At 44.1% G+C, this 72,089-nt stretch overlaps 1 protein-coding gene across 2 annotated transcripts; it reads right to left on the bottom strand.

The window, feature by feature from the left end:
• Positions 1–18,129: 18,129 nt before the first annotated feature.
• Positions 18,130–36,643, bottom strand: MYL2 (myosin light chain 2). 2 transcript variants are annotated; one of them, XM_069963979.1, is made up of 7 exons: positions 36,564–36,643; positions 30,841–30,930; positions 29,357–29,432; positions 27,378–27,482; positions 20,634–20,712; positions 20,502–20,550; positions 18,130–18,255 (listed from the first exon to the last, which is right to left on the bottom strand). In XM_069963979.1, the coding sequence occupies exons 1-7, from the start codon at positions 36,564–36,566 to the stop codon at positions 18,154–18,156; spliced, it is 504 nt and encodes a 167-aa protein (XP_069820080.1). In that variant the 5' UTR covers positions 36,567–36,643; the 3' UTR covers positions 18,130–18,153. The 2 variants fall into 2 exon arrangements, with proteins under 2 accessions (XP_069820080.1, XP_069820081.1); XM_069963980.1 differs by lacking the exons at positions 29,357–29,432; positions 30,841–30,930; positions 36,564–36,643 and adding an exon at positions 28,693–28,919.
• Positions 36,644–72,089: the final 35,446 nt, after the last annotated feature.

A 72,089-nucleotide genomic window follows, 5' to 3' on the forward strand; every position in this document is an offset into this window, starting at 1 on the left:
CTCTTGGTTACCATTTGGAAATGGTGTAAACTGCCCCACCACGTTACGGTGACCTCATAACTGGGCAGTCCTACACTGTACTATGGCATGAAATACGCCTATGCTCTGGGCATGCAAGATCCATCTTATACCGGCACAAGTAATTACACCACCTGGGTGGGACAGGTGGAGTGCACGACCAAGTAGAGGTAGCCACTCCCCCAACTGGAACACAGAAAAAAAAGGACAAATTTGGTCAGCTGCTAGCTTCTTCCTCAGTGGCTGGGAAATGGTGGCCACTAGAGATGACCGAACCGGGGTCGGGTTCGAGTCGATCCGAACCCGAACGTTCGGTATTTGATTAGCGGGGGCTGCTGAACTTGGATAAAGCTCTAAGGTTGTCTGGAAAACATGGATACAGCCAATGACTATCTCCATGATTTCCACATAGACTTAGGGTTTTATCCAAGTTCAGCAGCCACCGCTAATCACATGCCGAAAGTTTGGGTTCGGATTGACTCCAGCATGCTCCAGGTTCGCTCATCTATAGTGGCCACCATTTCCCAGCCACTGAGGAAGAAGCTAGCAGCTTCGAAACGCATCTGGCACACATAAGGAGATCACTTACTTTGGAACGTTATCTACAAACAAACTGACTTTTGAATTTTAACAACAAAGTCGGATCAGTCCACTGAGCCAGGACTACTACCCCCATCTGCCAGCTTCCACTGGGTGATTTTATTACAAGTCAGTGAGAGGATGATGGGAATCCCTCTCTTGGTCTGAACCAAAAGACCAGTTCTACCACATTTGTGCTGACCATATATCTGAAGCATTTCAGTATAATGACTTTATGGCTATTTATATGATTATCTAGTTTTTTTATACACTTTTATACACCTTTATGAGATATATATATATATATATATATATATATATATAAAATATAATTTTTTTTTTTTTACTGTTTTTATATATTTTTTTATTGTTCTCATATGCTTTTGTACCACATTCCCTAACCCTCAGTGTTGATTTATTGCACTATAAGGGCCCCGGGGCTTATGCATTTGTATGGTTTATGCTTTTAATGTGTCTATGAGTATTTTATCCTGGAAAAATCAGAAAGACACCTCAGGTTTAAGATTATTTTTTTTATTACAATAAATTGACATATATTATCAGATTTTGCTTTGAGGACTGGTATGTTTAGAATTTGGACCCCAGGACAGATCTTGGATTAAACATTATGATGCTGAGAGCTCTGGAACAGTTTAAATCTTTGCGCTGCTGTACTGGCACAGCTCAACAAAGATTAAGGCCCCTGTTCCCACTGAGCAAAACTAGCAGAATTCCGAGGCGTAATTGTCCGCCGCGGAATGCCGTTAGCCTCCCGCTCATAATGGGAGTCTATGGGAGGCGTGCGCTCCTGCTCTGTCTGAAGAATGAACATGTATGAGCGGGAGGCTAACGGCATTCCGCGGCGGACAATTCCGCCGCGGAATTCCGCTAGTTTTGCTCAGTGGGAACGGGGCCTTAAAGGGGAACTCTGGGCTGGGGTGATTTTTTTCAGAATGCTGGGGAGGGGCAGAATGAAAGAAGTAACATGCTCTAACCTCCCCCGCTCCAGTCTCCCGGTCCCGGCCGCTTCTATGTTTGAGTGGGGACCTGGGATGTGACATGCCAGACAGTGGTCATATCGGGCGCCCGTAAAGCTCTCAAATTTTTAGGGCCCATTGAACTCAATGGGCCTATTCCTTGGAAGTCAATGAGATCCATGCTTTTCACAGATGTCATGGATCTAATTTCCGTGTTGTCTGTGAAGAGCACGGCCCCAAAACAACAGCAAATAATCACTTAAAGGAGAAGTCCGGCGAAAATTTTCATTAAAGTGTTGTATTGCTCCCCAAAAGTTATACAAATCCCCAATATACACTTCTTACGGGAAATGCTTATAAAGTGCTTTTTTTCCCTGCACTCACTACTGCATCAAGGCTTTACTTCCTGCATAACCTAGTGATGTCACTTCCTGGATAACATCTTGGACTACACCAGAAGAGCAGATATAATCCTCCTCAGTCTCAGCACGCTGTGGAAACTTATATCGAACTTGTCCAGCGTGACATCAATTACTTTCTTAAAACCACGAATCAGATGGGCTTACCCTATAGGTCCAATCTGACGGTGGACGAATACCAGGCCCTTCATACTCTGGAAAAGACCAAAGATTTGATCATCAAGCCCGCGGACAAGGGCGGGGCTTTGGTGATCATGAACAAATCAGATTACATACATGAAATACGTAATCAACTCTCTGACACTAGCACATACGTGCCCCTTAGTCATGATCCCACTCCTTCCCTTAAACTGCAGATAAAACAATTCACTGACAAGTACCTCACATTAGGCCTCATCGACTCTAAAACACAAGAATTTCTCACTAACCAACACCCTATAACACCGGTATTCTATATCTTACCCAAAATCCACAAACGTCTAGACCACCCTCCAGGTAGACCCATAGTGGCTTCGACGGATTCACTTCTAGCTCCATTATCCATTACACTCGAAAAAATTCTTACCCCTTTAGTCAAACAAACTCGCTCCTTCCTCCTCGACACATCCCAATTCCTTTCCTCTATCAGAAGCATTTCACCCATTCCTCCAGATAGCCTACTGGTTACCTGGGACGTCTCCAGTCTATATACATCCATCAAACATAGGAAAGGCCTCACAGCTGTCCAGCGTCTTTTACTGGACAACCAATTCTCCCCTAGCCAACAGGAATTTTGTCTAGAATTATTACATTTGATACTCCACAACAATTTCTTCATGTTTGGCGATCAGCTGTACCTACAGATCCAAGGTACAGCTATGGGGTCGAATGTTGCCCCGCCATATGCAAACATCTACATGGACCGCTTTGAAAACGATCATATATACAATCTACCATCCTTTCAGGAACATGCACATACATGGTACCACTATATAGATGATATCTTTTGCATATGGCGTGGCAACACCGACTCCCTCCTGGCTTTCCACACACATATCAACTCCATCTTCCCGGAACTCCAATTCACAATACACCATAATCCCGCTTCCATAGATTTTTTGGACACAACAATAAACAAAGACCCGTTAGGCTTCCTTCACATATACCTGTATCGCAAACCCACTGATAGGAACAACCTATTACATTTCTCCAGCAATCACCCACCTATTGTAAAGAAATCTTTACCCATCTCGCAATACAGCCGAGTGAACCGTATTGTTAGTGACCCTCTCATTCGACAAAATAGATTAGAAGAAATGTCCCAAAAATTTCGAGAACGCGGCTATCCAGCTAGGGTCCTCTCCAACACTGCACCCACACCTAGACCAGAGACCCACAGCACACCACGTTTGCCCTTCGTGCATAAATACCATCCTAGTAGCCCTAGAATTGTGGGTATTATCCGCAAACACTGGCCTATACTGAGAAATGCCTTCCCCAAGGTAGACGAATTCCAATCTCTCCCTATGGTATGCCATAAGCGGGAGAAAAACCTGCGAGATCACCTAGTACGTGCCGACATTGGTAGTTTCACCACGAAAAGACAACGTTTTTTGGGTCCCCCCAAGAAAGGTACATTTCCCTGCCTTCAATGCGCTCAGTGCTCAGCTATCACTAGGGGGGAGCACTTCTCGCATCCTCTCACAGGCAAACAATTTTCCATTCAAGGCTTCCATACCTGTGATTCCAGTTTTGTGGTATACCTGATTAAGTGTCCATGCGGTCTTGGATACGTTGGGGAGACTACCCAGCGCATCCGAGACCGCATTTCCAAACACAAATCCACCATACGTTGCAAAAACCTACTACTCCCCATCCCTGCCCATTTTCATGTAATGGGCCACACGATAGCACAATTACGGTTTCAGGTCCTAGAAGAAGTAGAGCAACCTAGGAGAGGGGGCAACAGGGTGGAACTCCTCAAACGGAGAGAAGCTTTTTGGATACACACGCTCCAAACCATTGAACCACACGGACTAAACCGAGCATACTATAGGGTTTACAACATCTAAACAACCAGATATGTATATTCCTTATGTTTTATGCATTTTTACAGGTTCGACTGATTGACGTACCTCACCTATGTTTACCATGTACTGACGTTATCTTTATTACATTTTTCCAGGGTTAGAATATATTCCCATGATAGCATCCTCTATACTGATATGGTAACTATGGTAACCGTCTATGTCCAGTCTCTGCCTGTTATCCCCTATTGTCTCTTCCCATTGTCTTTCCCCTATGTGAAGTATTACCTTATCCCCGGTTTCTTTCCCCCCCCTTCCGCTTTATTTGCTTCCTCTATCTAATTTCAGCCCCTCATCCTATTCTTCATGGTCCTTTCACTTTCCACCTGTCAGTATATCTACTGTTATATACACACACACTGTGTTTTCATCCATCATTGATTCATCATTTCTTGTAGGCTCCCATATACTCCGTTTACTACATTTTCTTTCCACTCTTCCACGCTTCAGTCCACACTCCACCTAGATCTCGGATGCATGCACTTCTAGTGGTAAGTCTCTACATACACATACTAGCATCTTCTAGTATTTCATTTACAGCTCCTTCCATTGCTTACCTCCACAGTGCCCTCCATGCTCTATCCAGGATGGTGTTTGCCCTCTACTTCTTTTCCCTCAGTGCTTCCCTTATTGTATCTTACATATCCTTATACCCCCTCCATTCTTACCATCCTTACCATCTCCCCTTACCTCCATCTTATCCCGATTTCTAGTCATACACTATGTTGTTATAGTCCCTACCTTTATGTTGTTATCCATGTCCTACCCACCCTATTTTTTGTCTTTTCTCCTGGGTCTATATACCATCTCCTCTACATGTGCTAGTTACCATCTACCCTTTTTTGTCTCTCTATACCTACCTTGTACTCTCTCTAGCCTATATGTTGATCAGTTAGTAGGATCGTTTATCTGGATGCAATGTGTTAACTGCCATTTACTCTCATTGTATATATATGTATATATGTTTTGTCCTATATATTGTTAAACCTCCTATCTATTTTATTGTTCATTTCCATTTGACTTATTTGTGTATACTCCCAATGTCATGTACACTTTGGATTTATACCATGTTCATTCATTACAGAGATCTACTAGCCTGAGGAAGGCCCGGGAAGGGCCGAAAGCTCGCTTTATAGTCACGATCTCTACTGCTTATATATTTCATACTGGTCGGAGTATACAACCTTTCTCAATCACTGTATAATAAACTATCACTTCTGCATTATTTTGAGTGCCGTGGATTTTTCTTCCTATGGATGTGCATGGTTGAAGAACCATAACCCACTGAGCACCAACCAAAAACGAGAGGTGTGCAACACTGATTTACCCTACATTCCTGGATAACATGGTGATGTCACTTCCTGGATAACATGTCACTTCCTGGATAACATGGTGATGTCACTTCCTGGATAACATGGGGATGTCACTTCCTGGATAACATGGGGATGTCACTTCCTGGATAACATGGTGATGTCACTTCCTGGATAACATGGTGATGTTACTTCCTGGATAACATGTCACTTCCTGGATAACATGGTGATGTCACTTCCTGGATAACATGGTGATGTCACTTCCTGGATAACATGGTGATGTCACTTCCTGGATAACATGGTGATGTCCCTTTCTGGATAACATGATGTCACTTCCTGGATAACATGGTGATGTCACTTTCTGGATAACATGGTTATGTCCCTTTCTGGATAACATGATTAGGGATGAGCGAACCGTCGGACTTTTGGTCCGACGGCATCTTCGCTCTTAGTATGCCTGCAATCCCGGGTGCATAGTTGCGATCCCGGGAATCTGCGGGCAGGATCTTCCAGGGAATTCAAGATACATTCCCTGGATTTCCAGGGAATGTATCTTGAATTCCCTGGAAGATCCCGGCCGCAGATTCCCGGGAGCGCAACTATGTACCCGGGATCGCAGGCATTGCACTGGAGTGAGCGGCTTTCGGACCGAAAGTCCGAAAGTTCCGCTCATCTCTAAACATGATGTCACTTCCTGGATAACATGGTGATGTCCCTTCCTGGATAACATGGTGATGTCACTTCCTGGATAAACTGGTGATGTCACTTCCTGGATAACATGGTGATGTCCCTTTCTGGATAACCATGTTATCCAGGAAGTGACATCATCATGTTTATCCAGGAAGTGACATCATCATGTTATCCAGGAAGTGACAGGAGAGTCCGTCGCTCATAGAGAATGAATGGGGAGTCCGATGCTCCGTCATTCTCTATAAGGCTAGGTTCACACTGCGTTTTCAGCATCCGTTTAACGCATCCGTTTTTTGCAAAAAACGCATGAAAAACGGATTGCAAAAAACGGATTCATTTGTGTGCATCCGTTTTTCCATTGACTTCCATTATAAAAAAAAAAACGGATCCGTTTTTTTTGGCGGACCAAAACGGACCAAAAAACGTTGCTGACCCTATTTTTGTGGACGTTAAAAAAAACGGATCCGTTAAACGGATGCTGAAAACGCAGTGTGAACCTAGCCTAAGCGTCGGACTCTCCTGTCAGCTCATGCGCCGGGCTTCGGGAGCTGATATCTCCGTGACCCGACCGGATCCAAAAGCGGGACCCGGCGGGATCAGGTGAGTATAGGGGGCTGTAACGGGGGGGCGGGAGCCTGTCACCCCGGCACGGGGGGTGACAGGTCTCCTTTAAGCTCCATTCTTTTCAATGAAACTGGTCACAAAACTTGCACCCAAACTGGAGACGGGTGTTGTCTTTGGAAGAAAGCAGCCGTGTTTTGGCGCAGAATAACCCCTTTAAATATCCCAAGGTTTTTGCATTCACCTTCCAAGACCCGGTTATTTTCCCATCTGCGGAGCCATACAAGGGCTTGTTTTTTGTTGGACCAGTTGTTTTTTTTTTTTTTTTGTAAAGACACACTTAAAGGGGTTGTTCAGGATAAATTCATAAATAGAACAAAAAAAGGTAATAGTTTTTTGTCAAACACGTTAGACCTCCAGACCTCCAGCGGTACACTGGTAATAGCCAGAGTTCTTATGTGTCTTGCAGAAACCTATTACTTTTTTTCGTTCTAATTTTTGCATATTTCATGATCCAAACTACAGGAATGAGGGAAACAACGACGGATCTGCCTTCCAGACCCCTGTGACCGACCACCTCCCACTTACCACAATACTACAGTTATTAATATCCTATCAAAATCCTGTGAAGGGGTGTGTGGCTTTTGCAGGTGATGCATATCGAAATGATCTGCTTTATCTGCTAGATCGGCGCTCGTTTACTGAGCCTATTATAGGTCTCAGTGATCGTTTAGCAAGGGCTGTATGTATATATATATATATATATATATATATATATATATATATATATGTATACACAAGCAATGTCTGTGCAGTCCTTGCCCTACACTGTTATCCATTATCTATCCACACTCCCAGTCTTCTCCTGCCTTCCGCTTACTTCCCGGTGCTACGACTGTAGCTTTAAAGCCTTCTCTGAGCTGACAGTTTTGAGATGAACTCTACGGGGAAGAACCCCCCCCCCCAGCATGCTGCGTATTGGAAAAAACTTCCACAGAGCCTCAAAAAAACCTGCTGTGTGTGAAGGGCTGATCATAAACTTCCATTGACTTCCAATGGGCGTTTTTGCTCAAATAAATGCTATGGCTTTTTTGGGGTGTTTTTGTTAAAATTTAATCTTGTGTGAAACCAGCCTAAGGCTATATTCACACAACGTTTTTTCAGCTCGGTTTAAAATGACGTCCATTATTTTGGGTCTAAAATAATGGATGTCATTCAGCAGCCTGGGGTTATTAATTGGACTTTGGATGCAGCTTAATTGAAAAGTCCATTGAATTTAATAGTAAAAACGGAGTAAGAACGGTGACAAAAGAAAAACTATGTGTGAACAACTATTAAAAAAACGTCCTCTGTTTGCAAAAGATATCTGAAAATAATAATCATGTTCATTATTTTAACCCCTTCGTGCTGCAGCTAGTTTAGGCCTTAATGACCAGGCTAATTTTTCAAAATCTGACCTGTCTCACTTTATGCTCTTATAGCTCAGTGATGCTTTAACGTATGCTAGCGATTCTGAGATAGTTTTTTCGTCACATATGGCACTTTATGTTAGTGGCAAAATTTGGTCACTACTTTGTGTGTTTTTTGTGAAAAACATCAAAATATCATGAAAAATTTTAAAAAATTGCATTTTATGAACTTTGAAATTCTCTGCTTCTGAAAAAAGAACGTCATAGCACATAAATTAGTTACCAAATCACATTACCAATATGTCCTCTTTGTTCTGGCATAATTTGGTAAACATATTTTACTTTTTTAGGGTGTTATGGGGCTTAGAAATTTATCAGCAAATTATCACATTTTCGTGAAAGTTTCCAAAACTGATTTTTTTAGGGACCAGTTCTTTTTTTAAATGGATTTAGAAGTCTGGTATCCTGAAAACCCCCATAAGTGACCCCATTTTGGAAACTACACACCTTAAAGAATTAATCTAGGGGTATAATGACCATTTTAACCCTTCAGGGGCTGGAGGAAAGTATTCACAATTAGGCAATAAAAAAAAATGGAAAATTAAAATTTTCCAATAATATATACGTTTAGATTAAAGTTTCTCATTTTCAAAAGGAACATGAGAGAAAAAGCACCCCAAAATTTGTAATGCAGGTTCTCTTGAGTACAACGGTACCCCATATGTGGGCGTAAACCACTGTATGGGCACACAGCCGGGCTCAGAAGGAAGGGAGCGCCAATTAGCTTTTCCAATGCAGATTTTGCTAAAAAAGTTTCTGAGCGCCAGGTGCGTTTGCAGAGCCCCTGTAGTGTCAGCAGAGAGAAAAAACCCCATAAGTCACCCCATTTTGGAAAGTGCACCCCTCAAGGAATTCATCTTGGTGTGTGGTGACCATTTTGACCCCACATGTATTACAGGAAAGTATTCAAAAGAAAAAATGAAAAACTCAAATTCTTCCAATAATATGTTCGTTTAGTTGGAAATTTCTCAATTTCACGAGGAACAAGAGGAAAAAAGTACCCCAAAATTTGAAATTTCTCAATTTCACGAGGAACAAGAGGAAAAAAAGTACCCCAAAATTTGTAACGCAGGTTCTCTTGAGTACAACGGTACCCCATATGTGGGCGTAAACCACTGTATGGGCACACAGCAGGGCTCAGAAGGGAAGGAGCGCCAATTAGCTTTTTCAATGCAGATTTTGCTGCAGAAGTTTCTGAGCACCAGGTGCGTTTGCAGCGCCCCTGTAGTGTCCGCAGAGTAAAATCTCGCCATAAGTCACCCCATTTTGGAAAGTGCACCCCTCAAAGAGTTCATCTTGATGTGTGGTGACCATTTTGACCCCACAGGTATTAGAGGAAAGTATTCAAAATTAGATAGTAAAAATTAAAAACTCAAATTTTTCCAATATTATGTTCTTTTAGTTTGAAACTTCTCATTTTTATGAGGAACAAGAGAAAAAAAGTACCCCAAAATTTGTAACGCAGGTTCTCCTGAGTACAACGGTACCCCATATGTGGGCATAAACCACTGCATGGGCACACAGGAGGGCTCAGAAGGAAAGGAGCGCCAATTAGCTTTTTCAATGCAGATTTTGCTAAAGAAGTTTCCGAGCGCCAGGTGCGTTTGCAGAGCCCCTGTAGTGTCAGCAGAGTAAAATCTCCCAATAAGTCACCCCATTTTGGAAAGTACACCCCTCAAAGAATTCATTTTGGGGTGTGGTGAACATTTTGACCCCACAGGTATTAGAGGAAAGTATTCAAAAGTAGACAGTAAAAATGAAAAACTCGAATTTTTCCAATAATATGTTTCTTTAGTTTAAAATTTCTCAATTTCACGAGGAACAGGAGAGAAATGTCACCCCAATATATGTAACGCAGGTTCTCCTGAGTAGAATGGTACCCCATATGTGGGCATAAACCACTGCATGGGCACACAGCCGGGCTCAGAAGGGAAGGAGCGGCAATTAGCTTTTTTAAGTGCAGATTTTTCTGAAGAAGTTTCTGAGCGGCAGGTGCGTTTGCAGCGCCCCTGTAGTGTCAGCAGAATAGATTCCCCCCAAAAGTCACCACATTTTGGAAAGTGCTCCCCTCAAAGAATTTATCGTGGGGTGTGGTGACCATTTTTACCCCACAGGTATTAGAGGAAAGTATTCAAAATTGGCCAGTAAAAATGACTCGAATTTTTCCAATAATATGTTGGTTTAGTTTGAAATTTCTCAATTTGACGAGGAACAGGAGAGAAAACGTACCCCAAAATCTGTAACGTAGGTTCTTCTGAGTAAAACGGTACCTCATATGTGGGCATAAACCACTGTATGGGCACACAGCGGGGCTCAGAAGGAAAGGAGCGCCAATTTACTGGAGCAAAACCGCAGCTAGTAATAGTTATTAGAATAGCGCAGTTACTAAAATAAAATAAAAAAAATGAGATTACAGGTAATGTGGGGTGGTGACGGACAGTCTGGGGTGGTTACGGGCAACCTGAAGTAGTTACAGGTAATCTGGGGTGGTCACGGGCAACCTGCTGTGGTTACGACAACCAGGGGGGGTGGCGGGCAACGTGGGGTGGTTACGGGCAATGTGGGGTGGTTACGGATAAACTGAAGTGCTTATAGGTAATCTCGGGTGGGTACCTGTAATCTGGCATGGTTACCGCAATCTGGAGAGGGTCATTGGCAATTTGGGGTGGTCAGAGGCAACGTGCGGTGGTCAGAGGCAACGTGCGGTGGTTACAGGCAACCTGGGGTGGTTACAGGCAACGTGGGGTGGTTACAGGCAATGTGGGCTGGTTACGGGCAACCTGCTGTGCTTACAGACAATCTGGGGTGGTTACGGGCAACGTGGGGTGGTTACGGGCAACCTGCTGTGCTTACAGACAATCTGGGGTGGTTACGGGCAACGTGGGGTGGTTACGGGCAACCTGCAGTGCTTACAGACAATCTGGGGTGGTTACGGGCAACGTGGGGTGGTTACGGGCAACCTGCAGTGCTTACAGACAATCTGGGGTGGTTACGGGCAATGCGGGGTGGTTACGGATAAACTGAAGTTCTTATAGGCAATCTGGGGTGGGTACCTGTAATCTGGCATGGGCACCGCAATCTGGAGGGGGTCATTGGCAATTTGGGGTGGTCAGAGGCGCCGTGGCGTGGTCAGAGGCAACGTGTGGTGGTCAGAGGCGACGTGTGGTGGTCAGAGGCGACGTGGCGTGGTCAGAGGCGACGTGCGGTGGTCAGAGGCAACGTGCGGTGGTCAGAGGCAAGGTGCGGTGGTCAGAGGCAACGTGCAGGTGGTTACGTGCAATCTGGGGGGTTACATGTAATCTGGCGTGATTACGGGGAACCTGGGGGGGTTATGTGCAACCTGGAAGGGTTACAGACAATCTGGGATTGTTACTGATAAACTGAAGTGCTTATAGGTAATCTAAAGTGGGTACATGTTATTTGGGGTGGTTACGGGCAATCGGGAGGGGGTCACTGGCAATTTGGGGTGGTTACGGACAATGTGCGGTGGTTACGGCCAACGTGCGGTGGTTACGGCCAACGTGCGGTGGTTACGGCCAACGTGCGGTTGTTATGGGCAACTTGCAGTGGTAACGGGTAATCTGGGGGGGGTTAGGGGTAATTTGGGAGTAAACTGCAATTATTACTATAATAAAAAGTGTGTGTTTTATTTTTTTGTATGTTTGTCACTTTTTGTACTTTACATATTCATTTTCACTGTATTACTATGATTACTGTGATATTTTCTATCTCAGTAATCATAGTTCAGTGACAGAGACCAAATTGGTCTCTGTCACTTTAAATTTTCAGAGCTGGCTGGTTGTGGAGCGCATGCGCACTTCATAACCAGCCAGGACGTCGAGGAGGAAGGAGCTCCAGGATCAGGTAACGTATATGGGGAAGGGGCGGTGACTGGGGGACGGTGGGTAACTGGGGGGGGGGGGGGCGACTTGGGGGACAGGACACATCACTTTTTATCCCCTGTCACCAATCATTTATGGTGACAGGGGATAAAAAGTGCCGGGATGCACGTGGCACAAGCGATCAGCGGTATATAGTATATCACGAACTGGAGAGAATGGAACCGCTGCACATCCCATCTATGGCTGATACTAATGCCGCTAGGCCTATATTAAAAATCAACACCAGAGTGTCTGTATATGAATTGATCAAGCCATATTGCCCCGTGTACCACCGCGCAGGTCCTCTGGTCCACACGGGTCCCTACGCTAACTCCACACCGTGTCGATCAGCGACCGCCAACCCCGCAAAGCGTGCACGTGCAGGGAAGGGAGGCCATGGAACGGCCCTGCAACCCCAATGTCACAGGACCAGACCCAAAAAGCCCCACCAAAACCCAGCCAGCACCACCGGCGGGGAAGGCTGCCCCCAAACGACACAAGTATGGATATGGTATTACACTTACCATTGCTGCTCTCACAGAATGGGGAAAACATAGGGTCCAGACATGTGAGCACAGGCATATCCTGCTAATTTTGGTCATGTGGGTCTTATAAAGGAGTGCCAGCTGTTCAGAGAGGGAGAATTGCAAAACACGAACTGGAGAGAATGGAACGGCTGCACATCCCATCTATGGCTGATACTAATGCCGCTAGGCCTATATTAAAAATCAACACCAGAGTGTCTGCATATGAATTGATCAAGCCATATTGCCCCGTGTACCACCGCGCAGGTCCTCTGGTCCACACGGGTCCCTACGCTAACTCCACACCGTGTCGGTCAGCGACCGCCAACCCCGCAAAGCGTGCACGTGCAGGGAAGGGAGGCCATGGGTTTTGGTGTGGCATTTTTGGGACTGGTCCTGTGGCATGGGGGTTACAGGGCCGTTCCATGGCCTCCCTTCCCTGACTGTGCACGCCTGCGGGGGTGGTGGTCACTGACCGGCACAGTGTGGACTTAGTGTAGGGACCCATGTGTATCAGAGACCTGCACGAGGTACATGGGGCAGTATGGCTTGATCAATTCACATACAGAATTCTGATGTTTTTTATGCAGCCGAGAGGTACTAGTATCAGCCATAGGTGTGAGGTGCAGCACTCTTTTTCTTCCCTGAACGGTATATAGTATATACCGCTGGTCAGGGGTGTAGCTAATGTCTCTTGGGCCCCCCCCTTTCTCGATGCTATTGGTATATATATATCTCAAGACTGATATTACCAATAATACCAGTATATAGGAAATATTATCACCATACATATTACTGTTACTAAACAAATCCTGTTTACTGAGACCAATATTGCCAATATTTCCAGTACACAAGGGGAAATAATACCGCCACAGCACAACCATCACCACCATATTGTTACTGACCAAATCCAGTATACTAAATCCAATAAAACACAGTACCAGATAACAAGTAACAAATAATACCACCACATACTAACTAACACCCCGCTGCTACTGACTAATACCACATTCTGACTAACACCAGCACATACTGACTAACACCACCGCTGCTACTGAATATAATCCTCTGTACATAGACCAATATCACTTCATTCAGTCATATAGAGGTGGATGCACTGTACACAGGCTCTGTACACCATATACATTACAGTGCAGTTATATCAAGTGACTCACAGGGGACGTCTTCTCTCATCGGAGTTCTTCCCTTTTCATCTTCTTTCTCCATCTGCCCTGGGCCATTATGAGAACTTCTCCGAGCCACGAATCCACAGAATCTGCCAGACAGACATATTAGGCTCCTCACACTGACACCATCCTCATCTCTCTACACACTGCACATCTGTACTGTCCCCTTTACACCCTCATTTAGTAGGTAGCCCTGACACTATGTGACCACCCTTATAGTACATGCCCCCCTCTGTGCATGCCCTATTGTATACACCCCCCATGTAGTCCACCTTATAGATGACCCCCCAATGTTTCCCCTTATAGATGCCCCCGTGTTGTCCCTCTTATAGATGCCCCCAATGTTATCCCCCATATAGATGGCCCTCCATTTTATCCCCCTTACAGATGCCCCCCATGTTGTCCCCTCCTCCTGCCCCTTCATCACCATACTACCACCCCCTTCATCCTCCTGCCCTTTCATCATCATACCACTACACCCTTCATCATCCTCTTGTTCCTTAATCATCATACCACTACACCCTTCATCATCCTCTTGTTCCTTCATCATCATGCAGTGTCCCAGAACATGCAGACTACTACTCCTATTATGGCCATTTCTCTTGCTGTGTCAATGCCTGTTCTGGTAAGTGTTTGCACTGCAACTGCTGCTGGTTTTCCCCTAGTATTCTCTGGTATTGTGCATTTTCATGTGTATTCTCATGTGTTCCTGTGTATTACAGTGTACAGTGGTATGCAAGGCTGTTGATCACTTGACCTGTAACCATGGTTCCTCCAATGGCCGACTAGCTCTGGCCAGGAGCAACCATGTGACCTCCCACTTCCTGCTGACAAGTGAGTTGAGCCCCGGCTTCCAAGCAAGGAGGTTGTGTGGTTCTATCCTCTCCCACAGAAGAGTGACTAAGTCTGCTGCTATATACCAGTCTTCGGCTGTATCTGCCTGCTCAAGTGTCCGGAGTTCCTTCTCTCATCTGGGTGTCATTCCGTTATCTCTCCTCATCGCTGCAAGGATTCACAGCAAGTATTATTCTCAAGCTAATCCACCCAGCAACGCTATTTCTCTCATACTCCTACTCCCATCATCCGGCACGTATTCTCACAGCCTATGCAGCACCACTCCTGCTTTATTTGTCAAAGCCTGCTATATACCCGGTTGCATCCGGACAGAACTGTTGCTACTAGTTACCTCATCTATAATAAAACCGCTGTTACTGAACCCTGGCATTGGTGTCCACTAACTGGTGCCCTGACTAGGTGCAGCGAAGAATCGCATGCCCATCATCACCCGCAGATTCCTCAGACCGGCCCTACAGCTGTGCTGCCCTCAGGCCTATACCGTGACAAGTATACACCCTGCAGCTGCCCCGGTCATTGCCCGCTCATAACACCAGCACTGCGGAAGTGGCCCCCAGGGGCCAGGGCATCGCAATCATACCACTACACCCCCCATCATCCTCTTGTTCCATCATCATACCACTACACCCCTCATCATCCTCTTGTTCCATCATCAAACCACTACACCCCCCATCATATTCTTGTTCCATCATCATCATACCACTACACCCCATCATCCTCTTTTTCCATCATCATCATACCACTACACCCCCCATCATCCTCTTGTTCCTTCATCATACCACTACACCCCCCATCATATTCTTGTTCCATCATCATCATACCACTACACCCCCCATCATCCTCTTGTTCCTTCATCATACCACTACACCCCCCATCATATTCTTGTTCCATCATCATCATACCACTAGACCTCCCATCATGCCCTTTAAAACAAAAAAATCTATACTCACCTGAACGGTTCCTCTAGTCTTCCAGTCACGCGCGCTGGCGGGCTTCCCGTGGAGGGGGCGGAGCTTCGCGGGACCTGGTTTTTTTGCCCACGAGATGGTCCCAGCCCCGCAAGTCAGCCGGGGGCCGTCCCAGCCTGCCTCTTGTGATCGCAAGCAAAACATTGCTTGCGGTCACAAGAGGGAGTGGGAGGGGAGCAGTACAGTGGCAAGGGGGGCCTCGCGGCCCCCCCTTTGTAGCGGCCCGGTCGCGGCGGCGACCGCTGCGACCGTGGTAGCTACGCCACTGCCGCTGATCACTTGTACCGGGACCCCTCAGGTCCCCGATCACTGCCCCATGCTCTCCGCTACCTCCGGGGGCAGAGAGCATGGGGTTTTCATTCATTTTAACTTTTCCATCGCTGTGAACAGACATTAGTCTGTTCACAGCGATGGCGGCGGCCATCTTGGAAATGATGGCCGCCGGGGGAGGGGGGTTTGTTATCGGGGCACTAGGGGGGTCTGATCTGGGGTCTGATGGACACTTATTTCATCTCCCCCCCGCCGTGGATTCACAGCGGGGGGAGATGAAAAGCGGCGGCACCGGTAATCCCCTTTACCGACGGCCGCCGCTATAACGTTAATAGCGGCAATCGTCGGTAAGGGGGGGGGGGGGGGGGGGGGACGGACCCCACACACTGCCCCAACCCCTCAGCTGGGGGGATGGGGTGAGGGCCCTCCCTGCCCCGCTATCTTATTCTCTGCCATCGCCGTAAAAAGCTGATGGCAGCAGAATAAAGACCCTTAGTGACCGCTGGAAAAAGCCGTATCGGCGGTCACTAAGGGGTTAACATCCACGGCAGAAACGTCCGTTATTCATTAAACTGTGTTAGGGATGGTCGTACGAACCCGAACTGTCGGTAATGATTCCCGCTGTCTGCCCGCTCCGTGCAGCGGGCGGATCCAGCGGGAGGACCGCCTGGAAAACTGGGATACAGCCTATGGCTATACTGCGGGAATCTGATGCCGAGCGTTTGGGTTCATACGAACCCGAACCTCGGAGGGTTCGGACCATCCCTACACTGTGTGCATTGGACGTCCGTCTTCCCATTGACTTCAATGCATTGCCATTGCAGTCAGGTAAATCGTGGCAAAAACGGACGTTTTTGTTAATATGAAAATCGGGCCGCCTTTTCAATATTTTTGACCTTGTGTAAACATAGCCTAAGGCTGCCTGGAAAACATGGATGGAGCCATAGAGACTGTATCCATATTTTCCAGGACTCCTGTAGGGCTGCATCCAAGTTCTTCAGCCACTGCACGCTCGGGGTAAAAACTCAACTAGGGCCTCCACAACTAATTGCAACAACACCACAACCACATTGAGGGACATCTATCAATCTTGCGCCTCTGGCGTATGCCAAGAAGAAGGCGCAGATTCGCCCCTTCTCCCTGGCGTATGCCTGCCGTATCCCCCATTTGCCCAATGGGCACGCAGAAGGGGCTGCGGCAAGGGGGGGGGGAGAAGGCGTGGTCTCCTCCCGCACTTGATTTAACTTAGGAGCAGGTGTAGATTTCTGTGCCCGCCATACGGCAGGTGCATGTCAGGCTGGATTCACTAACAGGCGTGCACCTCTTAGTGAATCCGGTGGGGAAATTGGGGGCAGAGCCTTATGTAAGACCAGCATACAAGTATGCCGATATTCATAAATGTCCCCCATTGGGTGTATATTTTAATATTTTATATTTTAATCCACCTATAGACTACTCGCTGACTATGGTTTCTTTCACAGCGAGCCAGTAAAGTAGAGCAAAATTTTAAACTGTTTCGGCAATCCTGGCATCAGAATGTATCATAATGCCGGGAGTTCAGCATCCCAGTCCATAACATGTCTTCTATGCCTGGACTGGAATCACTGAATGTGTGCATACCCCTTATAATGACAAAACCTTTCTACTTTTACACTTTACGTGGCCCGACTTTCACTATAATGGGGTGCAGATGGCCATCAGGCTTCAGCGACTAGCTGCTACAGCAGTGATAGCAAAGCTTTTACATGAACTACACTGGTTAACAAAAACATTTTTTCCCAGATGAAAAATAAGAGAAAAGCTCCATAAAAATGTATAGAATGTATAGGTATGGAAAGAACATTTATTATCATTACGTTCTATGAGGCATGTAGTTTCAGGATTGGAAGGATGTTCATTAGAAAGGCTTAGGCTGGGTTCACACTGCGTGTTTTGCAGTCTGTTTTTTTTTCATCTATTTTTTTGAAAAAAAAAAAAACCTGTTTCAAAAGCAGATGCATTTGTGTGCATCCATTTTACCATTGACTTCTATAATAGAAAAGGATCAAAACGCACCTTTTTTTTAGCGTACACAAAAATGTGGTTGACCACATTTTTCTGTATGCTAAAAAAGGATCCTTTTTGATCTATGTTTTGATCCTTTTTTTTAAATTTTTTTTTTTATAATGGAAGTCAATGGAAAAAAGGATGCACACAAATGCATCCCTTCTAAAATGGATAAAAAACTGAATGCAAATAACGCAGTGTGAACTCGGCCTTACACTGTTATTAAAAATTCCCCGGATGGTTCATGATATCCTGAGTCACAAGGATTTAGCAGAGTAATAAAAAAAAGACAAAAAGACAAGCAGGATGTTAAGCAAAAGTCAATGGCGTTGTTTATTCCTCTTTCTCTTCACCGTGGGTGATGATGTGCACAAGGTTTTTATAGTTTAGGTTTCCAGTCACATCAGGTGGGAAAGCTGTGAACATCTGGTCAACCTGCAAGAGATAGAAAAGAAAGAAAGTTGTTCTTCTATTGGTGTTTCTGACACCTATTATAACACTTAGTAGAAATCAAGCATTACATGGCAACTATTAAAATTAAAGGGGTAGCCTAGATTTTTTTAAATCATCACTTTAAAGGACAACTCCGGCCAAAAGTATTTTTTGATATGTTATTACTTATGGAAAGTTAGACAAATTTGTAATATACACTAATTATGGGAAATGCACATATACTGCTATTTCCCTCAATTTAGTAGATCAGGCAGACTTAAATTTTTCTAATAAACCAGTGATGTCACGAACCGAACCAGAGCAGGGCTGGGTGTAATTCCTATGAAGCGTCCAGCAGGGGCGCAGTGTATGGAGAAATTCCATAGTAAGAATAACTATCACAAGTGCCAGCAGCCCCATCCACGGCACATAGGATGGGGCTGCTGGCACTTGTGGTGCAGCTGCCCCCGTGTCAGCAGCCCCCAAGTAAACACCCCACCACTTAAAGACACCCAAACTACCCCTATCAGAAGTGCCATCAGCCCCGTCCACAGCGCTTAGGACGGGGCTGGTGGCACTTGTAGTGCGGCTGCCCCCTCTCTCTTCCCCCCCCCCTCCACTCCACAGGACAGTAGACCCCAGACCAGCCACCCACCCACCCTAAAACCCCCAAACTTCCTTTTTCAGGAGTGCCAGCAGCCACGTCCACAGCGCATAGGACGGGGCTGCTGACACTTGTAGTGCGCCCCCCCCCACAAGGACCCCCATAGCTTACCCCTGCACAGCCTCTTCCCCCGGTGCCCCCCGATCCGCACACTGAGGAAATACACATCCTGTATCTCCTGTATCTCCTCTGTGGTGGGGGTGTTTGATAGTTATTCTTACTATGGAATTTCTCCATACACTGCGCCCCTGCTGGACGCTTCATAGGAATTACACCCAGCCCTGCTCTGGTTCGGTTCATGACGTCACTGGTTTTTAGAAAAATTTAAGTCTGCCTGATCTACTAAATTGAGGGAAATAGGACTTTATGTGCATTTCCCATAATTAGTGTATATTAGAAATTTGTCTAACTTTCCATAAGTAATAACATATCGAAAAATACTTTTGGCCGGACTTCTCCTTTGAAGGGACTGTGTCACCTAAATTTTCTTTTACTGATTAGAGTCAGATACTAAAATTTCTTTTATTCTAATCTTTTTTTATTTTCTGACTGTAATTTTCCCCCCCACTATCTGTACATTGTTATGGGGGTGGCCATATTTCCTGGACTGTTATTAACAGCTTATAGTGACATGCTTTACAGCAAGCCTCATGGACATAGACGACAATAGGCAGATTCTGTCCCCTTGAGATGAATGTGAGACATTACTGAGTGTGCTCTGTGACCTTTGAAGAGGTCATTCCACAGGGAGCTGCTATTGTCGCCTCTATCTACTGGTGTCACATGATGCTGCAATGCTGTACAGATCACTTTACAGCAGCCTCCTCTTATCACCACAGACACAACAGGAAGTCTCAGCTTAGTTTTATCCCCAGTGGTGAGAGTGAGAACTGCAAGATATCAGGATTATTTTATAATATAGATAGAAAAATGTAAAGTTAGAAAAAATTTCACCAGAAATTCTTAAAAAATATATTTAACACATTCCTTTTTAATGGGGTCTTTGGGGAAAAAATATTGTTTTCAAATCAACTAGTATCAGAAAGTTATATAGATTTGTAATTTACTTCTATTTCAAAATCTCCAGTATTCTAGCAAATTCCGATAAAAAACCCTCTCCTGCTCTGGACAGTTCCTGACATGTCCATGTCAGGAACTGTCCAAAGCAGGAGGGGGATTTGCTGCTGTTCTGGACAGTTCCTGACATGGACAGAGGTTGCAGCAGAGAGCACTGTGTCAGACTGGAGAGAGTACACCACTTCCTGCAGGACATACAGCAGATGATAAGTACTGGAAGACTGGAGATTTTTAAATAGAAGTAAATTACAAATCTGTATAACTTTTTGAAACCGGTTGATTTGAAAGAAAAAGATTTTTTCCGGAGTACCCCTTTAATGTGTTTCCAGTTATAATGAATAATAGTAACTATAATCACAGAATAACTTCCTCTTTTGCAATGAACGGTAAGAGGGGGTTAATGTAAGTAAGACTCATTCTTAATATATATTCTATATTCATTCTTATAAAGGAAGAAGGTTCCAGAATGTGTGTGATCTAAGTGCAGGAGATGAGCCGGATCTCGTACCTCTTCACTGGAGAACCTCTCAGCCTGAGTCATCAGCATTTCTCTGATGCTAAAAATAAACCATAAAAAGATGAGTGATCAGACAGCGGAGGACGGCGGAATCGCAGAACCTCCGCAATAAGCACTACTTACTAATCGGATTTCAGGAGGCCGCTGCCTTCAGGGTCAAACACCTTGAAAGCATTAAGAATCGTTTCCTCGGGATCGGCTCCTGCAAGTTTGATCACATATAAAATCATTAATAGCTATATGTCACTGAAACTAAAAATCAGCTACCCTCCCACCATTATAAGAAGGAGCCATGGTATCTGGGCTTACAAAACTATGGGCCGCTTTCCTCCCTTTCCTCAGATTGGATGTGTGTCTGCCGCTCAGGGCCACTGAAGTCGATAGAGCTGAGATGTAATACCACACACAACCTGAGGACAGGGGGGCAGTGTTTTTGAAAGAAAGTAGCTGTGTATTTTCTAATCCCAGATAACTCCTTTGGCCCCTTTGCCTCTGCCGCCTATTCTGGTCTTAAAGGGAACCAATTGGGCTGATATGGTCCCCTGCATCACCGTATAAAGCTGCAGTGCAGATGCGGGCAGGTAGTTACTGTTACTGGCCTCTCTGCCTGTCAGTCATCCCTGTCGAGCGCTGACCTGCCAACAGGGATGGGTGGGGTATCATTGTTTTCATTATTGTAAGCAGAAATTAGATTGCAAACACTGGTCAATGCTATGTCATTGCATAGTGTTATCTGTGATCTTCTCATAGAGTCTTTCTGAGGCAAACTTTATGAGAAGATCACTGCACGTAAGTATTTTACTTACAGAACTCGGGGAGAATGAACGTGGACCCCCACAATTACACTGTGGGGGTCACAATTAGAAAGTGACAGGAGACGCTTCTTTCACTGACAATTTAAGGGGTTAATGAAGTGCGGCAGCGCCATAACTACTCCCCATGATTAACAGTGAGGGCCCTATTACACAGACAGATTTATCTGACAGATTTGTACAGCCAAAGCCAGCAGTGGATTTAAAAGAGGAGAAATCTCAGTCTTTCCTTTATGACCTGTTCTCTGTTAGTCTATAGTCTGTTCCTGGCTTTGGCTTCAATAATCTGTCAGATAATCTGCTGGTGTAATAGAGCCCTGAAGCTCTGGCTGCTGATAGCAGCTGGTCCTCACCCCCTTTGCAGCGCACTCAGCTCCGGGAACTCCTGGACAAAATTACCCACTCAGCAAAGCAGTGTTTATTCGTTCATCAGCCGATCACTGGCCGTATTACACGGGACGTTGCTGGCCTTTCAGCTGATAATCACCCGGGGTAGTAAGGCCCTGAGGCCGTGGTCACACATGTAGTAACACAATGAGGGTGCATCATTTAATTGCAGTAATTGATCATTTAATTGAGGTCCAGACACAATGGAGCTCTGTGTGTGAACATACCCTTAGTGCTTCTTTCATTACTCTCATTTCTTTCTCTTTTTCAAATTTTTTTTTTTCTATTCTATGTTTGTAGTGAACAAATCAGGGCCTGCCATAATTCCGTAGTGTGAACGGGCCTGTATACAGTAATAAACTTGTTCATACATCAAAGCTCATCATTTGAAAACATGTCGGCTCATCTCTGAGGGCTCCAAGAAAGTAACAATGAATCTTTTCCACTTTAGGGTGGGTTTATACGTACTGGATCCACAGTGGATTTCTCTCCCGTCGGTCCCGCTCAGCCAATCCGTGCACGGGCAGCACTGATTGGCTGAAGGGGATTGCCGGAAGCCTTACATGCAGCCGTGGCACCAAGCAGGTAATGTATGCTGCGGGGGGGTTAAAGGGGCCGGTTTACATATCTGTAGTGGAATGAAAATTCTGCTGCGGGTATGTAACCCCATTGAACTTCACACTACATGGATTCGCAGTGGATTTAGATGCAAACTTGCATCATGAAATCCGCTGCAAATCCGGTACCTGTGAAGCCACTTTAAACTTTTTTTCCCAATGCGTATAAGCCATGGCATATTACTAGAACTGGCCATCACTTACTGATAGACAGAGATGCAATATGTAGGACATCCAGGGCCGCCGATAGGGCAGTACAAGTGGTACTGCCGTATGGGGCCCGGACCCTAAGAGACCCGGGGGGGGGCCCGGCGGGCCCGCCGGCCGCCGCCCCCCGACCGCTACGCTAGGGGGGCCCGCACGGTCCCCCTTGCCACTTGTTTTTGAGCATCCCGAGAAGCTGCGGCCACGCAGCTTCTCGGGATGCACTGATCGCTTTAATGTTCCGCCCGCACAGCGGGCGGAACATTAAAGCGATCAGAATACAGGAGAAGGACCTGTCAGCGTCCTCCTCCTGTATTCTCTCCCATAGGCTGCCGGCACTTCATACCAGCAGCCTATGGGAGGCCGGGCCGTGATCATGTGCCCCTCCGGCAGGCGTGATGATGTGACGTCATCACGTCTGCCGGAAGTCCCGTCCCTGCGGCTCGCAAGATGGAGCCCGAAGAGGAGGAGGAAGAGCTGCTGCCTGCACAGCGCGGATTAGGTGAGTAGGATGTTTGTTTTTTTTAGGGGCACCTCTGGGGGCATTATTAGTATATGGGGGCACCTCTGGGGGCATTATTAGTGTATGGGGGCACCTCTGGGGGCATTATTAGTATATGGGGGCACCTCTGGGGGCATTATTAGTATATGGGGGCACCTCTGGGGGCATTATTAGTATATGGGGGCACCTCTGGGGGCATTATTAGTGTATGGGGGGCACCTCTGGGGGCATTATTAGCTCATGGGGGCACCTCTGGGGCATTATTAGTATATGGGGGCACCTCTGGGGGCATTATTAGTATATGGGGGCACCTCTGGGGCATTATTAGTGTATGGGGGCACCTCTGGGGCATTATTAGTGTATGGGGGCACCTCTGGGGGCATTATTAGTGTATGGGGGCACCTCTGGGGGCATTATTAGTGTATGGGGGCACCTCTGGGGGCATTATTATAACATGGGGGCACCTCTGGGGGCATTATTAGTGTATGGGGGCACCTCTGGGGGCATTATTAGCTCATGGGGGCACCTCTGGGGGCATTATTAGTGTATGGGGGCACCTCTGGGGGCATTATTGGTGTATGGGGGCACCTCTGGGGGCATTATTGGTGTATGGGGGCACCTCTGGGGGCATTATTGGTGTATGGGGGCACCTCTGGGGGCATTATTGGTGTATGGGGGCACCTCTGGGGGCATTATTGGTGTATGGGGGCACCTCTGGGGGCATTATTAGTGTATGGGGGCACCTCTGGGGGCATTATTAGTGTATGGGGGCACCTCTGGGGGCATTATTAGTGTATGGGGGCACCTCTGGGGGCATTATTAGTGTATGGGGGCATTATTAGTGTATGGGGGCACCTCTGGGGGCATTATTAGTGTATGGGGGCACCTCTGGGGGCATTATTAGTGTATGGGGGCACCTCTGGGGGCATTATTAGTGTATGGGCGCACCTCTGGGGGCATTATTAGTATATGTGGGGCACCTCTGGGGGCATTATTAGTATATGGGGGGCACCTCTGGGGGCATTATTAGTTCATGGGGGCACCTCTGGGGGCATTATTAGTTCATGGGGGCACCTCTGGGGGCATTATTAGTTCATGGGGGCACCTCTGGGGGCATTATTAGTATATGGGGGCACCTCTGGGGGCATTATTAGTATATGGGGGCACCTCTGGGGGCATTATTAGTATATGGGGGCACCTCTGGGGGCATTATTAGTATATGGGGGCACCTCTGGGGGCATTATTAGTATATGGGGGCACCTCTGGGGGCATTATTAGCTCATGGGGGCACCTCTGGGGGCATTATTAGCTCATGGGGGCACCTCTGGGGGCATTATTAGTATATGGGGGCACCTCTGGGGGCATTATTAGTTCATGGGGGCACCTCTGGGGGCATTATTAGTTCATGGGGGCACCTCTGGGGGCATTATTAGTGCATGGGGGTACCTCTGGGGGCATTATTAGTTCATGGGGGCCACCTCTAGAGGCATTATTAGCTCATGGGGGCACAGCAGGGGATCCTACATACAGGGGGCACAGCAGGGGATCCTACATACAGGGGGCATCCCACATTCCTACTCGCTTTACTGCACATAACACCAAACAGCGCAGTTACTATGGGAGCCTACAGGGGGGAGAAAGGAAAGGAAGTTGCTAGAAATGTGCGGAGCCTAAATTGTTTGTCTCGCAGGTTCTGAGGAGATTAAACCTATCTGGAAGGACTCATCATGGAGGTCTGGGCCGGATGGAGAGGAAAAGGGAAAGTGACGCCTCAGATCAAAGAAGACGTCACCTGTGAGTCACTGTATGACACTTTTCTTATTTTGTAGAACATCATTTAGTAGGGGCGTCCCGAGGTAACAGCTACTACATTATCTGTACTCAGAGATATCACTGTGTTATCTGTTGTGTTACATAGGACTGCAGGTGACTACTACATTATCTGTACTCAGAGATATCACTGTGTTATCTGTGCTGTTACATAGGACTGCAGGTGACATCTACATTATCTGTACTCAGAGATATCACTGTGTTATCTGTGCTGTTACATAGGACTGCAGGTGACTACTACATTATCTGTACTCAGAGATATCACTGTGTTATCTGTGGTGTTACATAGGACTGCAGGTGACAGCTACTACATTATCTGTACTCAGAGATATCACTGTGTTATCTGTAGTGTTACATAGGACTGCAGGTGACAGCTACTACATTATCTGTACTCAGAGATATCACTGTGTTATCTGTGGTGTTACATAGGACTGCAGGTGACTACTACATTATCTGTACTCAGAGATATCACTGTGTTATCTGTGGTGTTACATAGGACTGCAGGTGACATCTACATTATCTGTACTCAGAGGGATATCACTGTGTTATCTGTGGTGTTACATAGGACTGCAGGTGACTACTACATTATCTGTACTCAGAGATATCACTGTGTTATCTGTGGTGTTACATAGGACTGCAGGTGACATCTACATTATCTGTACTCAGAGATATCACTGTGTTATCTGTGCTGTTACATAGGACTGCAGGTGACATCTACTACATGATCTATACTCAGAGATATCACTGTGTTATCTGTGCTGTTACATAGGACTGCAGGTGAAATCTACTACATTATCTGTACTCAGAGATACCACTGTGTTATGTGGTGTTACATAGGACTGCAGGTGATATCAGGTGATTTCTCCAGGTTGCAGAAGTTCAAACTTCATCGTGCCCTGGTGTGCTGGTGTCTGTATGTCTGTATACATGTGTGCTGGTGTCTGTATGTCTGTATACATGTGTGCTGGTGTCTGTATACATGTGTGCTGGTGTCTGTATGTCTGTATACATGTGTGCTGGTGTCTGTATACATGTGTGCTGGTGTCTGTGTGTGAGATCAATTCTAGAGAACTGGCTCATATATCCCATTTTCCCCAGTGGGTTAAAATGTAACCTCTGTTATACAGTTATAGAATTGTAGAACCTAAATGTGAACAAGGTGCAATTCAAATAGACACTTACTTGTATAGCTGCCTCTTGTGCTCTGTATGCAGTGCATTATATTCACCCCTGCAACGTACAATTTATAGCGTGTCTACAAGCCCAGCGGAGCTCATTATGATGGAGACTAAAACTTATACAAGAGTGGGGTTGGGGTTCCCCTGTATTCAGAATGCTGTTGAGTGCTCGGCAATGCCCCGTCTGGGATTATTGAATTTCGAGGGTCTATGCAGAGCAGGATAAAGACACCTCTGCTGCACAAACAGGATCTCCTAGAAAGCGTTCTCACCGCCATGTATTCGCTATCACTGGCTTGGGTGAGCTAAACTAGTCTGCCTGGGGGGGGGGTGATTTGTATATGCTCACTAACATGGAACAGCCTCATTATATTAGCCGTATCAACATGTTCTATGTTAGTGAGCATACCGGGGGGGGGGGGGGATATTGGTGAACATATACAAATCAAACAGCCCCCCAGACCCTCGAAATTCAATAACCCCAAACGGGGCATTGCCTAGTACTCAACAGCATTCTGAATACAGGGGAACCCCTACCCCACTCTTGTATAAGTTTTAGTCTCCGTCATAATGAGCCCTGCTGGGCTTGTAGACACGCTATAAATTGTACGTTGCAGGGGTGAATATAATGCACTGCATACAGAGCACAAGAGGCAGCTATACAAGTAAGTGTCTGTTTGAATTGCACCTTGTTCACATTTAGTTTCTACAATTTTAAGTTAAACTGTATAACAGAGGTTACATTTTAAGCCACTGGGGAAAATGGAGTATATGAGCCAGTTCTCTAGAATTGATCTGAACCAAATTATACCTCCCAGCAAGGCGTGGGGCGAACACACAATTTTTTTTTTTTTTTATTAATGTGGGGGGCCCAGACACTTTGGTTGTATGGGGCCCCGAAATTCCTGATGGCGGCCCTGAGGACATCTGTCTGGCTTATTCCCACTTTCCGTGAGACCCGTATGGCTGCTTAATTAAGGTGCCGCGAAGATTCAAACAGTTTCCCTGCTCCCGGCATCATACTGATACATCACGCCGAGCGGGGAAAGACTCCACTACAGGACACTACATGTCAGTTGTATTTGAGACTCCAGAGAAGCATGATGGTGTTAGGTGATGATGGATTGTAGGTGCACATTACTGTTTTTATTGCTGTGGTGTAATAATTCTTTGCTAGATCTCAATCTCCAAGATGGACGGAGGAAGGAGTTGGCTTTTGGCGTTATGGCCAAATTGTTGGGAGATGGGCCTAAACCTATAAATGTCTGACTATATGCTAGTGTTCTGGTATCCTGGCATTGACTCATGAGTCTTGGTAGAATTTATATGATACAAACCTTTCAACTTTTCTCCAAACATTGTTAAGAACACGGTAAAATTGATTGGTCCCGGAGCTTCTTTTAACATTTCTTCCAGTTCTTCATTTTTCACATTCAGACGACCTTGAAGACATAGAATAATGTATGTAATATCATATTATATAACAGATAATATCTATCTATCTATCTATCTATCTATCTCCTATCTATCTATCTACTATCTATCTATCTATCTTCTATCTATCTATCTATCTCATATCTATCTATCTCATATCTATCTATCATCTATCTATCTCATATCTGTAATATAATATAACCAAGATGGTGGTAAGCATTACCTGCAAGGGCGGCAAGATGGCATCCCTCATATTTAATGGTTTCTGCGTTAAACAGCCTATGTATAAATTATCTATAAATGGCTTAAGGGATACTCCAGCAAAAAAAATCTTTCAAAACAACAAGTGCCAGAAAATTATATAGATTTGGAAATTACTTCTATTTAAAAATCTTCAGTCTTCCAGTACTTATCAGCTGCTGTATGTCCTACAGAAAGTGGTGTATTCTCTCCAGTCTGACACAGTGCTCTCTGCTGCCACCTCTGTCCATGTCAGGAACTGTCCAGAGCAGCAGAAAATCCCCATAGAAAACCTCTCCTGCTCTGGACAGTTCCTGACATGGACAGAGGTGGCAGCAGAGAGCACTGTCACACTGGAGAGAAAACACCACTTTTTGCAGGACACACAGCAGCTGATAAGTATTGGAAGGCTGGAGATTTTTAAATAGAACTAAATTGCCAGTTGATTTGAAAGAAATAAAAAGTACCCCTTTAAATGAATGTTACTCCCACAGGTGACAAATACTTGTGTGTTTGGCTATTTTTATCGAATAGTAAAACTAATAACAGCTGTACGGTCTCCAATGACAATCGAAACTTGTGGATCCTACACAATTATGTGGCTAGTGTTACAGCGTCATGTGCGGACATGGCAGGGCGGTATGCGCGACATTTATGTCCTGAATATCCAGGAGGTAATAATGCGCTATATATATATATATATATATATATATATATATATATATATATCCGGCAGCATGGTCTCAGATGTTGTATTAGCAGGACTGTGTTGTCGTCCTTTGAAGTTATTTCAGATGCCTCATTGTTCAGAAGGAGCTTTTAACAAACAACCAACATCGCACTTCATGGGATAATAAATCCCATGCGTCACGCATGAGGAAGGAGGAGTCCCGTCCTCCGGAACGTCCGGCAGGAGGCCATAGTGTTTGACATGTGTTCATGGAACTACTCAGACTGTGAGCTATTATTGCGATATACCTTGCAAGATGAAAATAAAAAGCAATGCAAAGTGTATACTGTGAGTATGCGTCTTTCTAGCCACAGAAGGACAGTATATCCGGATGGAATTGCTGCAAGAATAAGGTAATATCGCTGGGTAGATTAGACTACCTATTATACCACACATTTTTTCTGGTTATGGATTGTTCAGAAGGAGAACATAATAGTGGGGGAGATTAATCAAACATGGTGTAAAGTGAAACAGGCCCAGTCGCCCCCGGCAACCAATCAGATTTCACCTTTCGTTCCTCACAGACTCTTTGGAAAATAAAAGGTGGAATCTGATTGGTTGCTAGGGGTGACTGAGCCAGTCTCACTTTACACCATGTTTGATAAATCTCCCCCAATACATACTTATACACATATACATATACACAATCCATACACATATACACATACACATATACACAATACATACACATATACACTACACATACACATACACATATACACAATCCATACACATACACATATGCACAATCCACACACAATCCATACACATACACATATACACAATCCATACACATATACACATATACACATATACACATATACACATATACACAATCAATACACATATACACACATACACATATACACAATCAATACACATACACATATACACAATCTGGACTCTTATTACCTAATGCTGCGAAGGTGTCTCGGAGATCTTCTTTATCAATGAACCCGTCTCGATTCTGGTCCATGATGGTAAATGCCTGAATGCGGAAGAATAAAAGAGAAGCCATTTATACTGTAAGGATCTGTTCATCATCTTTGGTTGGGCTCACACTGCGTTTTTGCAGACATATTCGTTTTATTGGAGGTGGAGGGGGGGGGGGACACGGACGCAAAAATGGATGGAACTGTGTGCAATCCTTTTGGATCTGTTTTTCTATTAAGGGGGTTATCAAGTGCTACAAAAACATGGCCGCTATTGCCCCACTCTTGTCTCCAGCTTAGGCGGGGTTTTGAAACTCAGTTCCATTGAAGTAAATGAAGCTTAATTGCAAACTGCACCTGAACTGGAGACAAAAGGGCGAAAAGTGGCCATGTTCTTGTAGCGCAGGATAACCCCTTTAACTTCCATTATAAAAAAAAAAGGGTGCTTTTTTTCTTGTTTTTTTTTTTTGTGTATGTTAAAGCTATGTTCACAAAACGTATGGACAACGGACGTTGTTGCATTACAATTGCGTTTAAATTAATGCGCCACGGCGGGAATAATTGACATGGCAATGGTTTCAACAGCCATCTTTTGTGAACAACGGTCGTTGTTTGCATTGACTTTAAAGCAACATATTTCACAATGAAAAGAACGGCTATTGTTTCCATAAGGAATACATTGTGTGAACATAACCTAAAAGTAAACATTTTAAAATGAATACGTTAAACGGACTGCAAAAAACTTTATCAAACATGGTGTAAAGTTAAACTGGCTCAGTTGCCCCTAGCAACCAATCAGATTCCACCTTTCATTTATCAAAGAGTCTGTGAGGAATGAAAGGTGGAATCTGATTGGTCGCTAGGGGCAACTGAGCCAGTTTCACTTTACACCATGTTTGATAAATCTCCCCCTGTGTGTACCCAGCCTCTTGGTAAGTCCGGCTAGTGCAAAGGGGCAGAACTTTGCACTTTATTTAAGACGTACACCAGTCTTGATCAATGTCCCCCTATGTTTAGTGCAAATGTTCTTTTTTAACTGGATCCAAAATGTCGCACCAGCAAGTCATGTAAAGAAGTGAGATCCCACATCATGGCGTACCGGTACGCCGCAATGCTCAGGAGCGGAGGGTGAGGACCAGTTACTATCTACACTAATGTGATAGTAAAAAAAACTAGAGATCCTGGCGCAAAGCCAGCCCTTTAGGTGGAAACATAAAGCGCTACGGCTCTTAGAGGGAGAGGAGGAAAAAAATTGAGCTCAAAAGTGAAAAATGGCCGATCCTTAGGGCGAAAATAGGCGGCAAAGGGTTTACATGGAATAGAGTGAAGTCTGCACAATTCCACCCAAAAACCCCCAATGGATACCACCCAAACAGAGTAATGGGGGTCTATGGATCTGTTACTGCATACACTGGGACCTGTCCCGCCATTTATTATTCCCCCACTTATACCCGCATCATTTACCTCTTTAAATTCCTGAATCTGGGTTTGTTCAAACATGGAGAATACATTGGAGTTGGCACCTTCCGCCCTCTTCTTTGCTTTCTTGGGAGACTTGAGAAAGTTTAGATGCATTTTAATGTAATGTAACATTCGAAGGTCGCATTCAATAGTCGCATACAGTCACATATAGTGGCATTTAATAGTCGCATATAGTGGCATTCAATAGTCGCATACAGTCAAATATAGTGGCATTCAATAGTCGCATCTTTCCAACAGTTTAGAATATTTCCAGCAAAAAAAAACGTCATTTTACAAAGTCGGCGACGTACACATATACAGTTTCAGGCTATGTTCACCCAACGTGAGAGACCGGCTGTTCCGTGACCCTGGCCGGGTCACGGAACGGCCGGTCTCTGCACGGATCATCCCGCAGTACTGCAGTACCGGCCGGATGATCTTTTGGCCGCATGGATCCCGGCCGGAGCGTATACGATGTGTATATGCTCCGGCCGGGATCCCAAAGCAGATAAGGCTATGTTCACAGCCGATGGCAACAATGGCCGTACTTATGCGTAGTGTGAACATAGCCTCATATAATATATATCATATAATATATATCTGACCATAAACTCCTGGATTGTTTCTTACAACTTTACAGGCAGCATGAAAGAGCAGCAGCAGCCTGGACTATACAGGGGTGCCACAACATCCAATAATAATTGGTTCTTGGACGACCATTGTATGTTGAGTCCATAATTCGAGGGGGATCTCCACCGTCCAACAAGCCACAATCAGAAAATAACAGGACTTGCGAAATTTCAATATACCCCGTCCCCCATTCTTATTTGTCATCTAAAATCTGAACAATTAAAAATTAAACATAGTTACCACTCCAGGAAGCGTCTATACTATAAATTATTATTATTATTATTATTATTATTATTATTATTATATACAGTGGTTCCTCGGTTCTCAAACTTAATTGGTTCCGGAAGGCAGTTTGAGAAGCGGAAATAATATAATTGTGTTTCATTGGTTCCAGCACCCACCAATAATTACCTACAGTCCCCATATATTATATTGTATAGTGTCCAATATAATCCCTACAGGACATTACAGAGCGGCCCTATATATACTGTACAGCACATTGCAGAGGGGCCCTATATATACTGTACAGGACATTACAGAGCGGCCCTATATACTGTACAGGACATTACAGAGCGGCCCTATATATACTGTACAGGACATTACAGAGCAGCACTATATACTGTACAAGACATTACAGAGCAGCACTATATACTGTACAGCACATTACAGAGGGGCCCTATATATACTGTACAGGACATTACAGAGCAGCACTATATACTGTACAGGACATTACAGAGCGGCCCTATATACTGTACAGGACATTACAGAGCGGCCCTATATATACTGTACAGGACATTACAGAGCGGCCCTATATACTGTACAGTACATTACAGAGCAGCCCTATATACTGTACAGGACATTACAGAGCAGCGCTATATACTGTACAGGACATTACAGAGCAGCGCTATATACTGTACAGTACATTACAGAGCAGCCCTATATACTGTACAGGACATTACAGAGCAGCACTATATACTGTACAGTACATTACAGAGCGGCCCTATATATACTGTACAGGACATTACAGAGCGGCTCTATATACTGTACAAGACATTACAGAGCAGCACTATATACTGTACAGTACATTACAGAGCAGCACTATATATACTGTACAGGACATTACAGAGCGGCCCTATATACTGTACAGGACATTACAGAGCAGCGCTATATACTGTACAGTACATTACAGAGCAGCCCTATATACTGTACAGGACATTACAGAGCGGCCCTATATACTGTACAGGACATTACAGAGGGGCCCTATATATACTGTACAGTACATTACAGAACGGCCCTATATACTGTACAGGACATTACAGAGCGGCCCTATATACTGTACAGGACATTACAGAGCAGCACTATATATAATGTACAGGACATTACAGCAGCACTATATACTGTACAGTACATTACAGAGCGGCACTATATACAGTACATTATAAACGTTACTATGAATAAACATTCATAGTAACGATCGTAACTAACAATTATCGTTCTGTGTAATATGGTGAACGATTTCAGGTTAACGATAAACAATCTCGTTTGCGATCGTTGATCGTTAGGGCCCTGTTCCACGGGACGACTATCGTTCAGATTATAGTTAAATTGTTCGAATCTAAACGATAATCGTTCGGTTGAATAGCAGTTAAGAATTAACGACCGAACGAGAAATCGTTGATTGCTTAATAAGACCTGGACCTATTTTTATCGTTGCTCGTTCGCAAATTGTTCGTATTGAATAAGACGTTCGGTCATTCACAGTAGATACGAACGCATTAGCGAAGAAAAAATGATCGCAAATACGATCATAAGTAACGATTATCGTTCCATGTAAATGAGTGAACGATTTTAGGTCTTTCACAATAGTGGTCGTTTGAGATCGTTTATCGTTAACGATTATGTGAACGATAATTGTCCCGTGGAATAGGGCCCTTAGTCGTTAATCGTTAAAAATCGTTCAGTGTAATAGGACCCTAAGGATAACCTGTCATTTTTTCTGCTCCATAAATGGCATAAAAAAATAAAACCCAACAAGTACAGAAGAGCTACATTCAACACCATGAATAATTATAATGGGGCCATTATAAATCTACCTAGTCTGGCATAAAACAAACCATCACACACCTTTGTTTTCTTAAAGGGGTTGTTCACAAAATAATTCTTTCAAATTAACTGGTCCCAGAAAGTGCCAGAGATTTGTAATTTACTTCTATTAAAAAAAAAAAAAATCTCCAGTCTTCCAGTACTTATCAGCTGCTGTATGTCCTGCGGGAAGTGGTGTATTCTCTCCAGTCTGACACAGTGCTCTCTGCTGCCACCTCTGTCCATGTCAGAAACTGTCCAGAGCAGCAGCAAATCCCCATAGAAAACCTCTCCTGCTCTCCAGACTGGAAAGAATACTCCACTTTCTGCATGACATCCAGCAACTGATAAGTACTGAAAGAATTGAGATTTCTTAATAGAAATAAATAACAAATCTCTGGCACTTTTTGGCACTGGGTGATGTATGCGCCGGCAGTGTGTGAGTTAAGGGGGCAGGTGATTTACATACTCGCAGCGATCTGAAAAATCCACTACAATTATGTATTCACAAGGAACTGACAGGACCTTGGATTGCAACGGATCCCGCTGAAACACTTGTGATCCATTGTGTATGAAGATTTATCATGCACAATTTTTTTTTTGTGCAAAAAAAGTGCACAGCTTTACTCCCGTCGGACACTGGTGGGAACATTGCCTTATACATAAATATGTGTACTACAGCTATGTGTTCACCAGCCAGACCACTGCTTTTAGAGTGGTGGTCGGGAACTTAAGACAATGAGTTGTTAAAAAGCGTATAAAATAGCAGCATGCCAGAAAATGGAGGCAAGTTTGCTAAATGAAAGTGTTTGCATAAATGTTTAACTTTACGACCCTGACAAGTTTATATTAGTTGAGATGGGATCAAACATGGAGTAAAGTGAAACAGGTTCAGTCGCCCCCGGCATCCAATCAGATTCCACCTTTCATTCCTCACAGACTCTTTGGAAAATGAAAGGTGGAATCTGATTGGTTGCTAGGGGCGACTGAGCCAGTTTCACTTTACACCATGTCTGATAATTCTCCCCCTTTAAGTTTCTCAAGCATATTGTAATGTGAGTCAAAAAAATTTCTGTTGCACAAAAAAGTTTTTTGACAAAAAAGAGTTTATGACACTGATGGGTTATTCCAGCCCCAGAGAAAAAAAAAGTGACTCAGGGTCATATAAAATAAGGAACAATACTCTCCCTGTCCTGAGTCCCTGCATGAAACAAAAATATAAAAAAATATATATATATAAAAAACAAAGGATAAAACAAATATCTCAGCCCGGAATCTGTATACATGCATACTAAAGGGTTTGTTACAATAACTAAATATTTATATAAAACTGACAAAACGTGCAGTGAATACAATGACTGAGTACATATCTGTGTGCGGAGCCGAATTGTAACAAAATGGGAAACATAGCAACACTGTCCAATCCCTCAGCTGTCATCTACCATCGCTGTCAGTGAGTGAGGTGACGGGCACGGCTGCCAGGGTTATAATACCAGTGTCAGTTATATGCCACTCACACTACAAATTGGCCGTCAGTGCAACAATGTTTCATTTTTGCTCATTGTCAGATTAAAATAAACTGATAGTTGGAAGAAACTGTGTATGTGCTCAATCACTCGGGACCAATCATCTGTTTGTAAATGTAAATTGTTTACTTCAGACAATGTCTTTTTGTTACGTGAGATTTCATATATAAAGTTAATGGGGTAGTTTACCAAAGAAAGTTTTCTTTTAAATCAACTGGTGCCAGAAAGTGCTATTAAAAAATCTCAAATCTTCCAGTACTTATCAACTGCTGTATGTCCTGCAAGAAGTGGTGTATTCATTCCAGTCTGAAGAGCGGGAGAGGTTTTCTATGGGGATTTGCTGCTGCTCTGGACAGTTCCTGACATGGACAGAGGTGGCAGCAGAGAGCACTGTGTCAGACTGGAGAAAATACACCACTTCCTGCAGGACATACAGCTGCTGATAAGTACTGGAAGACTGGAGACATTTAAATAGTACCGCTTTAAGACCTGATTGCTATGATCCATCAATATGATTTGTATTTTCAAAAATTATACATGTTATATATACTTCAATATTTGATAAAACATATGATTAGAAGGTAAGTATTAAATGCTACAAATACAGACATTGTACAGGATAACAATGGACAGGTAAGTATAGACATTGTACGGGATACAATGGACAGATAAGTATATATAGACATTGAATGGAACAACAATAGACAGGTAAGTATAGACATTGTATGGGAGAACAATGGACACGTAAGTATAGCACAATACTTGCAACCAACCAACTGAACTAGTTCAGACATATCCACATTGTACGGGATAACAATGGACAGATAAGTATAAATAGACATTGTATGGGAGAACAATGGACAGGTAAGTATAGACATTGTTTGGGATAACAATGGACAGGTAAGTATAGACATTGTAAGGGATAACAATGGACAGGTAAGTATAGACATGGTAAGGGATAACAATGGACAGGTAAGTATAGACATTGTATGGGATAACAATGGACAGGTAAGTATAGACATTGTACAGGATAACAATGGACAGGTAAGTATAGACATTGTACGGGAAAACAATGGACAGGTAAGTATAGACATAGTACGGGAAAACAATGGACAGGTAAGTATAGACATTGAATGGGACAACAATGTACAGGTAAGCATAGACATTGTACGGGATAACAATGGACAGGTAAGTTTAGACATTGTATGGGACAACAATGGACAGGTAAGTATAGACATTGTATAGGATAACAATGGACAGGTAAGTATAGACATTGTACGGGAAAACAATCAACAGGTAAGTATAGACATTGTACGGGATAACAATAGACAGGTAAGTATAGACATTGTACAGGATAACAATAGACAGGTAAGTACAGCACAATACTTGCGACCAATCAGCTGAACTAGTTCTGAAATATTCTAATGTTTACTAATGCTCTTCACTAAATGCTCATATATATTGATGCTGATTCTTCAGGTTACTCACCATTGTCCAGCTGTTACCTGTGGTATTACTGTCAGTGAGAGTCCTAGTCCTGGTGGGAGTCCACTGTCCGCTCACACAATAAATATGCCCCCCTACTAGTTATAAATAAACTCATGACCACTTTTGGCAGTGGAGGGTCGCCCCATCCTTCCTGTTGTCTCCAGTCCTGACACATTGTTGTGCACTCAGATGATATGTGAGACAAAGAAGATCTGAAGGTTACCGAAACCCAATGCTTCTCTCGCTCCATCCCATATGCAATCTTATTTAAAGCAACAATGCCGCGGCAGATGGCTGAGAACTCCTGACAATTGCTGCTGATGTCCTATTGTTGGCAGAGGACCAGCACTTCCAGCTTCACCTATTGTTCCTCACTTACTTTTATTCTGGATTTATAGTGGTACAACATGGAATATAAAGGGGGTATGGATGAGAAGGAAGGGAGTGACGGGGATCAGCGTATCAGTAGAGTCCTACATATGGATTGGTCCAATGGGGACTGATTGATGACACATAAAAGAGAACAACAGCATTTCTCATACACAGCACAAAAAAGCTACTGAAAGTGACCCCCACCCTAAACTATCACAAACATATTACCTAACCCTTTAAGGACAGAGCCCAAAATGACCTTAAAGAGGTACTCCGGGCTATGTGTATTTTCAGTGTACGGCCGGGGAGGGGGTGGATATAGAAGTCACCGGTCACTTACTTCCCCGGTTCCAGTGCTGGGTCAAGGAACCGGGAAGGTAAGTGACTGGTGGCTTCTATATCCACCCCCTCCCTGGCTGTACACTGAAAATAACCCCATCCCGGAGTACCTCTTTAAAGGGGTACTCCAGCGGGGGGCACTTTTGTGCTGGGACCTGGAACTTTTGTGCAGCGGCGGGTCCCGCATCCCGGCGCTCCGGTCCTCGGTTCCCGGCTGCTGACGTGGGCCCGAGACGTGACGTCTCAGGTCCGCTCAGCCAGTCAGTGAAGGAGGCGGGATCTGAGCGGACTTGAAATGGATCCCGCCTCCTTCACTGACTGGCTGAGCCGAACTGAGACGCTGGAACTGGGGAGGTGAGTGGACGTCTTTTCCCTCAGCCACCTTGTCCCCGGTCCCAGCGAGTACCCCTTTAAGGACCGGGCCAATTTTCAGTTTTGCATTTTCGTTTTTTTCCTCCTTACCTTCTAAGACCCATAACTCTTTTTTTTTTTCTAGCTACAGGGCCATGGGAGGGCTTGTTTTTTTCAGGAGCAGGTGTACTTTGTAATGGCATCTTTCAATCTACCATAAAATTAATGACAGAACCCCTAAAATATTATTTATGGGGTGAAATTGGGAAAAAAAAAATATTCTGCAAATTTTTGGGGGGTTCCGTGCTTACACAATGCACTTTACAGTAAAACTGATATATACAGGATATATTTATTCTATAGGTCGGTCTGAATACAGTGATATGCAGTTATATAGCTTTTCTAATGTTTCACTATTTTTATTAACAGCAAAACTTTTGTTTTGCAAATAGGTGTGATTACGATGGCCCCTATTGTGACTCTTATAACGCTTTTATTTTTTCACGTACAAGGCTGTATGGCGTGTCATTTTTTGTGCAATGATCTCTAGTTTTTATTAACACCATATTTGTGTGGATGAGACGTATTGGTCAATTTTTTATAAATTTAAAAAAAAATAAAGTGTAATAAAAATCATCAATCTTACCATTCACCGTGCGGGAATAATATTGTTTTATTTTAATAGATCAGACGCTACGGTATATATGTTTATTTATTTGTTTATTTTTACGTGTTTTATTTATAAAATGGGAAAGGGGGTTATTTAATTATTTATTGAGGGAGGGGCTATGGCGTGTTTTTAAAAAACGTAAAAAAAAAAAAATTTTATGTTCCCCTTAGGAACATTTTTACATTACATTATATACACTGATCATAGCTATGCCACTGCTGACACTGCAGGTATTGTTATTTATCAGACATCACTACTCTATCACTACCCCTTTATATGGAGCACAAGGTGTAATAGTAGTATGACCATGAATAAGATCACCAGTAGTCACAATGCAATGACTCAAGTTACACACTGGTGGAATTGGAGACTTAGAAACTTTTTCTGTCTTGTCCTTTATAAGGATGGAAGGTTGTGCTGGAGCAGGGTGATATATGGTGGAGCTGGATTGGAGCCTATTATACAGTATATATACTGTATAGGCCTAAGTGAGATGCAAAACCAGTATCCTTCAGCCATGGATACTATTTAAGAGCCTATAAGGAAGGGCTGGCTACTATATGAGACTAGTGGGGAGGGCTGGCTACTATATGAGACTAGTGGGGAGGGCTGGCTACTATATAAGAGACTATGGGGGAAGGCTGGCCACTATATAAGACTACTGGGGAGGGCTGGCTACTATATAAGACTACTGGGGAGGGCTGGCTACTATATAAGAGACTATGGGGGAGGGCTGGCTACTATATAAGACTACTGGGGAGGGCTGGCTACTATATATGAGACTATGGGGAGGGCTGGCTACTATATAAGAGACTATGGGGGAGGGCTGGCTACTATATAAGACTACTGGGGAGGGCTGGCTACTATATAAGACTACTGGGGAGGGCTGGCTACTATATATGAGACTATGGGGAGGGCTGGCTACTATATAAGACTACTGGGGAGGGCTGGCTACTATATAAGAGACTATGGGGGAGGGCTGGCTACTATATGAGACTAGTGGGGAGGGCTGGCTACTATATAAGACTATTGGGGAGGGCTGGCTACTATATAAGACTATGGGGGAGGGCTGGCTACTATATAAGAGACTATGGGGGAGGGCTGGCTACTATATAAGAGACTATGGGGGAGGGGTGGCTACTACATGAGACTAGTGGGGAGGGCTGGCTACTATAAGACTACTGGGGAGGGCTGGCTACTATATAAGACTATGGGGGAGGGCTGGCTACTACATGAGACTAGGGGGAGGGCTGGCTACTATATAAGGGACTATGGGGGAGGGCTGGCTACTATATAAGGGACTATGGGGGAAGGCTGGCTACTATATAAGGGACTATGGGGGAGGGCTGGCTACTATATAAGGGACTATGGGGGAGGGCTGGCTACTATATAAGACTATGGGGGAGGGCTGGCTACTACATGAGACTAGGGGGAGGGCTGGCTACTATATAAGACTATGGGGGAGGGCTGGCTACTATATAAGGGACTATGGGGGAGGGCTGGCTACTATATAAGGGACTATGGGGGAGGGCTGGCTACTATATAAGGGACTATGGGGGAGGGCTGGCTACTATATATGAGACTAGTGGGAAGGGCTGGCTACTATATAAGGGACTATGGGGGCGGGCTGGCTACTATATATGAGACTAGTGGGAAGGGCTGGCTACTATATAAGAGACTATGGGGAGGGCTGGCTACTATATATGAGACTAGTGGGAAGGGCTGGCTACTATATATGAGACTAGTGGGAAGGGCTGGCTACTATATATGAGACTAGTGGGAAGGGCTGGCTACTATATAAGAGACTATGGGGGAGGGCTGGCTACTATATAAGAGACTATGGGGAGGGCTGGCTACTATATGGAACACTTGGGGGTTGGCTACTATTTGGGCACTTATTTGGGCACTACTGGGAGGGCTTGCTACTATGTCGGGCAATTTTGGTTGGGTTGGTTACTACATGGGGCAATATGGGGGGGTGGCTATTACATGGGTTGGGGTTTAATCATATCATAGCAATGTATCATGTTATTTATAATAGTGCACGGGGCTGGGAGCCGCACACCACTGATAGTGCCAGGAATTTTTTAATTTTGGCCCACTGGTCTTTTACACCACTGGTCTATAACGTGAATTGCTGTATTATAGCGGGAAGATTACTGAGGATTATCACCCTATATATTACTCCGGGTTTTATACAGAAGTAAATGTCACACAATCCTTCATTTCCAGTGTACAGTATCTATTGTACGTATTGGCGGCAGGTTATCAGGGAAATATACCGGATTATTCGTTTTATAAGATGCAGTTTTTTAGCACAAAAATATATTGTTAAATAATCCCTGTGTTATACTGTATATTCCTCAGACAGGGCGACCCGACACTTTCACACCGCCCTGACTACTTCCATAGTGTTCAGGCAAAGCTGTGGCTGCTGGGTGAAGTGTGCGGATTGATATATCTTAGGTGCCACCTTGCCCACTCCTCCCAATTAGGAACGTCCAGCAGAACGAGCAAGAACAAGCAACGTTTCCATAGATCTGGAGCAGGAGACCATCCACCCCTGGATTTGCTGCTGCTCTGGACAGTTCCTGACATGGACAGAGGTGGCAGCAGAGAGCGCTGTGTCATACTGGAAAGAGTACACCACTTCCTGTAGGACATACAGCAGCTGATAAGTACTGGAAGACTAGAGATTTTTAAATGGAAGTAAATTACAAACTATATAACTTTCTGACACCAGTTCATAGAAAAATAGAAGATTGTCACCCGTTATTTGCAAGAAAGAAACGAGTTCCCCTTTAATACTGACAGTTAAGGTTTTGCATTACAGTTTTTAGGTTGTTTTATAAACTTATGTATTCTTTTGTCTTTTTTTTACACATTTCCTTCTGTAACAATGAGGCCCCATGAGTTTGTCCATCCCTGGATACATGAAGGCGAGCAGCTGTTGGTGTGTTACACGGGGGCGCTGAGTTATCGCGCCATTGTTAGCACTGAACCTGTTCTTCCTTCTCATTGTTTCCTGCTATATAAAGCTCATCCTCTCCTTGATAGACTATATTTACTACTGAGACAAAGGGACACGGCCCCTCTTCACATATTTCGCATATTTAGAGGCGGCGTAAATTGGTAATATTATACACTGGGCCATAATATTAAAGGGGTATTCTGGAGATAAAAAGTATTGGATCCCAAATCGTTACTTACGTTATGAGGCTATGTTCACACTACCGCGGTGGAACAATGCCTCAGGGTACAAACACACACGGCTTATACGCTGCGTATTTACTGCTGCGATACGCAGCAGATACGCAGCAGATACGCAGCAGATTAGATCTAAATAACTGAACACAGTATCAAATCTGCTGCGTATCTGCTGTGTGTGTTTGTACCCTTACTTTCAATGGCATCCCGGCCGGAGCGTACACACATCGTATACTCTCCAGCCGGGATCCCGTACGCTGCCGCAAATAACTGACATGTCAGTTTTCTGCGGCTCGAATTCAGTGAATTCCGGCCGCAGAAAGACCTGTCAGTTCACACAGTGAAGCGAGTGGCTCTGGCCACTTGCTTCACTGTGTGCTATAGGAAGCACTGATGCGGGCGCGCGCTGATGCACCTGCATCAGAGCTCTGTGGCCGGAAAGATCATCCAGCCGGTACTTAAGTCCCGGCCGAGATCACGGAACGGCCGGTCTCATGCGTAGTGTGAACATAGCCTTACATTGTGTGAACATAGCCTAAAACTTAATTTTTTCTACATTTCTTTTACTTCTTTTTAACCACTGTTGTTCCCTGCAGGACCCTGTGTATTTGGGCGGCTCGGACACGTGCTCTCTGCTGCCCCCTCTGGGGGGGTTTCGCTTTCCCACAGCCAAATCTGCAGAGCGGCAGCAGAAGGTGTTTCTATATATTTCTATTTCATGAACAATCATTTGCTGAAGCATGTTCTTCTTTTGATATATTTTTTTCCTTTGTTTTTAATATGTGAATATATATGTATATATATATATATATATATATATATATATATATATATATATATATATGTGTGTGTGTATCCTCTCTCCCATTCAATTCTACAGTAAGACGCCAAAGAGGAATAAGATCTGTCCCCCTCTCCGCTCTGACAACACTTACACAAAATGGCACAGAGGGTTTAATGGCATACCGGTACGTAATGGGTTCTTAAAGGGATTCACCAAAATTTCACAAAAAGTAAAAATATGTTTTCCAGTACTTATCAGCTGCTGTATGTCCTGCAGGAAGTGGAGTGTTCTCTCCAGTCTGACACAGTGCTCTCTGCTGCCACCTCTGTCCATGTCAGGAACTGTCAAGAGCAGCAGCAAATCCCCAGGGCCAGCAATTTCGTGACAAAGATTGGCAAGCAGCCTTCTCTGTTATACATAAAACCTTCACATGGTGCACCCATATAGAATCTGCTATAAAAACCATCTTGCAATGGTACTACACACCCACAAAACTGTCTCATATCTACCCCGGAACATCAGACAAATGCTGGAGGAATTGTGGTGACCGCGGCACGCTCTTCCATCTACTTTGGCAGTGCCCTGTAGTGAAACCGTATTGGAACTCATGTATTACAATCATTAATAGAGTCCTACAGGTGCAGCTGCCCCTGGGGCCCCACATGATCCTTCTTTTCTGGGATACCCACTCTATTCCTCCCACAATCAGACCATTAGCTTGTCTACTATTCATACATGAAAAAATAGTGTAAGCCAGATACTGGAAAACTTGTAACCTCCCTCCGGAAAATGAGTATATAACTGCAGTAAACTCATCTTTCCATTTTGAAAAGGTTTTAGCATATGGCGCTGGCTCAACGCAACCTTTTCTACGCAAATGGGGTTTATGGATGGAATCACCATACTGTACACACACACAATAAGCAGCTCACATATGGGCTTTGAGGAAATGTACATTATATTATAATATATTATTTTTCTCCCTTTACCTTGTATATTATCTTTACTGACAAACCCGTATACTTTACACCAATTTTCTCAGGAGGTGCTACACCTAATGTCATTCTACCAGGCTGAATGTATGTTACCACAATTTTATATCTATATAATATACCGAATGTTATTCCTGTTGTTTCTAAACGTTAACTATACTGTTGGCACTAAAGTCAGCGCTTATAGATTTTCTCTTTTGTAATTTGTTCTTAAAAAACCCAATAAAAACATTGAACCAGAAAAGTTCTCCTGCTGTACGGACTGGAAAGAATACACCACTTCCTGCAGGTCATACAGCAGCTGATAAGTACTGGAAGATTTGAGATTTTTAATATGAGTAAGTGACAAAAAAAATTGGTAAACAACCCCTTTAAGGGGTTAAGAGAATGTTAAAAAAATACAAGGAGCTGGGTGGGGTGGACTGAACTCAAAAAAGCAACAATGCAAGTGAATATAACTGGATCTAAACTAGTTACTAACACTGTATATTAGATGACAACATCTTTGGGCTTTTTGAATGTAAGTTTCATGTATTGTATAGATCCCCATGTGACAGGTTTCCAACCTTTGAGGCTGTAATACTGTTAATACCACTAATAAAATGAGTGAACCAAGTACGGTCCGGAAAGTGCGGAGTCAGGATCCAGGTGGGCTGCATATAACAGCGGCTGGACGGGGGAAGCTGGCAGGCACAGCTGCCCTTGGAGACACAACGGGGATTAGGAAGCTTTCTACATCCGTCACAGGAGCAGGTGAAAATATTTGTACTATTTTGGCAACGGCCTCAGAGATTTAAATAGCTGGACGCTGTAAATGAGGAGACAAAGGAATTACCAGCATGTGTTATCAATGAATGGAGAAAACTGGAGGACAAGTCATAACAAAGAGCGAGGAACCTCCGGCCCCCGGGCTGTGTGCACCGCTCTGTAGCCTGCCCAAAACTTAACTCCAGCTATACATGGATTTAGGACAATGTCAGAGACGAGGCAGATTCACGTCATCTAAAAATGACGGCCGTCTTTCATAACAGTCATCATTGCGAAATAAATGTCTGTTATTTTTTAAATAACAAATGTTACCCTGTTTCCCTGAAAATAAGGCCTAGTAGAGCTTTTGCTGTGCTGTGGTCAGCTCCCCCTGGTGGCTAGAAGCCGCCATACTGTATGCTGTCCCTGCTGTGCTGTACTTGTACCAGTGTGCTTCAATGAGCTTCCCCGATGGCTGGAAGCCGCCATTACATACACTGTCCCTGCTGTTGTGCACGAGTGTGCTGTGGTGAGCTCCCCCTGGTGGCCATAAACCACCATACCGTACCCTGTCCCTGTTGTGCTGAGCTTCCCCTGGTGGACAGAAGCCGCCACTCCCGCTGCTCACCGCAGGCACAGGGAGGGGTAAGTTGTTATCAATGTAATCAATTTCCTGCCTGCAAGCTGCAGGCTTTTAGAAATTGCTGGACCTCTCCTTTAAGTGCTGTGGAATCTGTGGGCACTATACAAATAAATATTGTTGTTATTATCATTATTATTATTATTAATAATAATAATAATAATAATAATAATAATAATAATAATAATATTATTAATATCATTATTATTAATAATAATAATAATAATAATAATAATGGACAAAGTGTATAAAAAAACAGGAAGATTAATTGAGAGAATAAAATATTTGTCTTTTAAAAATGTAAAAACTGATTAATATAAATGTTGCCACCAGAGTGTGGATACTTCCTGACTGGTGTATATGTAATATGTCATATGTGATAAATGACATGTGATACATGATATGCGACATGTGATACATGATATGTGACATGTGATATGTGACGTGATATGTGATACATGACATGTGACATCTGATATATGATATGTGACGTGATATGTGACATGTGATACATGATATATGACATGTAATATTTGACATGTGACACATGATATGTGATAGGAGCTCTTCTTTTAGGGAATAGCTGTACATATGTGTATGAATAGTGAGGAACAGCTTTGGTGCCTCTATTGGTGAAGCGTCCAGGAATAACACAGTATCCAGTGCAGCCCGACTGACCATCATCTTATTACCAGGTTCCAGCCGTCCGTCCTTCACACAACTTCAATGTCTGACAGGAAAGAAAGCAGGAGGTGACCAAAGCGCAGAATAAAAATTAAAGGACGGAGTTTGATGTGATTATTATTGATCAGTTGGAGAGACAAGTTGTTGCTTAGCAATGGAAAATGGATAATTAAAGAAGAAACCAAGGGGACATTTATACTGAGATAATCTGTTTTATCAGGTGGGATTCCAGCAGCACAACGTCCGCCATCAGATGTCTGTACGGCCGCTGGGTGGAGGTCGGGTCAGATAGAATGCTCACACATCTACATGGCTGACGTCTACTGTGCAGGTTTCTTTCTTTTTTGGGGGGATGATGATGATGGTGTCGGATTCTTTGTGTTGATTTTACTGTATTTTATTAGTTCGCAGCCATAAGTGTTAGGCCATGTTCACACACCATCAAAAAGATGGACATTTTTATTGGACAGCCATCATTTACCGGCCATATTTTTAGAACAACAGCCTATATTTGACATTGTGGGAACATAGCCTAACACATATGACATCTCCATATTGGGATCTTTTAGCTGTAGTGTTGGGCTATGTTCACACACCGATTTTCCACAGCCCTTATTTGGCACTCAAAATAACAGCCGTTGTTTTGAGTACCAAACATCAGCCATGGTTTAGCATGTTCCAATGGTAGTCGTTGCAATGACGGCCGTAGAAACATTAAATTCTGGTTCAAGTTTTTTAGTGTGGTCTTAAATTCAAACGTTCATTGAATTTAGTAGAAGGGACGGTGAAAGGACGGTGGCGTCACACCATACAACGTCCGGATGCTGGCAGATGTCAGGCCATTCAGACAGCACAGGGAGCATCTAATATATACTATATACAGTTGTACATATTACTATATGTCACATATTCTCATTAGTCTGGATTTCAGGACTAAGAAGTGCAAGAGGCCGTCTGTAATACATTACCCCACTACTCCCCTAGGTAGAACAATCCGGAATAACTAATGTTGTGTGGCTATCATGATGGCCCATAGGTAAGTATGAGAGCTCTGTAGCTGTCGGGTCCCTTTATAGTGTAACACATATGGTGGGGGCACTGTGGCTGTATAGGGGAGCACTGGTTGTGTTGCTGGTACTGAGGGATGGCCATAGAGTAAGGATGACAATTCCTGCTTGTTTTCCTCATAGCAGAGAAGGGGAAGTTTAGGGTTGGGTACTAACTGGGTGCAGAGGCAGCAAACATTGTAAGTGCATCTCATCTTTCAGACTGGCCAGAACAGGCGTCACACTAAAAAGGAAAGAGTTTGTTCCAGTTTACAAAAATATTCAGGTGCTAATATCTACGAAAGCCAGGCTGGTGTATTACTTGGAATTTTTTAAAAAAATAAATAATATTTATAGATTTTCCTGACTCAGATAAACAATGACATCTACTATAAGGAGCATTTCATGGTGTCTCCACTAGGTGGTGCTACAACATCTGGAAAGGATAGGCGCTACGTCCTTGTCATAAAGAAGTTGCCTCCTGGTTGTAATAATAATACAGATCTCTAGTGACTTTAGATAGGTCATGGTCTATTGTTTTGCCCTTGAACATAAAACAATACATGCATAACCGCTAGATAATTATAACTCAGCCCACTTTATTGTACATTCTGATACGCTTATGTGGAAGCACTGATGCATTTAAACTATGCAAATGCACATTTCCTATCATGTCATATAAAACGTCGAAGATCTCTTCCCACCTAGGACTGAAATCCTCGGCTATGTGGAGAGGAAACATATTTTTGTTGAATTTTTAACTTGTTAAAGTGGCTGTCTGGAAATCTTTTTACTATAGCTCCCCCTGCCGGGCTGCCGGGGACATTTCAGTAATGTATACTTACCTGTCCCCTGCCGCATCTTGTGCCATCCGTTTCTATCCGGTGACGTCCTGCTCCCTCCGGAAATGGAAGGACAGCTTAGATCCTATACTGTCCATACTGATCGTCCATTTCCAGAGAGAGTGGGACGTCACCGGATGTGGCCAGAGATCTGGCAGCTGCGATGTAGAAGGACAGGTAAGTATACACCACCGACATAGTGAAAAATTCCTGCACAACCCCTTTACCTTTGTTAACACTAGATGCCTTTGCCCTCTAGCAGAACGGACCTTGGTCGGAGCTCTCTTCACCATAAAAAGAATTTGCACAAAATTTTTTATAATATTTCTAGTTTTGTTCAAATAAATTGGTCTGAACCTGACTGCTTTTCAGGCCCGAACATGGTGAGGAGCCTCCATCCCAAGGTGTATTCTTCTAGAAACCTTCCTAATCTGCCTCATTACAATGTTTTACTGATTAGACTTCACAAACAAGGCTTAAAGGGGTACTCCGGTCGCTTACATATTTTCATATAGCGCTGGGGCTGCATATAAAGTAATAGACATCTTATTCTTACCTAACCATGTTCCCCCAGGATGCTCTTGCAGTGTCTTCAGGTCCCCCGATGAACGCTTCTGCTGCTTCTTCTAAGATGGACTGGTCTTGGCAGTAACAGCCTGCTCAGCCAATCACTGGCCACTGTGCTTTCCCATCCAGTCAATGATTGGCTGAGCAGGATCACTGCCGAGACGAGTCTGTCTTGGAGGTAGTGGCGGAGTGTTCGGTGGAGGACCCGAGGACCCCATGGGAGCAGATTGGCGCTCGTTTACAATATTGATCAGACCGCCATCGGCCCCTGTAATAGTGCCCTTACATCCCATTTGGATGCACATCCCCCGCTTACACAGGGACATACTGCATGTAGTCCATCAACAATTATTTTTAGGGCAGCAGAATCCCAGCAACCTGCCGATGGACGAGCGTCATTCTTTGCCTGATTGATGGGGAAATCATTGGCCTGTTTGCCGCAAATTGCTAATTGTAAAAGACTCTTAACATTGGGAAAGCAGAAGGTCCATCAAACGCAATGGTAGTTATATATGAATGAGGATTTTATGGAAATTATTTTATTGCTTCTTTTTGCCTTCAGGAAACGTAAACAATAAAAAACATCAGCGTATGGCGATGTTCCCACCACGTTTTTAGGTCTCCGTTTTTGAAAAGTAAAAATAACTTCTGTCATTTGGCTGTTTGGCCGCCGGTCAGTGCAGTGACGGCCGTTGGTCCATTACTCTAGGTCAGGCGGACAGATCGCCCTTTGTTTTTAATAGAAAGGTCCATGAAATTTAATGGTTAAAAACGGTGAAAGGACGGTGAAAAAAGAAAAACTGTGGGTGAACAACTTAAAACGTCCATCATTTGCAAAAGACGTCTGCAAATAATTGTCACGATCATTATTCTGACGTCCGTGCAGACAACGTCCGTTATTTTATACACTGTGCGCATTGCAATGAAGTCAAATAAATTGCAGCAAAAACGGATGTCTTTTCTCTTTTTTCGACGTTGTGTGAATATGGCCCAAAAGTGTCCAAATTAGCTGCTGTACTAGACTGCTTGAGATGTGGAATTGTGGATGGGGAAACTGCGGAGATATAGGCTGAACGTGACCATGTTACTATGATAGGGGGATAGAATGAGCGTGTATAATATCATACATACTGCTGAGATGCTGTTACTATGATAGGGGGACAGAATGAGCATGTGTATAATATCATACATACTGCTGAGATGCTGTTACTATGATAGGGGGACAGAATGAGCATGCCTTGTGTATAATATCATACATACTGCTGAGATGCTGTTACTATGATAGGGGGATAGAATGAGCATGTGTATAATATCATACATACTGCTGAGATGCTGTTACTATGATAGGGGGCAGAATGAGCATGTGTATAATATCATACATACTGCTGAGATGCTGTTACTATGATAGGGGGACAGAATGAGCATGTGTATAATATCATACATACTGCTGAGATGCTGTTACTATGATAGGGGGATAGAATGAGCATGTGTATAATATCATACATACTGCTGAGATGCTGTTACTATGATAGGGGGATAGAATGAGCATGTGTATAATATCATACATACTGCTGAGATGCTGTTACTATGATAGGGGGACAGAATGAGCATGTGTATAATATCATACATACTGCTGAGATGCTGTTACTATGATATGGGGGCAGAATGAGCATGTGTATAATATCATACATACTGCTGAGATGCTGTTACTATGATAGGGGGATAGAATGAGCATGTGTATAATATCATACATACTGCTGAGATGCTGTTACTATGATAGGGGGATAGAATGAGCATGTGTATAATATCATACATACTGCTGAGATGCTGTTACTATGATATGGGGGCAGAATGAGCATGCCTTGTGTATAATATCATACATACTGCTGAGATGTTGTTACTATGATAGGGGGATAGAATGAGCATGTGTATAATATCATACATACTGCTGAGATGCTGTTACTATGATAGGGGGATAGAATGAGTATGCCTTGTGTGTAATATCATACATACTGCTGAGATGCTGTTACTATGATATGGGGGCAGAATGAGCATGCCTTGTGTATAATATCATACATACTGCTGAGATGGGGCCTAATGGAGCACTATGAATCGGGGCGCAGAAGCGGGAGGTTACAGCCCCGTCTTTACATATCCTGTTTTACTGGCTAACAGGCTGTTATTCTGTTAAACATGTGAAAGGATTTCTCGGGGTTGGTACAAATAAAGTTCAATGACATGAGCACAGCATGCACTTAGTCTGTAATCTATCTCCTGCAGCAGCCGGGATCTCTGGAATGAAGCGAAAAATCAAAGGCGTCTGGAAATAGAGTTTTATGTGTTTTTATGTTCCATTGATGTAAAGCATGATATTCATCCTATTGTCTGGACGTCCCCTCTAAGCCATCTACTTGAAGCCTAGCAATCGAATCATGCCCGCTGGCAGTAGGGTAGGGCTCCCTCACCTATGGATTTATTATATGGGTTAAGGAAAGTTGCACGAGTCTCTCTGCATTATACCCCCCCCCCCCTCTGATGTCTCCTTTCCCCTATACTACTCAGGAGAGGCTGCTGTCTCCAGTAGTGGGCGGGGTTACTGATGAGGTGCTACAGTCTGCCTGGCAACAGAAGAGACAGATCATGTGACCTCTGTCTCAGAAGGGAGGGGGAGCATCTGGCATCCTGTCATCCCCAGCTGTATACTATTCATACTCGTATATTGGAAATGTTCTTTAATATGCAGGAATGGGTGTATGGCTGACTGCTGACACAATTCTTCACATCTGCGTTTGGTTTTAGCAGATCTGTGACTGATCAGTTTTTAACAAATTGACCCTAACAAATCCAATTGACTTTAGCTGGAGCTGTGAGTTTCATGTTTTTATTTACTATGCAGAACAGCACTTCAGGCTATAATCTAGTATAAAACAATAAAAAACTGACAGAAAAGAGGCTAATAGGGGGTTACTATTATTTGTTAAAAGGGGACCAGAGAGTAACAAATAAAATAAAGAATACATTTGTATTACTTTGGGCTGCGTTCACACTACGTATATTTCAGTCAGTATATTTCAGTCAGTATTGCAACCAAAACCAGGAGTGGATTAAAAACACAGAAAGGCTCTGTTCACACAATGATGAAATTGAGTGGATGGCCGCCATTTAATGGCAAATATTTGCAGTTATTTTAGAACAACGGCTGTGGTATTGAAATAATGGCCGTTATTTACTGTTATATGGCGGCCATCCACTCAATTTCAACATTGTGTGAACAGATCCTTCCTGTGTTTTTAATCCACTCCTGGTTTTGGTTGCAATACTGACTGAAATATACTGACTGAAATATACGTAGTGTGAACGCAGCCTTGTAATTTATATTTATTAGAAATATATATTTTTGTTTATTTATCTACTATTATACATTGAGGGGTGACACAGGCCTCTCTGCTGCCACCAACATTTGTGTCAGGGGCTGCAGCGCTGTACAAGCCCTATTCCTGGCGCACCCACTCTGATTTAGTGCTCATTCACATAAAAAATGGATTATTGGATAAAGACGAAGAACACAAAAAACTACATATTTGCTACTGGCGCATCTGTAACAACACGAGCTATTAGGCTATGTTCATACTACGTAAAATAACGGCCGTTGTTTTCACCGGCCGGACTTTTGCGACCAGAACAACGGCCGTAGAATTACGATCGTACGGGCTAGTCGTGAAACTACCGTCGTTGTTAAATTTTGATTCCTAGCATGTTTATAAATGGGATAAAACAGGTCATTTACTTTAAATACTGCGCCCAGCCCGAGAAACCAGAAATTTTTTTACATCAAAATCAAGTTTAAATCAGCAGTTACGGCAGTTTTACGTTCGCGGACGCATTGAAATCCACGGCCGTTGTTGCAGTATTACTGGCCGGAAATAATCAACATGTTCATTTTTCACGGGGCCGTATAAACAACGGCCCTTATCCGATACGTAGTGTGAATTCAACGGCCGTAGTTACTTTGCATTGCAGTCATTATAGGGAACCTCAAAACAACGGCCGTAGTTACTTTGCATTGCAGTCATTATAGGGAACCTCAAAACAACGGCCGTAGTTTTGCGGCGCGGACAACGGACGTTGTTTTACGTAGTGTGAACATACCCTTAAGCTGTACTAAAGTATATACAGCACGGTGCAGGTTGAAAAAAAAATATTCAGCATGAGAATTGCTTTTTTTTTAAAAAAAAAAGTCATAGATATGTAAAACTTGGTATTAATAAAAACTATAGATCTTCTGACAAAAACGGCGCCTTCATTTTGCTATGTAGGCCAAAATAAAACAACGGTATGACTCTTAGAAGGTGACAATTAGTGATGAGCGAGTACTAAAATGCTCGGGTACTCGTTACTCGAGACGAGTATTTCCCGAAACTCGGGTGCTCGTTTCGAGTAACAAACCCCATTGAAGTCAATGGGAAACTCAAGCATTTTTGCAGGGGACCCAATTTCGGTTTGGGGAAGGTCGTTTGAAAACCTGTGAACCTCAGAAAATGATGGAAGCACAACGGAAATGGACAGGAAACAGCAGTAATACAGGGATCTGCATTATTGCAGAGGATCGCTAACCCCGGTAATGCCGATCCCTGTATTGGTTAATAGAAGGCTGGGTTCACACTGCGTTCTTGCAATCCGTTTTTTTCATCTGTTTTTTTTTTAAAAAACAGATGAAAAACGGATTGCAAAAAACGGATGCATTTGTGTGCATCCTTTTTTTTTGACAGACACAAAAACGTTGCTGACACGATTTTTTTGTCCGCTAAAAAAAACGGATCCGTTAAACGTATGCTGAAAGCGCAGTGGGAACCCACCCTAATTAATGAATAAAACACATTTTTGTTCTAAAAAAGTTATTTTTGTTGTTCAACAGTTTAATTAAAACGAATCCATACTTGTGCAATTAAATATACCGTTAAAATAAATATATATATAAATAAATGTATATTTATATATATATTTATTTACAGTATATTTAATTGCAAATGTATGGATTAGTTTTTATTAAAATATTGAACAACGAAAATAACTTTTTTAGAACAAAAATGTGTTTTATTCATTAATTATATTAACTATTACAGGAAGCTCTATTAAAGCCGATAATTCATATTGCTGGAAATAGAGCTCACTGTAATAATTAATACTTTACTTTAATTAAAACATCAAATGTTTCTTCTAATTATGTTATCACAATAGCATTATTAGAAGAAACATTTTGAATCTTATGTGCGCTCAGCTGATCAGCTGATTGGCTGAGCACACATATAAAGAGCCGGTCCGCAGCACAGTGACTTCATTGTGACGCGGACCAGCGAAGAGAGAAGATAGAAGATCAAGACATTGGAGAGTGAGTACACAGCTCTCCCCACCCCCCTCCCCTGCACCTATCCCAGCAAGGAAGGGGGGTCACTTAACCCCTTCCTAATAGCGGGAACCCAACTCATTTTTTTTCTTTTCTTAAATAAATAAATAATTAAAAAAAAAAAACGCATAGGGTCCCCCCTATTTTCATAACCAGCTGGGGTAAAAACCAAGCAACAGCAGTCTGGTAACACCAGGGTGGGAAGGGCCATTGGTTTAGGCCCTCCCCAGCCTAAATCTTACCAGCCTGCTGCCGCCCCAGTCCAGGAGCGCCAATTTTGATGCTCCGGGACCACTGGCACCCGGCTCTTCCCAGTACCCCTGGTGGCATTGGGTACTGGGGTAATAATGGGGGGGGTTAGTGTTAGCCATTTTATACTGGCTAACACTAAGCCCTGACTTAGTAATGGATTCCGTCTATTAGACGGCTTCCACTACTAAGTCTATAAAGTAAAGAAATAAAGACAAGACACAAGTGAAATTTTTTTTAATTCAAATAAAAACACCCCCACACCCCTCATTGACCATTTTATTTTTTAAAAAATCCAAACAACCGCCGGTCATCGACGTAGTCCATGGAATCTGACGTAATCCACAGGATACCAATATCTGAAAAACAAAAAGGGAGAAACACACAAAAACACACAAACAGGAGCACAACACCCATCATTGTGAGCGGTGTTGTGCTCCTTACAGTATGCAGCACAGTCTGGCACCCGACTTAGTAATGGATTCCGTCTATAAGAAAGTCTATAAAGAAAAGAAATAAAGACAAGACACAAGTGAAATTTCATTGCATCCCCCTTAACCCTTTGGGGGCCAGACTGATGTCAGACTGCACCCATACCAGCAAGGAAGGGGTTAAGTGACCCCCCCTTCTTGCTGAGATGGGTGCAGTGCAGGGGAGGGGGTGCAGGGCCGATTCTGGGGTCTGTGCCGCCTGAGGCGAACCTCAGGCCGCCGCCCCCCTCACTGGCACTCGAACAACCCCCCCTCCGCCCCCAACAACCCCCCCCCCCGGCCCGCGGCAAGCCCACCACCAACATACACTACCGCCCCCACCTCCCTGGAACAGCCAGGGGCCGCGGCCGCCGGAGCTCTTCAAGGCGGATCTGCCCCTTTAAAAGCAGGGGGCTCCGCTACCACTAGCTGTTCTAACCAGTCCATTGAGCTTCCGGGACAGGTCACCTGATGCACGCCGGCCCTGTAAGCTCACAGCTCCAGCCCCGCGCGCCGCAACTCTCTAGTCTCCTGCTCAGTGGCATACATGTAACAGCTGACCGCACAGGACCGCGGGAGAGGTGCGGCGCACGGGGCTGGACCGGTGAGCTTACGGGGCCGGCGTGCATTAGGTGACCTGTCCCGGAAGCTCAATGGACTGGTTAGAACAGCTAGTGGTAGCGGAGCCCCCTGCTTTTAAAGGGGCAGATCCGCCTTGAAGAGCTCCGGCGGCCGCATCCCCTGGGTGTTCCAGGGAGGTGGGGGCGGTAGTGTATGTTCTGGAGGGGCCCGGCAGGCGGCCCTACAACTGATAATCTGGCCGGCCCAGTGGGCATTTGCCCGGTCCGCCAGATTATCAGCCGGGCATGCCGCCCCCTGCAGGACCGCTAAATCTGCCGCCTGAGGCGGAATACTCATTCCGCCTCATGGCAGAAGCGGGCCTGAGGGGGTGGGGAGAGCTTTATACTCACCCTCCGATGTCTTGATCTTCTCTCTTCTATCTTCTCTCTTTGCTGCGGACCGGCTCTTTATATGTGTGCTCAGCCAATCAGCTGAGCGCACATATGAATCAAAATGTTTCTTCTAATAATGCTATTGTGATAGCATAATTAGAAGAAACATTTGATGTTTTAGTTAAAGTAAAGTATTAATTATTACAGTCAGCTCTATTACCGGGAATATGAATTACCGGTATTAATAGAGCTTCCTGTAATAGTTAACATAATTAATTAATAAAACATTTTAGTTCTAAAAATGTAATTTTCGTTGTTCAATAGTTCAATTAAAACGAATACATACTTGTGCAATTAAATATACTGTATATATATATAATGTATATATATTTATTTATTTTAACAGTATATTTAATTGCACAAGTATGTATTCGTTTTAATTGAACTATTGAACAACGAAAATAACTTTTTTAGAACGGAACTTTGTTTTATTAACTAAATATATTAACCAATACAGGGATCGGCATTATTGCAGACAATCGCTAAAACCGGTAATGATGAAACTTTATTAAAACAGCTAAACAAACAATTGTTTAGCTGTTTTATTGAACTCGAACCCGAATCTTTGCAAGATGCTCGTCCGAGTAATGAGTACCAGCCAGTACCCTAATGCTCGCTCATCGCTAGTGACAATGAAAAAAGTAACAAAAAATAGCTTGTGGTTAAAAAAAACCCACCCAGCTGTTAGATAGGAATAATAATAGATTTTCTATAGATCGATGTATAAAGTGTCATCACTGCCGACGCTCATCACTTACACGCCGGTGTTGTCACTTCCGGTTCTCGTTGCCAGGGAGCAGTCACAATACATTTGGGTTCTGTCTGGCGGATAGATTGAACAGAAGATGAATCATTAGGGATCCCGGACGACTCCCTGATGGACGATTCCTGCAGGATTCTGCCATCTTTACCAGTTTCTCTTCAGCTGCAATAACCGCACGGATGAGCTCAAAAGTATTAAAAGCTGCATTAATGTCACAATCCATGCGGTAAGATTTAGGAGGTGATAAAACTCGCGTAGAAATGTTAGTGATATACATATATGATGTGGTGCAGTAAAACGAGTTATTGGTATATTAGTCAGAAGCAGCCTTAGTCTCCTCCGTATACATATACATTGCACACTTGTACATGACTGCTGATGTGATGGCCAATGGAGGGAGCGCAGTCACATAGGGGACCAAAGGTGAAAAGACACCGAATATACATGTCACATTGTATAGGTGGGGACCTGGGAGCCAAAGGGGATTAATGTCACCATAGGCCCCGGGCTGTTCACCAAGCTTGGGCCCCCCATCCTACTGTAACTATGGCAGCACTAGCCTGGCGTTCATAGTACAGTTTAGATAATGTCATAATGACCTTTGTGCAAAATTGCAGTAAAAAGAAGCAATTTTTTGTAAATCATGGCAGAACTGTAGCCAGGAGACAATACATCACTGAAAGTATAAGTCTTTTTGGGTGGCCATGAGCCCCCCAGGAGCTCAGGGCCCCGGGCTACCACCCAAAACTGACCTATTCTAATCCACTACTGCCTAGAAGGTGTCAAACTGTGACTGTCTAACTGTTGGAAAAGTACAATTCCCATCATACCTGGACAGATAGGGAGAGCGACGGAGTGAGACGCAGCCATAACATAGTTTGGCTTGGCTCAGGTGGAATCAGGCCGTACTAAGCTGGGCTGAGGGAATAAGCAGGCAGGAAGGGTTGAAGGAGGGCTGTGGAGGGAAGGCCGTGAGGTAGACAGGGCTTAGGGGTATATAGGTCAGTGGCGGGAGGAAGTGCGCCATTGCCCACCATGGTGTGCTACTAGAAAGTCCAACCTGCCCTCCCTGTTATAACTGGAATAGGTAGCGGTGGGTCCTATGATTGGCAGAGTAGGGGGCCCCTTGGAGGAAAGTTGGAAAGAGGTGCATGAGTAAGACACATACATCCATGTTAAAGGAGAAGTCCGGCCCTGGCAAGATGTGACAGGATACGGCGGAGCAGGGGAGAGCATAACAATAAAGCATTACTCACCTCTCCCCCTGCACCATCTGATCGGTCCCAGAACCCCTGCGGAGAGGTCCTGCCCCAAACACTGACTGGCTGAGCAGCCAGGTTGTGAAGTCAGCTCTGGTGGAGAGTCTGGCAGGGGTCCCTGAGAGAGGTGAATTAGTACCTTTTGTTATTCCCCCCCCATGTAAAAAAAAAAATCTGAAGCTGGACTACTTTAACTTTATGCTCACAGGGGATATGGATTTAGAAATCAGAGCCTTTGGGTTGGTGAGTACGGCTGAGGGCAAATGAGTGTGATCACCAGTGCAAATGGGGTCTCCAAGGGGGGCAAGACGGAAGTCCATACAGTTGTGTTCAGAATTTATGTTGCTATTTATGTTGTTGTCATGTTTTTATATGTTTTTAGGTTATACGGGAATGTAACTACCAAGAAGTGTTTTATAAAAGGGGCTTCTATTGTGTTAATATACTTGGCCGACGCAGGTGGTAGCATCTTTATTAGGGAAGGAGATTGAGTTCCGATGGTTCAAGGGGATTAAGGTAGTTTGTATATTTACATAAGGGGGCAAGCATCGCATCCTGCAGTCAGGCTCTGGCTTTGGCTGTCCAGGCATGATGGGAATTGTAGTTTTGCAACAGCTGGAGGGCTGAAGGTTCCCCATCCCTGTTTAGACCATGGGTGTCAATCTCTTGGCCCTCAAGTTGTTACAAAACATGCCTGGACAGGGAAAGCTTTGGCTGTCCAGACATGATGGGAATTGTGGTTTTACAGCAGCCGGGGGGGCACAGTTTGACCTCTGTGCTCTAGACATGAATGTCAATACTTATTGCCGAAGGTCTAAGTAAAATAGTAATAGTCCTTATTATTAAGTTGTGCCAGGAAGCAGCTAATCTCATCGATCCTGACTGTAGACCTCAGGCCGGGACTAGTGTAACGGTGGTTACAGATTTTTACATTTTATCCTGAAGTCTTAAGTCCCTTATAGTAGCAGGTTATATACAGACGGTCAATATCAGGTTTTGACCAGGTTCTTGAGACAAGGACTTATATTGTTTCCGGCCGGGCACAAACAACAAAGAACACGGAGACGTAGGAGGGCTGGCGGGTAAGATAAATACACTGCGCAAAGAATAAGGGAACACTCCAATAACACTTCCTAGACCTGAATTATTGAAATCTCAGCGATACTTTGTCCTGTACAAAGCTGAATGTGATGACAACAAAATCCCACACACATCATCACTGGGAATCCCATGTATTACCCAATGGCAGCCTGGATGTGGTGTCACACACAAAATTACAGTGGTAACCCCCTCCAGGCTGATCCAACTTTGCTGTAATGTCCTTATACCAATTGCCAGGGAGGCTGAGTATTGTGTGTGACCTCCACGTGCCTGTATGACCTCCCTACAAGGCCCGGGCATGCTCCTGATGAGGTGTATGACCTCCCTACAAGGCCCGGGCATGCTCCTGATGAGGTGTATGACCTCCCTACAAGGCCCGGGCATGCTCCTGATGAGGTGTATGACCTCCCTACAAGGCCCGGGCATGCTCCTGATGAGGTGGCTGTATGACCTCCCTACAAGGCCCGGGCATGCTCCTGATGAGGTGTCTGTATCACCTCCCTACAAGGCCCGGGCATGCTCCTGATGAGGTGGCTGTATGACCTCCCTACAAGGCCCGGGCATGCTCCTGCTGAGGTGTCTGTATGACCTCCCTACAAGGCCCAGGCATGCTCCTGATGAGGTGTATGACCTCCCTACAAGGCCCAGGCATGCTCCTGATGAGGTGTCTGTATGACGTCCCTACAAGGCCCGGGCATGCTCCTGATGAGGTGTCTGTATGACCTCCCTACAAGGCCCGGGCATGCTCCTGATGAGGTGTCTGTATGACCTCCCTACAAGACCCGGGCATGCTCCTGATGAGGTGTCTGTATGACCTCCCTACAAGGCTCGCGCATGCTCCTGATGAGGTGTCTGTATGACCTCCCTACAAGGCCGGGGCATGCTCCTGATGAGGCGGCTGTATGACCTCCCTACAAGGCCCGGGCATGCTCCTGATGAGGTGTCTGTATGACCTCCCTACAAGGCCCGGGCATGCTCCTGATGAGGCGGCTGTATGACCTCCCTACAAGGCCTGGGCATGCTCCTGATGAGGTGTCTGTATGACCTCCCTACAAGGCCCGGGCATGCTCCTGATGAGGTGTCTGTATGACCTCCCTAAAAGGCCCAGGCATGCTCCTGGTGAGGTCTCTGTATGACCTCCCTACAAGGCCCGGGCATGCTCCTGATGAGGCGGCTGTATGACCTCCCTACAAGGCCTGGGCATGCTCCTGATGAGGTGTCTGTATGACCTCCCTACAAGGCCCGGGCATGCTCCTGATGAGGTGTCTGTATGACCTCCCTACAAGGCTGGGCATGCTCCTGCTGAGGTGTCTGTATGACCTCCCTACAAGGCCCGGGCATGCTCCTGATGAGGTGTCTGTATGACCTCCCTAAAAGGCCCAGGCATGCTCCTGGTGAGGTCTCTGTATGACCTCCCTACAAGGCCCGGGCATGCTCCTGATGAGGTGTCTGTATGACCTCCCTACAAGGCCCGGGCATGCTCCTGATGAGGTGTCTGTATGACCTCCCTACAAGGCCCGGGCATGCTCCTGATGAGGTGTCTGTATGGCCTCCCTACAAGGCCCGGGCATGCTCCTGATGAGAAGGCTTTATGACGCTGCAAAACAGAGCACATAGACCTTGGTTACGGTTGCTTTGCTCTATCCGGGTCAGTTCCTCTGTCCTAGGATACCGCCCTGCACTGTTAAGAGAGATGCAGAGCGTGGGCTGGAGTGATCTCTGACTTGTCATCCTTTAGGGGCTTAACCCTGCATAGTGTCTGTAGTTATAGCGTGGAAGTGCAAAGTCTCTGGGTTCTCCGCGGCCATTTCAACTTAAGAGAAGAAGACTTGAGAAGAGAATACTTGTGCCTGTGTTTTACTAAACCACCTTCTGCCCTGCAGTGTCGGGGTACCCGTCCTACGAGTACGTAGACCTTGGTTATGGTTGCTTTGCTCTATCCTGGTCAGTTCCTCTGTACTAGGATACCGCCCTGCACTGTTAAGAGAGGTTCACGGCGTGGGCTGGGGTGATCTCCGACTTGTCTTCCTTTAGGGGCTTAAACCTGTAGTGTCTGTAGTTATAGCTTGGAAGTGAAAAGTCTCTGGGTTCCCCATACACGAGTCGTGTGTCTGACTACTAACACAGCTGGTCTGTCCCGGACAGGGAACCTGGCAGAGTCAGGCCCTGGCTAAGGTCTGCAGGGATGCCTGTTCTGTGTGTGTCCTACTCCTCAGAGAATCAGAAGGAAACTGACACTACACTTCCTCTCCCCAAGTGACTACTTCCTACAGGGTGTGTAAGGGTCTCTGTGAGTGGTGGAGAGGAGAGTATGTAGAGAGAAAGGAGAATAGAGATAGGTAGAAAGGAAAGAAGCATCTCCACTGGTCCACAGAATCACCTAACAAAAACAGGAACCCTATAGTGACTACAGCTGTGCAATACATACATACAAATTTATACATAGAACACCAACTTCTGGTTGTAAAACTCATATACAACCTCATCACCAACTTACTTTGGAGTATGAGGGTTTTATGACAGGTGTCAGTCAAGAAACACCCATGGTGGGACACCACACATGTTTATGGCCAAAGTGGATCTCATTTATTTAAAGGGGTAGTTCACACACAAAAAAAATTCTTTGAAATCAACTGGTCCCAGCGAGTGCCAGTGATTTGTAATTTACAAACATTAAAACATCTCAAGTCTCCCAGTACTTATCAGCTGCTGTATGTGCTGCAGGAAGTGGAGTATTCTTTCCAGTCTGACACAGTGCTCTCTGCTGCCACCTCTGTCCATGTCAGGAACTGTCCAGAACAGCAGCAAATCCCCATAGAAAACCCCTCCTCAGCGCCATCTTGTAGTGGATTCACAAAATGACACAATATCATGACATCCTCAACCACTGTATATGTAATTCCAGTATAAAGCCCAAATACTACATCTGCAGGAAGCTAGCACCAACTCTCCATATTTAATCAAGAAAAGATTCAAATCATCCTTGCTGATATTTCACCGATTTCTCGTCGCGTCGATTACCCTTCCACAATATAAATACCCTCGCAGCGATACGGTAAATGAACGTTACGATGCAAAACATAAAACTCCCCATCATCCTCCCCGTCGCAGCTTACGCAGAGACCCCTCTGTGAAGGGAAATCAGATGCACAGTAATAAGAGATGGATTTTCCTAATGACGCTCTTAACGTTACGTTATTATCACAATTCCACGTCCAGGACTGACGCTTCCGTTCCCCCCAGTGTTTACATTGCTCATATTTATATTTGATATTAAATATTCATTATCCGATATGTCATTAAACTTTGATTGAACGTCAGGTTTAGAAATGTCACCCGACCAGAGTGAAGAATGGCGCTCCGGCGTCTTATGGTGGCGGGAATATACGGAGACCTGTGATCTGCCAGGTTTATGTGTTCGGGGGTCTTGGCTCGGTGCGATGATAACGGCCGGGATGTTCCAGGACCCAGCGAGATGTTATCCTCCTAACTGCTCCCAGGAAAGTATAAGATTACTGTTACTGACATTCAATACAGTCAGGAGCTCCTCTGTAGATCTCACCGGAAATAAGCCGAAATGTTAGCCTGGGAATATGGGACGGGGGAAGGGATTCAGCCCGGAATTGTGGGTATCCGAGAGTTCTAGTTATAAAATAAAATAATCTGAAGTGATAAGAACAAAATGTAACTATGGACACAAGTATCAGGCTATGTTCACACAGTCTATTCTTTTTTTTACAAGAACAGCCGTTGTTGCCGATTATAACAATGGTCGTTCTTGTCAACAAAGCATACCCTCTGTACAATCCTATGGGCTCACAATGTATTGCACAACGGCCACTGTTTCCCTACGGATGGGGAAATAATTGACGTGTCGGCAGACTGTCAACAATGGCCGTTGTTCACAGCCTGTTCACACAATAAATGGCTGTTCCCATGGAGCTACACTGTATTGAAGTTAATGGTTAATTGGAGTGCAATGTGCCGGCATTTCAACTAAAATAAAATTAAGACAGTGGCCGTTGTTCTTACATATTGTGAACATAACCTAAATGTGTCAGTAATGTCTAGGGAGAGAGAAGTCAATAGGGCCTGGGGAGAGAAACACAGCTCCTGATACAGACAGAGAGTTGTAATTTACTTCTATTAAAAAATCTCCAGTCTTTAAGTACTTATCAGCTTCTGTATGTCCTGCAGGAAGTGGTGTATTCTCTCCTGTCTGGCACAGTGCTCTCTGCTGCCACCTCTGTCCGTGTCAGGAACTGTCCAGAGCAGGAGAGGTTTTCTATGGAGATTTGCTGCTGCTCTGGACAGTTCCTGACACGGACAGAGGTGGCAGCAGAAAGCACTGTGTCAGACTGGAGAGAATACACCACTTCTTGCAGGACATACAGCAGCTGATAAGTACTGGAAGACTGGAAATTTTTTAATCGTAAATTACAATTTTGTATAACTCTCTGACACCACTTGATTTAAAACACTTTTTTTTTTACCCATCTGAATAAAAGGGGTAAGGCAGTGTAAAGCGGAGGTCTGGATTTTTCCACCGTTTCCTGTGTAATTCCTCTACACAGTTATTATTAAATATATGACAAATAGGATCCAATACCTGACTAGTAAAAAGCTGCCCGTACTGTTAGGTGAAGTCATTATACTGTATCCGTCCCCCCGGCAAACTAAAGGGATGAGAAGCGTGACACCTGTAAATGCTGTGATATCATGCAGACACTATGGCCGTCCCTGCAGCTCTGGACGTTGGCAGCCTCAGGCGGTCAGTGGATTTCTCTCTGCTCAGTGCCGGCTGGAGGTCTATATGGCCCCGAGGCACATGAGGCCTGTGGCCCTGCCGGCAGCTTCCTGAGCTCAGAACTAAGAGCCGCGACTTCAGTCATCGACTTCACATAGAAGAAAGAAAGGAAAAGCCGCCACCAGTAACGTCGCCCTCATTATCAAAGAAGTCGTGAAACTTTTATAAAGCGTGATTAATACCTCATCTTTCTGCAATAATTACACTGAAATGGTCTCTCCATCATGGTGATGGGTGATGGAACGTCACTTGTCAGCTGCCTCTCCATACATTAAGTGTGAAGGGAGAAGAAAGATGGGTACCGAATTTAATTGTTAATGGAAGTCGATGAGAGGCGGTAATCAATTCACTGGGTTTTACTTATTACTTAAAGAGACAGTGTCGGGAATTTTTTTTTTTTTTAAAAGGGAATTATCAGTATTTTAGAGGTATAGAGCCTGCACATAGCTCCCTAGTGGGCACGGAGCACTGAGGATGAAGGTATGTGCTTCATTCCTGAGCTGTAAAATCCTCTGGTCGGCGGAGCTACCACCTGAGCACCGATCCAGCCAGCCCCCTCCATTAACCCCTTCCCGCATGAGGGCGTAACTGTACGTCCTCATGCGGTTGGGGACGTTCAGAGAGGGGTTGCGCGGCGACCACGCACTGAACCGCCGAGGTCCCGGGTGCAATCTGCAGCCCGTACCAGCTAATTAGCCTTTTAAATGCAACTGTCAGGAGCAATCTCCGCATCCTCACCCAGCCAGGGTCTGCGCTGTAATGGCGCAGATCCTGGCTCGGCATTCTATTGCTTTTGGCTGCAGCAGCCAAAAGCAATAGAGTGCCTATCTCATTGATCTATGCAGTATAACTATACTATATCTATACTGCATAGATCTCAATGAGAGATCAGAGCAGTTATACTAGAAGTCCAAAAAAAGAAGAAAAAAAAGAGATACAGCTCACCAATGATTCTAGAAGCAGCAGCGACAGGTAAGGTGCAGGGTAGGGTGCTCGAACTCCAGGGCGTTGGCCAGGCGCCGTAGGCTTGGTTTTCAGCAATAGGAGAAAGGAGAGTTTGGAAGTCGGCACTCCTGGACGTAGCAGATTAAAATATAACTTTTATTCGTGCATTAAAATCCCATGATGGGCATAACAGGACCTACGCGTTTCGCGCTACTGCGCTTAATCATGGTCTCAAGTACAAGCACATGATCTATGACGTAGGGATCTCCTTTTTCATTGGTTGGTCACCTGTTTTTATTCGCCCTTCATTCACTTTACTTGAGACCATGATTAAGCGCAGTAGCGCGAAACGCGTAGGTCCTGTTATGCCCATCATGGGATTTTAATGCACGAATAAAAGTTATATTTTAATCTGCTACGTCCAGGAGTGCCGACTTCCAAACTCTCCTTTCTCCTATTGCTGAATACTAGAAGTCCCCCAGGGGGAGGAATAACCCTAACCCCAGGGGGGAATAACTCTAACCCCAGGGGGAATAACCCTAACCCCATGGGAGGAATAACCCTAACCCCAGGGGGGAATAACCCTAACCCCAGGGGGGAATAACTCTAACCCCAGGGGGGAATAACTCTAACCCCAGGGGGAATAACCCTAACCCCAGGGGGGGAATAACCCTAACCCCAGGGGGGGGAATAACCCTAACCCCAGGGGGGGAATAACCCTAACCCCAGGGGGGGGAATAACCCTAACCCCCGGGGGGGGAATAACCCTAACCCCAGGGGGGGGAATAACCCTAACCCCAGGGGGGGGGAATAACCCTAACCCCAGGGGGGAATAATCCTAACCCCAGGGGGAAAAGCCCTAACCCCAGGGGGAATAGCCCTAACCCCAGGGGAATTACCCTAACCCCAGGGGGGAATTACCCTAACCCCAGGGGGGAATAACCCTAACCCCAGGGGGGAATAACCCTAATCCCAGGGAGAATAACCCTAACCCCAGGGGATATAACCCTAACCCCAGGGGGAATTATACCTAACCCCAGGGGGAAATAAACGTAACCCCGGGGGGCTTCTAGTATGTGTGTAAAAAAAAATGTTTTTTTTATTAATAAAAAATCCCCTCCCCAAATAAAAGTTTGAATCACCCCCCTTTCCCCATTTTATAAATATAAATAAATAAACATGTTTGGTATCACTGCGTGCGTAATCGCCCGAACTATTAATTAATCACATTCCTGATCTCGCACGGTAAACGGCGTCAGCGCAAACAAAATCCAAAGTGCTAAATTGCGCATTTTTGGTCGCATCAAATGCAGAAAAATTGTAATAAAAAGCAATCAAAAAGTCGCATATGCGCAATCAAGGTACTGATAGAAAGAACACATCATGGCGCAAAAAATGACACCTGACACAGCCCCATAGACCAAAGGATAAAAGCGCTATAAGCCTGGGAATGGAGTGATTTGGTGCGTTCACATGTACAGGATCTGCAGCAGATTTGATGGCGCAAATTTGAAGTTGCAGATTCAATGCAAAGTAACTGTGGGCCATCAAATCTGCTGCGGATCTGTTGCAGATCCTGTATGTGTGATCGCTCCCTTAGGAACATTTATTTTTTTAAAAAGGTTTTAATTTTTTAAAAGTCATCAAATAAAATAAAAGTTATACAAGTTACATATCATTGTAATCGAAACGACTTGAGGAACATATATAACAAATCAGTTTTACCCTAGGGCGAATGGCGTTAACACAAAACCTCCCCAAATTAAAAAAAAATAGTGTTTTTTTTTTTTTTTCAATTTCTCCACACATTTAATTTTTTTCTGGTTTTGCAGAGTACTTTATGCAAAAATTAAGTCTGCCATTGCAAAGTACAATTAGTGGGGCAAAAAAAGGGCTCATGTGGGTCTGTAGGTGCTATGGCCTTTTAAACACGAGGAGGAAAAAACGAAAACTCAACATACTGATAGTTCCCCTTTAAAGAAATCCACAGCGGTTGTGATCACAATTTTTAAAAAACATTTTCTATGTTTAAATCAATGTAACACATACGACCACCAGGTGTCTCCCTTCACTGCATGTGTATACAGCTGCTGCACATCCACATTCAGTAGCAGAGAAACCTGGGGGTACTCGCATTGTATGGTCAGCTCTCCTGTCACACAGCACCAAAACCTCCGTAACCACACAGTGACATTATACTGACTGAATTGTTACATAACACAGAGAATTGTCTCCTTGTAAGCTGCAGAGCTGATAATAGAGTTATGCTACGTTTACACGGAAAGATTTATCTGACAGATTTTGAAAGCCAAAGCCAGGAATGGATTTGAAAAGAGATAGATCTCAGTCTTTCCTTTATGACCTGCACCCTGTTTTTAGTCTGTTTCTGGTTTTGGCTTCAAAGATCTGTCAGATAAATCTGTCTGTGTAAACGCACCATTAGTAAAAGTTAATAATATAATTACCCTCAGCTGATACACAACCTGCATGATGGACAGGTGTCTCTCCTGGTGTGTGAGTGCACAGAGGACGGGGACTTCCTTTCTGTGGTAGCGGGCGTCTTTACCTCCATGTTGGAGAATAGTCTAGTCTATTATTGGAATTGCCGTCTTCTCTTTGCAGCAGCGTCTGCCTCCTGATGGCGTCTGCGGGATAATCGCACATAATCAATGTAATGACTGTAAGGGGAATCATTGCAATAATATGTGATGATAGAATTCTGCACAACGTAATTCCTTATTGTAATGTAGCAATGTCAGCCCTGGAGCGCAGGAGGAATACAGCTCTATATACTATTCCCAACTCCGTGCACAGTGGCTTAGTATTCCCGGATCACCTTACTGGGAATTCTTACTGGTATCGCACTTGGGATTAAAGCCACCCAAAGGGAATATATGGAATAAAACTGGGAAGGGGTAGAGAAAAGTGAGGTAGACACGTGATATTGGTATCTGGGTGGAAGAAGCTGGGTGATCTGGTTCATTCTCATTCATATTATTTTTTAGGGCTTCCACACATTACAAAGCTCGGCGTTCGGGAACCTCATAGACAATGAGCGCAGGTCCCATGTGGGCGCTGTACTGCAATAATTCAGGGAATGATAGTTGTCTGTATTCTCTGTATGTTTTACCTGCATGGCTTTGTCACTTACAGCTCCGGTTCTTAGGGTGCGTTTACACAGGCAGATTATCTGACAGATGATTAAAGACAAAGCCATGTACAGACTATAAACAGGGAACAGGTCATAAAGGGAAGACTGAGATTTCTCCTCTTTCCAAATCCATTCCTGGCTTTGGCTACAAAAATCTGTAAAATAAATCTGTCTGTGCCATAAGGCATCCTCTATAGAAAGGGAAGAACCTCTGCTCCACAGTCAGCTCTGGGACCTATTTACTTTTACATGCTTTAATATTATATATATATATATATATATATATATATATATATATATATATATATATATACATACAAAATACAAGATCCATTGCGCATCAAAGGTAGCTTACACAGTAAGATATATATACAGTGGTGCCTTGGATTAGGAGCATAATTTGTTCCAGTACCGCACTTGTAATCCAAATCCGCTCTTACACCAAAGCAAATGTTCCCATAAGAAATCATAGAAATGCAGACAATTGGTTCCACACCCCAAGAATAATGATTTATTATTCTGAATAACATGTAAAACAGATGAAACAAACATTCAGAAAGAGCAGAATATGTAATATTATACGTTACTGTACAGTAATGGAGAGGATGGGAAACACAAGGGCGGACAGAGACTGCAGGGAGCAGGAAGGAATGAACAGGGCGGATGTGGGCACATACATGCAGCACTCTGTCCGGGGAGAGAGGGGTTACAGCTATGGAGAGATTACCTCCACAGTCCTGTCCTCTGATGCAAGCCCCAGCCTGAAGTGGATCTGCCATGATTTGGAAGGTGAGGGAGACTTCCTGGGTCAGAGTACAGGGCTGTAGACCCCGCTATGCAGACCATGCCCCTCCCCCACTCCCCCTCCCACCCAGTACAGGGAGCTCTTACACCAAAGCAATGCTCTTACACCAAGTCACAATTTTGAAAAACTGAGAGCTCTTAAACCAAAACGCTCTTAAACCAAGGTACCACTGTGTGTATGTATATATATATATATATATATATATATATACATACAAAACCAAAACAATATCAGCAATGTTCATTCCGCCCACCCATCCCCAACATCCCCTTTTCCGATTATAGAACAGGTTATACATCGTATTATTTGCATCGTATGTAAACAGATTTTTTTCTGCCCAGAAAATCCCATCATAAATATATCGATGACAAGCTACGGATTATCGCTGTGGTTGCAGAACGCTGCGGGGAGAACAATTACTGTAATATACTCGCTGGTCCCAATCCCAATGTCAACTCATTGTGACTTTGTCATATTGGCCACTAAGCGATTAGATGGAAAGTCGGCGACATTCTGGGTATAGCTGGCAGTAAGGATTGTACAGTATGTGTAGGTGTATGTGTATGTGGGTATGTGTGTGTGTATGTATGTGTATGTGTGTGTATGTGTGTGTGTAGGTGCGTATGTGTAGATGTAGGTGTGTGTGTAGGTGTATGTGTAGGTGTATGTGTTGGTGTATGTGTGTGTGGGTGTGTGTGTGTGTGTGTATGTATGTGTATGTGTGTGTGTGAAGGTGTATGTGTTGGTGTCTGTGTAGGTGTATGTGTTGGTGTTTGTGTGTGTGTGTGTGTGTGTGTATGTATGTATGTGTATGTGTGTGTGTGAAGGTGTATGTGTTGGTGTCTGTGTATGTGTTGGTGTCTGTGTATGATATCACCTTATATTAGGAATACTATGCCGCTTATTTCCTGCGGATAGAAGGATGATGACACCAAGGCTTCTCCAGTCTTTCATTATGAAATGAAAAACTTGAAGTGGATATTACATGTAACTTTCTCCTTGGAAATTCATAACTGTAAGTGTGGGAATTCTAATTCATGAGCCTGTTATCTAGATTGGTTCTAAAAAAAAAAGAGAGCAAAATGATGTTGAGTTATTAAAGAGCGGTGGCGGCGGCACATGTAATAGCAGGGTACTCCTGCGGGAACAGAAGCCGACAATGGGGTCTGTCATTCTGCCCCCCTCCCACCTATAGGGATGCCGGGCTCTTAGTCATCCAGAAGGTTAGGACACTGCATCATACTTCATTGCTGCTATATTATTCTTATCATATATTACTATTATAAATTATACTTATACATTATTATTATTATTGTTATTATCATCATTATCATCATCATATATTATTATTATTATAAATTATACTTATACATTATTATTATTATTATATATTATTATTGTTATTATTATTATTATTATTATTATTATTATATATTATTATTGTTATTATTATTATTATTATTATCATCATCATCATCATCATCATCATCATATATTATTATATTATACTTATCATATATTATAATTATTATTGTTATATATTATGCTAATCATACATTATTATTATTATTATTATCAAATATTATTATATATTATACTTACTGTATATTATTCCTAATATATATTATACTTATCATATATTATTATTTTTATATATTGTTCCTATTATACATATATTATACTTACTATATATTATTCCTATCATATATCATTCTTATCATGGCACTGCTGGTTCTTATATACTGTATAAGCAATGGTTGAATCACTATACATTTATTTCTATATTTTCTAGGCTTTGCTTGTAATCAGATGAATGGGAGGTATCGGAGATGAAGTGGATCCTGACCCAATGTCTAACATGAGCCATTTTTACACTAATTGTTTCCAGGGCAGTATAGCTGTGTGATATGTGCCATATACTGGAGTACAGAAGTAGTAACATAAAGCAGAGCGCACCATAGGGTGTTATCAGGTACAAGGAGGAGGGGGGAGTAGTAGTACAACAGGGTCATGTGCATGATGTCTCCTACTATGCCTGTACCTAATCATTAAAGGGGTACTCCGGCGAAAATCTTTTCCTTTTGAATCAACTGGTTTCAGAAAGTTATAAAGATTTGTAATTTACTTCTATTTAGTTGTCCAGTATGTATCAGCTGCTGTATGTCCTGCAGAAAGTGGTGTATTCTCTCCAGTCTGACACAGTGCTTTCTGCTGCCACCTCTGTCCATGTCAGGAACTGTCCAGAGCAGTAGCAAATCCCCATAGTAAACCTCTCTTGTTCTGGACAGTTCCTGACATGGACAGAGGTGGCAGCAGAGAGCACTGTGTCAGACTGGAGAGAATACACCACTTCCTACAGGACATACAGCAGCTGATAAGTACTGGAAGACTGTAGATTTTTTTAAATAGAAGCAAATTACAAATCTCTAGAACTTTTTGGCACCAGTTGCTTTGAAAGAAAAAAAAAAGGTTAACAACCCCTTTAAATACTCCACCAAACACTTTAAAAATATTTTTATAATAAAAGCATGTTTTAAGAATTCCTGATGACGCTGTCCCTTTAGGCCTTACATAATGTTAGATATTTTTCACAGGCAGCGGCTCACAATGTAATAAGCACAGAGATTGGCGGCCCTGTGCCTGAGGTCCGGTGCGGAGGACAGTCCGCTGTCAGGGGAAATAGATGGGATTGTGTTGTTTCCCCTGTGATAGGAATATGAAGAGGGATTGTACATCTGCCGCATCTCCATAGAATTAACATGCAAATTCTGCTGACAAATCTGTTATTAGCGTCCGTCCTGATCTCGAGATATTAACGGTTTGTCGATGACTTTAGTTCCCTTCATTGTTTGCGGCTACATAGTGGGATCATCTATTTCTCTGCGGTTTGGTCCTCGTCCTCCAGGCAGCTCTAAAACACTGAGCGGCCTCCTGACCTTATAGCTTTCTAATAAAGCAACCAAAGGGGAAAGTGAAAAATGTTCTTGATGGAAAAGCTACAAAAACCGAACGCCATTAATGATTAGTTATAGCCTGAAAGTAGTGCTTACTAGGGGTGCTCCCATCTACATCCACAGGACATGCCATTAATGCTTTATTCAGGGGAATAGCTACCATGATGGCAGACCACACAGCTGCTATGGGGCCCATGTACTAAGGGGGCTGCCCAGCTGACACTTGACAACACCTCCCCCTTTTCTCCCCCTGTCTACCAGGTGCAGCTCACCACACTAATCTGACTGCGGCCCCCTGACACAGTGCACTAGAACCTCTCCTGACTCTTCCCTGCCTCCTTCTCTGTGTGTGGCTCTGGAGCCCTGAGTGCAGGAGACAGGGAGAGGCAAAGGGAGGAGCCTGAAGAAGCAGCACGAGTTCTGGTCACCAAGAGGACCTTCTATGACATCATCACCATGTGATTAGTCAAGTTTTTGGGAGGAGTCAGAACAGGGCCTATGTCAGCACATGGCTTACCCAGGCAAGTGTCGGGGCCCAGAGAGGGAGAGGGGCCCCGTGTTCAGCCTGCTAAAAGTACAGTCATGGCCAAAAGTTTTGAGAATGATACAAATATTAATTTTTACAAAGTCTACTGCTTCAGTTTTTAAAATGGCAATATGCATATACTCCAGAATGTTATACAGAGTGATCAGCTTAACAGCAATTACTTGCAAAGTCAATATTTGCCTAGAAAATGAACTTTATCCCCCAAAACACATTTCAACATCATTGCAGCCCTGCCTTACAAGGACCAGCTAACATTGTTTCAGTGATTTCTCCATTAACACAGGTGTGGGTGTTGATGAGGACAGGGCTGGAGATCAATCTGTCATGATTAAGAATGACACCACTGGACACTTTAAAAGGAGGCTGGTGCTTGGCATCATTGTTTCTCTTCTGTTAACCATGGTTATCTCTAAAGAAACACGTGCAGTCATCATTGCACTGCACAAAAATGGCCTAACAGTGAAGAGTATCGCAGCTAGAAAGATTGCACCTCAGTCAACAATCTATCGCATCATCAAGGACTTCAAGGAGAGAGGTTCCATTGTTGCCAAAAAGGCTCCAGGGCGCCCAAGAAAGACCAGCAAGCGCCAGGAACCGTCTCTTAAAAGTGTTTCAGCTGCGGGATGGGGCTACCAGCAGTGCAGAGCTTGCTCAGGAATGGCAGCAGGCAGGTGTGAGGGCATCTGCACTGTGCACTGTGAGACTGCGGAGACTCTTGGAGCAAGGCCTGGTCTCATGGAGGGCAGCAAAGAAGCCACTTTTCTACAGAAAAAACATCAGGGACAGACTGATATTCTGCAAAAGGTCCAGGAAGTGG

Source organism: Dendropsophus ebraccatus, chromosome 3 (genome assembly GCF_027789765.1).
Source record: "Dendropsophus ebraccatus isolate aDenEbr1 chromosome 3, aDenEbr1.pat, whole genome shotgun sequence".
Lineage (NCBI taxonomy): Eukaryota > Metazoa > Chordata > Amphibia > Anura > Hylidae > Dendropsophus > Dendropsophus ebraccatus.

Bases quoted from the DNA above. Each gene is read 5' to 3' on its own strand.
- MYL2 (XM_069963979.1), bottom strand. The intron at 29,433-30,840 runs GTAAATGATGCG...TTCCGCATTCAG, and splicing joins AGATTCAGGAATTTAAAGAG to GCATTTACCATCATGGACCA. The intron at 20,551-20,633 runs GTAAGTAGTGCT...GTTTATTTTTAG, and splicing joins GGCCTCCTGAAATCCGATTA to CATCAGAGAAATGCTGATGA.